The 60,789-nt window shown below is 38.0% G+C and overlaps 3 protein-coding genes across 6 annotated transcripts in view; 2 read left to right on the forward strand and 1 right to left on the reverse strand.

The window, feature by feature from the left end:
* Nucleotides 1-3,081, reverse strand: part of LOC135760577 (transmembrane protease serine 3-like) — an 11,559-nt gene extending 8,478 nt beyond the window's left edge. Inside the window, exons 1-3 of the mRNA XM_073814610.1 lie at nucleotides 2,347-3,081; nucleotides 297-419; nucleotides 3-114 (exon numbers count right to left, since the gene is read on the reverse strand). Coding sequence (XP_073670711.1) covers nucleotides 3-114; nucleotides 297-419; nucleotides 2,347-2,749 — 638 coding nt within the window. The 5' untranslated portion in view covers nucleotides 2,750-3,081. The remainder of the gene's footprint in view (nucleotides 1-2; nucleotides 115-296; nucleotides 420-2,346) is intronic.
* A 3,910-nt stretch (nucleotides 3,082-6,991) lies between these two features.
* Nucleotides 6,992-23,476, forward strand: LOC135746609 (pyridoxal kinase-like). The gene is made up of 11 exons (XM_065265239.2): nucleotides 6,992-7,309; nucleotides 8,712-8,766; nucleotides 14,864-14,968; nucleotides 18,632-18,715; nucleotides 19,783-19,817; nucleotides 19,941-20,026; nucleotides 20,208-20,253; nucleotides 21,037-21,148; nucleotides 21,281-21,417; nucleotides 21,538-21,604; nucleotides 21,694-23,476. Exons 1-11 carry the CDS (start codon nucleotides 7,229-7,231, stop codon nucleotides 21,804-21,806), a joined length of 921 nt encoding a protein of 306 aa, XP_065121311.1. The 5' UTR covers nucleotides 6,992-7,228; the 3' UTR covers nucleotides 21,807-23,476.
* Nucleotides 23,477-30,023: 6,547 nt separating this feature from the next.
* Nucleotides 30,024-60,320, forward strand: LOC135746818 (1-acyl-sn-glycerol-3-phosphate acyltransferase gamma-like). Of its 4 annotated transcripts, none has more exons than XM_065265533.2 (10): nucleotides 30,024-30,213; nucleotides 42,892-42,950; nucleotides 43,710-43,955; nucleotides 44,146-44,315; nucleotides 44,864-45,025; nucleotides 50,694-50,847; nucleotides 55,215-55,317; nucleotides 55,591-55,666; nucleotides 57,346-57,544; nucleotides 58,242-60,320. In XM_065265533.2, the coding sequence occupies exons 3-10, from the start codon at nucleotides 43,778-43,780 to the stop codon at nucleotides 58,331-58,333; spliced, it is 1,134 nt and encodes a 377-aa protein (XP_065121605.1). In that variant the 5' UTR covers nucleotides 30,024-30,213; nucleotides 42,892-42,950; nucleotides 43,710-43,777; the 3' UTR covers nucleotides 58,334-60,320. The 4 variants fall into 4 exon arrangements, with proteins under 4 accessions (XP_065121605.1, XP_065121606.1, XP_065121604.1 ...); XM_065265534.2 differs by having other exon boundaries at nucleotides 43,713-43,955; XM_065265532.2 differs by lacking the exon at nucleotides 30,024-30,213 and adding an exon at nucleotides 41,486-41,759.
* Nucleotides 60,321-60,789: the final 469 nt, after the last annotated feature.

Consider the following 60,789-nt stretch of genomic DNA (forward strand, 5'->3'; position numbering starts at 1 on the left):
TGAGTTCATCTTCTCCATCTCCACAGTCTTTAACGCCATCACACACAGCCGTTCTGCTGATACACAGTGCAGGCGACACGCAGCGAAACTTTCCAGAACAACTCTGAAGCCCCACTGCAAATATAGAGACAGTCTCTTAACTGACCCCGAAATAACCATCTGTTACCAGGATAACGACTCCTGGTCATTTAACAGGGTGGAGCTCATCAAACATTTACACCGGGCAGTGTTAAAGTAGAGTTTCATTAGCTAAGGAGGACGGTAACAACTTTATACACACACAAACACACACTGACCTCCTAAACCGATTCCCAGGACCAGAGTCAGCGCTATCAGCAAACCTACGGTTATGAGCAGTGCCAGCAATCTGCGAGACACGTACGGCCAACAAAGAGATTTAAAGCCTGATAGTTCACCTCCTGAGAGAGAGAGAGAGAGAGAGGGAGAGAGAGAGAGAATGAAATCAGGCTGTTAAAAGGCCAGTGCTGTCAGTGGTGTAGACTGATTAGATCACAGTTGTCCTCTAACCCCGATGTAATCAACTGTGTAAGCACAGGCTATAGCTGTGCTGAGACTCGTACAAGCTAATTTCATTTACACAATTTGACAACGCTGTCAGCACAAGTTACAAATCATTTTTTAAATTGTTCCTATATCTCTAGTGGTAAAGCATTGTGTTAGCAACATAAAAATAATGGGTTCAAACCCCAGGACAGGTCACTTTTAGTGATTTACCGTTTAAAATCATCCTACATAATATAAAGAACATTATATAAAAATATAACCTTGATATCTTTAAAGGATTACTCCATTTTCTTAAAAAAATCCAGATAATTTACTCACCAACATGTCATTCAAAATGTTGATGTCTTTCTTTGTTCAGTCGAGAAGAAATTATGTTTTTTGAGGAAAACATTGCAGGATTTTTCTCATTTTAATGGACTTTAATAGAGCCCAACATTTAATACTTAACTCAACACTTAACAGTTTTTTTCAACGGAGTTTCAAAGAACTCTAAATGATCCCAAACGAGGCATAAGGGTCTTATCTAGCGAAACGATTGTCATTTTTGACAAGAAAAATAAAAAATATGCTCTTTTAAACCACAACTTCTCATCTATCTCCGGTCTTGAAAAGCGCCAGCGCGACCTCACGCAATACGTCATCACATCAAGAGGTCACAGAGGACGAACGCAAAACTACGCCCCAGTGTTTACAAGTGTGGAGAAAGAGGACCGTTCCTACGTTGTTGTATGTGGAATGATACTAATTAATGTCTTTGTGTCAGTTTATTGTTTAAAATGGTTCGCAAATGTGCATTTCATACATGTAACACGTGACCTCTCTACGTCACTACGCATTTACGTTAGGTCGCGCTGGCACGTCACAGGACCGGAGATAGATGAGAAGTTGTGGTTTAAAAGTGCATAATTTTTATTTTTCTCGTCAAAAATGACAATCGTTTCGCTGGATAAGAGTTTGGAGTTCTTTGAAACTCCATAAAAAAAACTGTTAAGTGTTGAGTTAAGTATTAAGTGTTGGGGTCCATTAAAGTCCATTAAAATGAGAAAAATCCTGCAATGTTTTTTCAAAAAAACATAATTTCTTCTCGACTGAACAAAGAAAAACATCAACATTTTGGATGACATGGTGGTGAGTAAATTATCTGAATCTTTTTTTTTTTAAGAAAATGGACTAACCCTTTAATATTGAATGAGCAGTGGCGGCCGGGGACTTCTTTTTTCGAGGGCGCTCGATGCGAAGTTCGTCACAACATGTATGTTGTCCGTCATGTGTGTGGTTCATCATTTCAAAACATGTGTTCGGTGCATCGAGTGATCCTGTGTGCATCACGTGTCTTGTCAAAATAAGTGCCTGCTGCAGATGCGTCTAAAGGGTTTAGGATAAAAGAGACGCTCGCGTTTGCCAGATACTCGAATAATCTCATACGTAATCAGAGTTTACTGTTAAGGGAGTGTCTTGCATGTATTTTGTGAACGTGAACGTCTCTTTTATCATAAACGGTTTTGACGCGTGTGCAGCAGGCACTTATTTGAACAAAACACGTAATGCACATGGTACACATGACGCAACAAACACATATTTTGAAAACATGAGTAACACACATGACACATATTTTGAATATGCGACCCTCAGATGAGCAGTCACGAGGGGCCACTGCGAATGAGTTCGGTCATGTCAAAGATTTAAATCAGTTTAAGATCAGGAATTGAACCCACGACTTTTACGCAATGCTCTACCAAATGAGCTCCATCTAATACCATCACTTTATTATTCAGGGTGTGCGATAATAACAATTTTAGAGTAAAAGAAGAGAAGTCTTACCAGAAAGGAAAGGTTGGACCTTGATGATGGGCACACCTGGGCTTGGTGGGATCTGTATGTTATAAGTTTTATACACAGGCAGTGGGGCGGACGCCTCGGTGGGCAACTCAACGGGCACATGAGGGTCCTGCGTCGCCGGGTCATAGATGTGAAAGGAATGGCTGCTGAAAGAACTCACGTTAAAAGTAGTGGGGGTCTCGATGACGGGAAGGTCCTCGTCCGTAACAGACACCACTTCAAGAACACCGGACTCAGGTCTGTCCACTGCTGTATCCTGAGTGAACGTATAAGGAAGAATGAATAAAGTGACATGAAAACAAGATCGCATCAACCAGCAAATACTCCTTACCTTATCCTCTTGTCTTTCTCCCTCTCTCTCTCCTGATGTCTGGGAAGAAGCCATAACTCTCCTCTCATCTTCTCTCCATCTGAGATGAATCAGTCAAATGTGATGGCCATGAGACCAAACACTTAGGAAGGGAATTAATCCAGAGTTTGTCTGTATATTCCCAGTGACTCCAAGAAATGCCTGTTAAGTTATCTCCTGATAAACAGAGGCTTGTTAAATGAAACTATTGGTTGATGGTTGGTTATCCGTTCTTTGAGTGATCTTATTTCTGTTCTCCTCTTGCCACACCTGCTCTCCAGCACTAAATGACACCTGAGCAGGAGTACGCCAGCGTTTTGTCGTGTCACTGCAGTTGTGGATCAGGTAAAGATGGACTGAGCTCTTGTTACATTGCAGGGGTCACTGAGGAATACCAAGCATGAAAAGGTCACCAGCCTTTGGGCTGTTCATTAATTGGATGCTGCATTTATGATGAGCAGTAACGTTTATTAAGGACCTTGTTTATAGGTCTATTTTGGAATCTTTATTATGATGCTATGTGCATTTATTCAATTTTTCTGGTGTAGTATATATACATTATAAAAATGCAGTTTTTTCAACCCATGGTTGGGTAAAATATGACCAAAGTTTTGAGGCTGGCTCCAAAAGGGAGTCAATTCCCATAGACCCCCATGTTAAAATGCCCAACTTTACAATAGGAAATAATATGTTTACAGCCTGGTACAAAAAGTGTTTTTGGTCTATATAGCTCATTTTGCCCTTCATGACAACTGTGAGGGGGGTAGATGTTTTTGTAACTCATCCTTTTAAATTATATTAAGCTTTGAAGTTTTGCATAATTAAGGGCGTGGCCACTTGAGTGACGGTTGAACAGCCACTGCTGTCACTAGAACTGAGCAAGGTGGGCGTGGTTTCAGCAATCAGCCACCTCGGCTTCATGTCCCGCCTCTTTACACATTCTTGGCTATCCGTGAGTGATCCACGGTGACCCGTGGGCAAGATGTCGACTGCAGACACCGCCTACTTTAAGCTTTAAAAACTATCTTCACAAACCAATGGGTGACATCATGGACACTACATCCATATTTTTTTACACTCTATGGTTTCAACACACTGTAAATAAAAGATTTGTTGGTTCAACTTAAAAAAGTAAGTTAGCTGGTTGCTTTAAAATTTTGAAATATAAAAATATTAGTTGACTCAAAAACGTTTGTGTGTCCACTATAATTTTTTAAGTTGAATGAATTCCAAATTTTAAGACGACCAGGTAACTTACTTTTTTAATTTAAACCAAAAAATTTTTAGCAGTCCACAAAATGCTGAGTTTTTGAACATTGTCAGGTCAAATATGGACTTTTTTGATTATTTAAACCAGTGGTTGGGTTTGGTCATATTTTCCCAACCATGCGTTGAAAATGCTTTTTTTTTTATCCCGATTAACACAATCTTTCTGCTAAACATTCATTTGATATAGTTGACATCAAGCACTAATGTATTCCAATGTGAGTTTTATTTTGTTCACTTGTTTACCACAGGAGATATAGCTGCTCTTAGACGTTTAGCATTGAATTCAAATAACTATTAGACACAATAGAAACAAGGAATTTTAATTGGAATGTAATAAATGTTATATAAATTATATAACACATATTATCATTTAAGAGGGATTTATTGTCCATGGTTTGAAACCAACAAACAAACCACTGCTATAAGGAAAATGCATTTGTGCAATTTAATTTTTAACTCAAAACCTTGCAGCTTGTTTAAAACAATAAAACCATTACCGGAAATTCTAATGGTTTCCATTTAAATACCAATAGGAACCATTAGCTTTTACCATTAAAACCCCTACACTGTAGTGTGTTTTGGGCCATATTCCATTAAAACCAATACATAGAACCAATACCATTAGAGACCAACAAAGACCAATACACTGTAGTGTGTTTTGGGCCATATTTTATTAGAACCAATAAAATTCCCAATAAAACCAATAGAATTTCTGTGATGGTGTCTATTGTTTTTTTAGCAGGGTAGTTGGGAAACACGTAGAGAAAATGTGTTAAACAGAGTGTCATTACATCTGTCTGTTACTGAGAAGCCGAATGTTATGACCTTGTCTTCGTTTCCATCATGGTGTATCTGGTATCCTGGTGTCTGTTTTACGAGATTAATGTCTTTCTGTGTAACCTCTAAAATCATAGGTACATGTAATGACACATTTTAACCGGCAGGTGTCACTGTAGCCGGATAGCGTATCTGTTCGTGCTTTTAGGCGGCTTTTCATGAGCCAGCAGCTGCTTGGGCTCTGACACCGATGATTCACACACACTTGTGTGATAACGGAGCCGATTTTTGCGCGGTTATAATCCGTGCCTCCCCCTCCTGCGCACAGTCACGACTACTGAATAATCTAAAAAGCTTAATAAAAACCAGAAAAATTGCGGTAACCAAACATCAAAGGGACATTCATGTTTTCAAACTTTACTGCTTTGATCTGTAAACGCTGAGGTGTTGAATCGCAAAGGTATGCCTAGACCTGTTTTACTATGCTAATCACATGGCCTAATAATCCCAATAAAACATTTCAACATATTGTGATTTGACTATTTAAGACCTGTAGAAACCCTTTGTAAGCTAATATTTCATAATAAATTTCCACGGACTTGTTCTGGAAAAACATTTACGTTGTCAGTTTGCTGTATCCACTTGTGTTGAATTTTGACATAAGATCGACATTGGATATTTTGAATTCAGATAAATGTTGGATTTTGGATCCTGACGTCGGATCAACGTCGGATTTTGACGTCGGGTCAACGTAGGACTTTGACGTCAATACCCAATTTTAGCATATGTAAAGGTAAACAAAAAAAAAAAAAACCATTTATGTTGTCAGATGTTGTATACTCTTGTGTTGGATTTTAAATTCAGATCAATGTTGGGTTTTGAAGTCATATCAACGTTGGATTTTGATGTCAGGTCAACGTTCGCTTTTGACATGAGGCCAACATTATGGTTCTTGACATCGCATCAACGTATGGTTTTGATGTGGGGCCAACATTGGATTTTCATGTCAATGCCCAATGTTGGGCAGATGTCAAGGTGAATTAAGACCAGGGCATTTTGAGGGTCAAATATGTACACACATTTCCGTCAAGTAGGCAACAAGCAAAAAGTCTAAAAGCTACCTCCCCACTTGTCCAAAAATAGTTAGAATCCTAACCAGAGGCTGTTGTTATGAGTCAGAATATTTTAGGTGAACAAAAAGAACATAAGCCATTTGGCACAGCAATTTTGAATACAAAAAAATATTAACTACTAGGCTATTTAAGAAATATTAGGTTTAAACAAATGTAAACCAGTACCATAATAATTTACCCAGAAATTAAAATGATATATTAAAGGGGACATTTTGCCAATTTAAAGGCGTGAGCAAAAATGTGCCATTTTGGGGTGTGTCCTTTTAAATGCAAATGAGCTGATCTCTGCACTAAATTGCAGTGCCGTGGTTGGATAGGGCAGATTGAGGGGTGGTATTATCCCCTTCTGACATCACAAGGGGAGCCACATTTTAATGACCTATTTTTTCACATGCTTGCAGAGAATGGTTAACCAAAACTAAGTTACTGGGTTGATCTTTTTCACATTTTCTAGGTTGATAAAAGCACTGGGGACCCAATTATAGCACTTAAACATAGAAAAAGTCAAATTTTCATTATGTCCCCTTTAAACTTATTTTAGCCTACATTATAGTTTTATAGTTTTTTCAGGCAAGTCGGTTTCTAACAAAAGGGTAATACAGAATTTTTTTGCCTATAGACAAAATTAAAGTTATTTTGAAGCATTCATTCACTATAATGATAGAGGCGGAATAGACACGACAGGTTACCGACACCAGTGAGTGACGTCAAAAATCACCCATGCGTGGCCTGACGTCACCACAGACTGCGGTTATGATTGGAGTTTTTCAGAGCGGGTCTCTCTCTGTAAGGACCCCGCTTCTACTGTACTAATGCCGCTTTATAACGTGTCATTTCTTAGGGGATGCACAAACTAACTTGTTTTGTATAGACAGATTAAATGACTTAAATAAATACATTTTCTAAAATTCAATTACAACCTTAAACACCTCTAAATGCCCTATAAAGACAAATATGTGTCGATTATCTAGGATTTATCATTGATGTTTGTCATGCATATCTGTTATTGTTTGTTTCAATACATTTTTTCTATCTCAAATGCATGTTAAAAATAGCCTACAGTTGAAAAAACGGTGCGATGCGATCGTCGTTGTGATGTCAGTAAATTTAGGTGCCCCCTCAGGATGCCTGACTAGTCGCGCTCACCAATGAACGTCTACAGTGTGAATGTCCTTCATTTCTCTGTCTGGCTATTGAACTTGCCATCGCGGATCTAAATTTGGATTAAAATAAGAGAGAGAAGAGAAACACAGATCCAGTTTGTCGCTGCAGCCTCACGAGCTCCTAAATCGCGTGACATTCTGGAGCGTGTAAAACAACTTTGACTGCGCGCGACATGGAGTGCCGAGTGCTGTCGATTCAGAGTCATGTCGTGAGAGGATACGTTGGAAATAAATCGGCGTCCTTTCCCTTACAGGTGAGACACCAAGCTAACGTCGTTTGTAGAAGTGGGAAATACACAAATGTTGTTCAAGGAGCCTGACAGCATGCCGATGTGCAAAGTAAAGGTCACATGGTCAATACCCATCATTAGATGCCTGTAACATGCATTGCAGTTTGTGCACAATTCAAGTCTAAATTATTGATACGTTTAAATGATCAGAACTTTGTCCTCTGCATGCTTGTTGCGTTGTGCTGCCTGACAGATACTTGGGTCAAATAAGTAATGCTATTCCCATATATAAACTTATATTGTGAGGAAATAACGCTTGTATACAAAGTCAGCTCATACAAAACCAGTGGTGGCCAGCAGGTTATATTGGCACAACCCACTTGCGGTGAGACCGGCAGACACACGGCGACTGTCATTTTTAAGAAAAGTGACACTGGCGTTCATCATCTCTGAATCACTGATTGTCGATTTCCGAGGCATCATTTGGCACGTGGGATTGCGCTGCGTCCAAACTATGAAACCACGCTCATTAGATTTTGAATGGGTCCAGCTGTCAGAAAGCTACTGTCCTCAAGAGCTCTTCATGATTCCTTCTGCATGCTTTTGTTATCATTGCCAGTCATATTCAAAGACAACAGTCACTTATGTATTAAAATACGATATAGCAATTTATTTAACGAAATAAGGAAAAAAATACAAAAATTATTTTGCATGCTTGCGCTGTCTTACGTTTCAATGCTGACGTCACAGCAGGGGGATTTAATTCAAGCCGAGTCGTGACATTTGATTTTTTTAAAGGTTCTGAAATCTACTCACACACATTCATCTCTTATGACGCGACAGATGACGTTTTATTCATACGCTTATTGTTTAAACTTTGAATAGGAGATTGTCACATTGAGAATAAATAATAATAATAATATTTAAATTAATGAATTATTTTAATGTTTTTTTTTTACTAAGTTAACGTTACCTTATCAAAACCCGATTGGCACGTATAATTGAATATGAATATCACAAATAGACGAACACTTTTCAGTCAGGTTTTGCTATAGAGAACCTTGTGTCCTTTTCTCCTCAATAATACGTTATTTAAAAATAAATTACATTTATAAATCATTACACTTATTGATTACATTATACATTTTTGTATGTTGTATGTGGAGGGATTCCGAAACTACTAACATTATACATTTTTCTTGGATGGCATTTTAAACATGTCTTCAAGTTAAAATTGTGTTTATAATCATTTTTTTAAGATGGAAAAACAAAAGTGTTTACTTGTTTCGTGAGCTATCAACATGGACTTGGAGAACACAAGGGTTGACTGAACTTAACTAATTCAAGTCTTTGTGAATATTACAGTTGTAGTTCAAGGATAAACTTTCATAAAAAATAAGCGTTCGTAAATATTTTGTTCTTTCAGGTCTTGGGGTTTGAAGTGGACTCGATCAACTCTGTTCAGTTTTCTAACCACACAGGTAGGCTGAATTTGATTACGCAAGCATTTTGCTAATACATCTGTTGTCACAGCAAAACAATCTTGCATAAAGTATTTCTTCAGTTTGAGTAGGTTTGTGTTGTTTACTTATTTAGTTATAAATAAAGGATTCTGTAAGCTTTTCTTTTTAACTGTTAAAGTTAAAAGTGAACTGTGTTTGCACAAATCATCCTTTAAAGTGTTGAAGAAGCATTTATTTGTATTATTATGTAATATGCTTTGATGAGTGATTGCTGTATTGTGACATCATAAGTGTGCGCCTTTTTCCTCCTTATGACCTCATTATTGGCAGGGCCAGACAACTTTGTTTTAACCTGTCAAAGAACAGGAGAAAAATGACATTGCATGACAGTGCTTATTGGATATTTGCATATGTATCTGTACAGCTTTTTGCTGAAATGTTAAAGTGGATGTGCGATTTCTTTTTGGACCAATATTTTTCGTATCCCATTGTATCAGCCAGAAGTTAGCATTTTATAAGATGATTTCTGTTGAATTGTAAAACGGGCAACAACATTGCTTCTTTTGTTTGAGCCATAGACTGTAAAAAAAGATGGACGACGCGATGTCGCCTCCCACCATTGTAATGAATTGAAGCCAAAAATGTCCGACCACGGTCGCCGCCATGTTACGTAAAAACGTCAGTTTTTAGCCAAGGCATGCGCAGAAGGAATTGTCCGTGGAGCCAGGGGCGGAGCCGCGGTATCAAACTTCCGCCCAAACGCTTGCGCGACCAATTCAACCACGCCAATCATAACGACACGCCCCGTTTCTATAGCATCAAATTACAAGCTAAAATAAAACTTACCACAATAATGAACACTTGAACATATATCAGCATGATAACAACTACTTGAAAGTACCACAACCATCTTTCGGAAACTTTTATTGGAAGTGTAAATAATTGTTTTATTTAGAGCAGAGTCCCATTCGTTTGAATGGAGAGTGTGAGGTTTATTACTTGTACTGCAGCCAGCCACCAGGGGGTGATCAAAGAACCAGAGGCTTCACTTTTCAAGGCTTATGAGGCACACCCGGTTTGAGCATCCTGCCGTAGCAAGATTGGGTATTAGTACATGTTAACGATATGCAAAAGGTACAAACCTTAAAGTAAACGATGACGCAAGTTATTGTCTCCAACGTAAATCTCTTTTCTTGGACTACAACAAATACACAGATTGTAGGCAATAGTTTACTTCCTGGGATTGATGATGTAGACAAGACCGACATTATCATAATTCCTCCCGCTTCAGACTCTTAGCATGTAAGTTAACTCCTGTTAGCATTGTATTGTTGACTGAATCTTTCAAACATGATAAGGAGCGTCACATTTCCAGCTGATGTCAGAGGTATTCAGGCCAATCACAAACTACAGATTAGCTGGCCAATCAGGGACCCAGCTCTTTTCAAATCGATGAGTTTTGTACAAAATCAGTGTGTTTCAGGAAGAGAGTATATCTGGAGCTACAAAAATGTACGTTATGTGAAAAAGAATATTTTTTTAACCGTTAACCACGTGAACACATTGTATTATACCAAATACACAAAATAACATTGTTTTTTTAGCAATGAAATGGGTGCTTTTTAAGTGTTTGTTAGGGATCCACTGAATGTTTGGCAACCGAAATTATCATGTTCGGCCAAAAACATTTTCGGTTTTCGGCCAAACAAGTGAAAAGACCGAATGTATTTTACCAAACATAGAGTCTTTGATGACGGGATCGAATGGCAACAGCACAGAGTGGGAGGCGTGCAAATGCAGAAAACATATTGGTGAACGCATTTTAAAGTCAGGATTCCCACTGGTCCTAGAAATCCTTGAAAGTTTGTGAATCTGGGGGAAAAAATGCAAGGCCCTGGGAACTTTTTGAAAATATACATACATAGAATACAGGTCATTGAAAGAGCTTGAATCTATTTTATCCATATTATGCCTTGTATAGTGTAGGATAATATCATAAAAATTCTAGACTTTTTAAGCACACATGCTAAACTGTTCGCTTTAAATTATTATATCTTCTGTATGTGAATGGTGATTCTTAACAAAATGCTTTTTTGCATAGTTGTGTTTGACAAATGAAAACGTCTCAGGTTACGTATGTAACTGTTGTTCCCTAAGAAGGGAACGAGACGCTGCGTCTCCCTTGCCCTACTTCCTGCGTTCCTGTAATGCTGTCTTTGGCAATATTTCAGATAGTGATATACTTCCTGTCTCTCACGTCACCCTGCCTTTGTCATTAAGCCTCACCATTGGTTGAATTTGATATACACATTCAGACGCACTTACCCCTGGAGGCGTCCCCAAAGTGTCACCGCAGTGACGCAGCGCAAGTTCCCTCCAAAGGTTACTGTAACACTGTATATTTAAAGTTATCTCGATGTAACCTTACTCTCACTTGAAATGTGTCCCTACATTAAGTCCTTGAATTTGAGGGTATTGGACCTGGAAAGTCCTTGAAAGGTCCTTGAATTTGAAGTTAACTAAGGTTTGAGAACCCTGTAAAATGTCAGATTAATACGCGAAAGCATACAGCAGTACAAATTTAATTTATCATTTAAAATCAAGACATTCTAAACAGCATGAAGCGTATGAGAAAGACACTTTGGCGGCGATCCTATTTGTCTGCTGAATGCACAAGCATGGAGAACGAGGAATGGCCCTATAATTATGGCTGAAATATAAAAAAAAAAATAATTGTTGAATATTGTTAAATAAATATACCGGTAGTATAAGGGACATTCTGAAAAATTGCAAAATAATTAGGAATTAAAAAAATTTTGGTTGTTCGGTAATCAGCCTTTGGATACGGTTTCATTTTCAGTAGTCTAAACAATATGTTATATGTGGCACAACCTTCTCTTGGATGTTGACCTGTGACTGGCCTCCTGCTCTGCTCCGTTGCTTTCTTCTCCTTGGGGTCTTAATGTCTTTAGCCACTGGAGTTAGTTTTATCATTTTAAACCCATAGTGAAACCAGACTTGGACACTTTTACATGAATTTATATCTTTAAAGCAGCCATTGTCACCATAGCTAATGTATGATTGCTTTTCTGCTGTTAAGAGTAGCCTATTTACATACATGTGAGATAAACAATAGCTAGTCTTTTGAAGCTGAGGACACAATCTTTAAAGGTTGCAGCTTCCGAAGCCCCCCAAGAGAACTGAAATGAGATGGTTTAGCCTTCAGAGGATATGTCATTTGCGTCACCTGCTGTACGCGCCCACCACGTCTGTGGAGACGTTATGATGACTTATTAAAATAAATATAGAACAAGAAAAATATTAATTTTATCAAACTAATCAACCTTAATAGAAATATATGCAACATACACAGAATAATATTAATACTAAACATAACTTATTATAATAAAACAGTGAGAAGAAACTTTTTTTATTTAACAAAGGTTTTAAATGTTTGTTTTAAAATATCTAGCAGTGATATTCAGCCGTTATAGGCGCACAATGAATTTCGGGATAGCCTAGGCTGTAAAGGATCCATTCCTTTGGACCCTGGAGAAAGAAGGACGCATTCTGAGGTCGCATAAGCAGCCTTCAAAATAGTTCGGCCTTACTAGCCTTCAGTCGTGCTGTTGTGATGCAAACTGTCTTAAAATGCAGCTTTCGGAGATTGCAGCCTTCGAATTAGGACACAGCTAATAACCTCAATGAAATCAGTACCGTCAGTTCTATTCATTACCGTATTGTCCCGAATGTTGCCTATTAATATTTTATTAACTTTAGAAATCTGCCTTACTATAAACGACTGTAGTTTATCAGGTTGCATCATGTCCAGATGAACTTGGTTATGTGTATTTAACGCCACCTATAGCATTTTTGTGGGTGTACAGTTTGATTGAAATGTAATCATGTCTAAAACTCGAATAAAAGACAACAGTTGTTTATTGAGAGGCATTTGCATGAAAAATATTACGTTGTATATTCAACAATATGGTATTTAATGGTATGCATTGACCTAATGCTATATGTTTCGCCATATCACGACTCGCTTTAAATAGTGATTTCTTTAATCTGGAAATGTTATTGTGAAAAATGTTGCTTTATGTTGTTTTTTCATTTGGGTTGTCAGTGGTCACCAGTCAACAAACTAGTTCTAAGTATATGCAAATAATTTTTTTGGTAAGTCTCAAAGGCCCATAGTATATTGGCTGCCTTGCATGATAGAGACACAACTAAACATGAGGTTTGGAGTAACCATTGTCACGGCCGGCTTGCAAACACTGACAAAGGAGACAACACGTTGGGTAAGGGTCAAAAAGGAGTAACATTTATATAATATATAATATAATACTTAAGCAAATGGGAAACGAGATGACACAGGAAGCGAGGGGAGCGAGCAACATCATTCTGACGGGAACTGCTTAAATTTGCTGGCGTCAGCTCCAACACAGGTGTAAGTCCTCAGAAATTATGACATTACTCGCCCTAACACCATCCTGCGAAACAAGCAAAAAGGAAAACCAAACAAACAACAATATGGGTTCAATATCATACCCTGAAGAAGGCTATCTGTGCCGCTACGCGTGGGTTACTGCCCTGTTATGTTTTTAATGTTATAGCCATATTTAAATAAAGGCTTTTTACCTTTTGATATATGAAGAGTGCCTTGGATTCCCCTTTTTTTCACGTTTTGTATACCCTACACCAAAGAGCACCTAACTAATTTTTCCCAAACAAAAAAAATTTTTTTTCAGCTATTTTTGAGCACTTTGGATTTTTTCTGATTTCAACAATATGGGTTCATTTAGGGTGACCATATGTGCCATTCTTCCCAGACGCGTCCTGGCCAGCCTTTCGGTGTGTCTTCCGGAAGTCGTATTTGTTGACCGCATACTTCATAGAGGATTATTATTATTATTACAGAAAAGCAACCGTTACATTTTAAGGTAAGAATGAAACTACGATTGTGTGGCGTATCCAGTTAACAAATACGACTTCCGGAAGACGCACCGAAAGGCTGGCCAGGACGCGTCTGTGAAGAATGGCACGTACGGTCACCCTAGTTCATAACATCGTAGAGTGTGTCCCAGTGACCATAGAAGTCTGCTAACTAGGGATGATCATATTGACCAGTTAACTTTTAACCGAAGGCAAGAATTTATGAGCGTTTAATACTATCAGTTAAAAGAAAAAAAATTACAGAATAAAAATATTATTCGGTGCATGTTGACACGTGCCTAGAGACATTTCGCCACCTAAACAATGCAATAAACAGTGCAATAGTACATAAAAAAAATAAGAAATATCACTTTTGATTTCATTGGGACTTTAAATGCATTCATATGTTAAAAATTCTGATCCTTGCTATATTTAGTATGGATTTCTTGCCGAAAACACACCAGATGTTATCACATCCTACTATCATTTTGTCTTTTCATCACTTTTTCATTATTCTGCACCCTTTTAGTGAACTACAGCCACTTTCTGTCTATTGAAATGGCAGGAACTGTAATCTCTCTGTGATTTTTACAGGTGCATGTGTTAGCATAGTGAAACATAAATGGGTGCCGCAAGGCTTTATAGGTAGAAACATTTATGCAATCGCAGCGGTTCGCATGCGTGGTTTTCGAATGCTTCCCATGATCGTGATTGGGTGTGAAATAGAGGATCTGCATGATGTGTGTGGGCACAGGGATTTGGATTAGAGGTTCGTGATTCGTGTGGTGTTTCCAGCAGAGATGCAGACAGCAGAAAACGATGACGACAGACACCGGCCTTATCGCAAAACACACACATGCACGCACAAACACACGGACCACGACGACAATGATGCGTCTTTCATCCATCGCCTCAGGCTTTCCTCTGTCCTGTTTCTTAGCAACAAGAAACAAACCATGTGACCGACTCCGTGACTCACCTGAATTGTGACATCACGGCTTGCTCAGCAACAGAAAAAGCCTTTGACGAAACAGAATGGGGTTTGGTCCACCACCCGTATACTGTGTCTGGGTCTTTTCTAAGATTTCTATGCATACCCCACATATCCTGTCAGTATTGTACACTGCATATCTGTTGGCTGCTGCTGTGTATGTTTGACCTTTGACCTGTCATTATTTAGGTTACTCTCACTGGAAGGGGCAGGTGCTGACAGCGGACGAGCTTCACGTCTTGTATGAAGGGATCAAACTGAATAACGTCAACCACTATGACTACGTACTCACAGGTGAGCACCAAACACCTCTCGCACTCTTCAGTCAATTGTTGAGGTCTTCATGTTTCTTTATTTAAAAAAATATATTTTTACGTTCTTTAGAGAAATGTTAATTTAGCTTTACTTGGGTTTGTCTTGTAATGAAACATGCATAGATGAATTGAAGTCATTTGGATTACTTTGATGATGGATGGGATGTGCTTTTGGAGCTTTGAAATGTTAACCACATATCATGAAAATCGGACTTTTTTCATGTTTAAGTGCTATAATTGGGTCCCCAGTGGTTCTATCAACCTAGAAAATGTAAAAAACGATCAACCCAGTAACTTAGTTTTGGTAAACCATTCTCTGCAAGCACTTGAAAAAAGAGGTCATTGAAATTTGGCTCCCCTTGTGATGTAAGAAGGGGATAATACCGCCCCTTAATCTGCACTATCCAACCACAGCACTTCCATTTGGTGCAGAGATCAGCTCATTTGCATTTTAAAGGACACATCCAAAAACGGCACATTTATACACTTAATATTTATCTTAAAAAGTCTTGTAAAATGCCCCCTTTAATGTAAATCTTGGCTTTGAAAGAAACATTTGAATTTGACAGGAGCTGACAAAAACTTCAATGCACCCCGTCCCATGCTGTTTGTGCTATGGAGGAAGTGAATGGTACCCAAATTCGTGTGGCTTGTCGATGCAGAGTAGGGCTGGGCGATAATTCGATAACGATAATTTTACCGATATAAACTTTTTCGATAAAACGATAAGGACAGTTCGATAAGTGATCGATAATGTTTAAGCACTGTGCGTAATGTTGCGCGAGCACTTCCGGATGCGGCACGCGCTCTTGGTTTACAATCACAGTGACAGTCAGACTTGAAGGAGTGGAAGATGAGGCAAGTTATTAATTTATTAGTAGAGACCTATGATTTTCGCGATGCGGATAACGCGGACGGAATCACGGAATCCAAATGCGCGGAAACATTTTCTTGTGTGTAATGTTGGACGCGCAAACAGGGTTCGTCAAACACAGCAGACACAGGTGCGTGCAGTATACTGTACTTTCATTCAGCGTCCGCCTTGCGCACGCACACGTCCGCACAGCTTTAAAAGTATATTTACAGGACATTCACAAATTCAGGAAACTGAGGAAAAGCAGCAGATCCACCACTGCAGTGAATATAGTGTTTGGGTATGTGCACTCCCACAGCAACGTGACACTCTTGACATCCATTTATCAGCGTGTATAGCTCGTATATGTATAACACACGCGTGATCACTGAACTAAGTTTTCTTTCTTGTTTAAGTGAACATAAACAGCTGTTACTCAGTATATTGAAACTTAAAGCAGTCTGTCTTGGGTCTTAAAGTGACAGTAGTCTGCTGCTTTTGTGTCAGAAATGTGTTGATTTCATAACAAATAGATTTACATTTAATACAGATGCATTAAAACAAGATTTTAGTATTTGTATTTGTCATGTTCTGAATAAAAAGTAGTTTAAAACCATTATTAACTGTCTGGTTTTTACAATTTTCATTCAGGAGCAAAAATCTGCCTTTAAATTTGACAGGAGTAAAGATTTGTTATTTATCATGATAATTATCGATATCGACTGCTATGGAAAACATTTTCTCGATAATTTTTTGGGTCATATCGCCCAGCCCTAATGCAGAGTTATGCTTTTACATTTCTTTGCAATCGGTCTTGAGATTTTCCATGAAACCGTTTGACATTGATGAAATGTGTTGGTTGTTTTAATGTGAGACAATGGACAAACTAGGTCATTTTCGGGAGCCCCAAGGGATCTGAATATAGTAAAAATATGGAAATGGGCTCTTTTGACTTGGAATAGGCGATGGAAATCAGCTTCATAATTGTGGCAGTGTTTTTGCACACACAAGTGTAGTACTTGAGAACAAGTTTTAGTCACTTTACTTAAACGGATAGTTCACACAAAAATGAAAACAGATCTGGGGTCCACTGACTTCCATAGTATAATTTTTTTCCTCTGTGAAAGTCAATGGTGCCCCAGATCTGCTTGGTTATTACAAACTTTTTTCAAAAATCTTTCTTTGTGTTCAGTGACGTGTTAACAAGTTTGGAACGAATTTTCATTTTTGTGTGTATTATCCCTTTAAGAGGCCCTTTATCAAATACAACCACAATTACAACAATAGATTTAAATTAAATCACCAAATTGGTTTACAAAACCCAGTCCTATTGTGTAGTCAAAGAATGAGGGAAAAGAGATGTCTCTCTCTTTCTCTTTCTCTCCCTCTCTCTCTTCTGACACTTCTAACTAGCACCGAGGGAACGTAGAGGACATGTGGTCATAGAGTTGCAGGTCTGGCACAAGCACAGCCGACAGAGACGTTTTGCTTCATTGAGTGTGTTAGCAGGCGAGAAGTCTCTTGTGCATGAACTCGCCTTTATCGTCACCTTGAGAGAGCAGCAGAGAACAGAATGGATGAAGGAAAAATAAGAAGATAGGAGAACTAGAGAGCCAAGATTTCACATTGCTCTCTAGATACAATCTCAGCCCAAAAACTAAAGTCTGCGTCTCCAGAATTAAAAGGGATAGTTCACCCAAAAATGCTCATTTGCTCAGTACAAACCTGTGTACACTTCGTTGTTATGCTGAACACATAGGATGATATTTTGAGCAATTTTTGTAACCAAACCATTTCTGAGCACCACTGACTTCCATATTATGTTTCTTTCCTACAGTAGGAGTCAATGGTGCTCCTGTTTCCTGCTTGATTTAAAATATCTCCTTTTTTGTTAAGCAAAACACAGAAATTTATTCAGGTTTGTAACAACATGAGGGTAAGTAAATTATGACCGAATTTTTATTTTTGGGTGAACTATCCCTTTAAGCTTTAACTCCTAAAAGGTATTCTGACCCAGTGTGTGATTGGTCTAATGATTTATTATGAAATATTCATTATAAACAAATCGCCATTTGTTGGAACAACTTGCATATAAAAATGATTGATATAAAAGGCAAGAGGGTTTATTTGAGCGTTGTGTCTTGGAGTAGGGTTAGGAGACACCAGTAGAAAATAAAATTAGCTTAGTGTTTAACTTTTTCCCCGTCAGCGTTTAAAAAAAATGCCAATTAGTGCCAGCCAAAGTTTAGTGCCTTTTTAGAAAATTTTATTTTTTAAAAGCTTTTGGGTAACCAGTCAGTCAGTGGCTGTGGGCGGGGCTTAATCAGTGTGATGTCACATTATCACGAGAATCAGAACCGTATGTCTAATGAGCCTGCTTTGGTTTAATGGGGATTGAAAAAGGGATTTTTTTTCATTGTAGACTCCACAAACTGCCAACACGCATTTATTATATATATACGCATAATAAGTGCCCTTTAAAATAACAAACTTGCACATTTTGGTTCGTGTATGTAGTTCTGGGGAGTTAAATAAAAAAAGTTATGTTCTTTACTGTGATATATTATATTTATGACTACTGAAGGAAAGTATTTTCTATATTGTTCTGGCATGTGGTGCCTTTAAATGTCACTGCTGTAGAGTAGATGAATCTCACTGACATTTAATTTAGCTCAACATTCAACTAGAGCCATGTTTTACAATCTTGAAATGAATCAGGGATGGATGGATGGATGGATGGATGTGCTACTTATTGTGATGTTGTGTTGAACTGTTTCTCTATTGCTGTAGGTTACATGAGAGATACATCATTCCTGGAGATGGTGGTTGATATTGTACAGGAGCTGAAGAGAGCCAATCCTAATCTTGTATATGGTGAGTTTCTCTCTGTGTGTTGAGACACATGACAGGAATTGGTGTGTATATTTGATAAAATATAATAAAATAATTATGCAAATATGTAGAATAACATAGCAATAGCAAAGTAAATATTAAACATTACCCCAAGATTTACTCACCCTCAAGCAATCTGAGATACAAATGTCCATCATCTTTTAGACGAACAAATTTGGAGTTATTTTTGTGAAGCGATCTGAAAAAAAACATCACATGGTGAAATTTAAAGCGATAGTTCGGCCACAAATGATATTAAACCCATGATTTATTCACCCCCAAGCTGTCCGAGTTGCATATGTCCATCGTTTTTTTAGACAAACACATTTTCGGATATTTTATAAAATGTTTTAGATCTTTCAGTTGATTAAATGTAATGTTACAAACCGGTAACTCTCTCGATAAATGCACAATCAACATCAGTCATTTTGCAAACAGACAACCGCATAGCACTTGCCCCTCCCACAATAAGTGGAGTTTGCCTCTGACGCGAGTGAAATGCTTGCTTTTTCCGCGCGTCTACTCCGCTCTACACGCGCGAATGCATCCAAATTGTTCAAGCGGCAAACCACGTGAGGTAGACGCGATTTTGACGCCCAAAACGCGTTCGGTGTAAACTCAGCATAAGGAATGAATGGGGCTAAGCTAAATGCTAACACATTCATGACACGCTGTACAAAGATTCATTGCATGCATTGAAAAAAGATAGGTATGTATTTATTTGTCTAAGTTAAGGTAAGAACTTAGTCAAATATTGAAAAACAGTGGTGTTTTCCTTTAAAGTTTAAAATATGGATATTTTTCTCACAAAATCGCATTGATGACCCGCAGAAGACCCTTATTATATCATTGGTCCGTGTGGATTACCTTTGTGAAGAATGAATGCACTTTTTTGGGGTTTAAAGTCAGTTGTTGTTCCCTGATCCCTGTTTTCTATTATGATGGACATATGTATCTCAGATTGCTTGAGGGGGAGTTAATCATGGGGTAATTTTGATATTTGGCTGACCTCCTAGTTAAACATAACTTGCTTTTCTCCTGTTTCTCAGTTTGTGACCCTGTCCTGGGTGACCATGGTTCAATGGTAAGCTTTTTTGTTCTCTGCGTACTTACCAGATACTTTTTGCTTCCTTTGTATATCTACTTCAGAATTTGCATCACGATGTGTTGAATTTGTTAATTTGACCGCAGATTTGTTTCTTTGCAGTATGTCCCAGAAAATCTGCATCCAGTCTACAAGAATAAAGTGGTACCGGTGGCCGATATCATCACACCGAACCAGTTTGAAGCTGAGTGAGTAGAATTCATCCACTCAGCAGCTTTGCTTGTTTTTGATGCAAAAGGCGAAACTCTTCACCCCTTTACTGTACTTGTTGAATGAAAAGTGGTGGTTTAGTGACCTCTGGTGGCCACTGCTAGCATAACAAACATTATCACTGATCAACTCATCTGACTTTGAAATTCTGCATTACAGGCTGTTGACAGGGAAGAATATTAGCACAGAGAAAGATGCTGTTGAGGTGAGTTTAAGTACACACACCTTTCTAAGTCCAGGGTTCCCACAGGTCCTTGAAGTGCTTGAAAGTTTGTGAATCTGGAGAAAAAAATTCAAGGCCCTGGGAAGTTTCTGAAAATATACATACATAGATACAGGTCATTGAAAGTGCTTGGATCTATTTTATGCAAGAAGTTTTCTTGAAAAAATCCATATTATTCCCTGTGTAGTGTAGGATAATATCATAAAATTCTAGACTTTAAGCACACTTGCTAAACTGTTCACTTTAAATGCGTATATCTTCTGTATGCGAATCTTGATTCATACCAAAATGCTTTTTTGCATAGTTGTGTTTGACACATGAAAACGTCTGAGAAGGGAACGAGACGCTGCGTCTCCCTTGCCATACTTCCTGCATCCCTGTAACGTCGTCTTTGGCAATATTTCAGATAGCGATATACTTCCTGGCTCCCGCGTCACCTGGTCTTTGTCGTTAAGCCTCACCATTGGTTGAATTTGATATACACATTCAGACGCACTTACCCCTGGAGACGTCCCCAAAGTGTCACCGCAGTGACGCAGCACAAGTTCCCTCAAAAGGGAACTGTAACACTGTATCTTTATAGGTTACACAATGTAACCTTGCTCTCACTCAAAATGTGTCCCCACATTTAGTCCTTGAATTTGAGGGGGATTTGCACCTGAAAAGTCCTTAAATTTGAAGGTAACTAAGGTGTGGGAACCCTGTAAATCAAGCATGAGTATATAAAGCCCAACCATTGTCAGTACATAATGTTTGTGTGTCCAGGTGATGGATCTGCTTCATAAGATGGGTCCAGACACCGTGGTCATCACCAGCTCAGATCTGCCTGCTCGTCAAGGAGACCGATTTCTGGTTTCTTTTGGCAGTCAACGCATTTGTAAGTACATGTGTGAGTGAATTTTTAACAACTAGTTCAACGCACAGGGTCGCTTTAACTAAAGCTGTCACTAATACTGCACTGTGTTTTGTAGAATGTGAATAGATAACTGCTTTTGTGTATATCTGGCAGTGATGCCAGATGGCACGAGGAAGACCCAGCGGGTCCGAATAGAGGTGCCAAAAGTAGACGCGGTGTTTGTGGGCACCGGTGATCTATTTGCTGCTATGCTCCTTGCCTGGACCCACCATTACCCAACGGACCTGAAGGTGCACTGTCTTGCATCATTATAATGTCATTATGCAGCCCTGCCATGCATGCCTTATAATTGCATTTTAATGAGCGTATATTGACCTTCGTCTCTTTGTTATATTTTCTGTCTTTCTCAGATGGCATGTGAAAAGACTTTCTCGGTTATGCACCATGTCATTAAGAGGACTATCTCATATGCTTTCGGTAACGCATTCGTATTGACTTGATCACAATCATAGTAGTGTCATCAGTGACAATGTATATATACATGTCTCTCGTTCCTGTGCTCTCAGAGATGGCAGGCCCCGGTAGAAGACCCAGCCCGGCCCAGTTGGAGTTACGCATGGTCCAGAGCAAAGCCGACATAGAAGATCCAGCCATAGTCATGGAAGCCACTGTACTATAGAGTCGCCAAACAGCTCCAACATCTCATCCACACATCATCACCCTCCGCTCACAACTGCACAACCGCAGATGTTGTACATTTTGATATGTAATGTGACATTGCCTTAGAATCTCAGACAGAGTACGACAGCTCCATTTCGTGAGATTCAGCAGGGTACAGCCAATCAAACGCAAGGGAGGGGGCAAGTCGTGTTTTTCATCCCCTCTCTCTCTTTTCCTGTTTTCTCTCAAAGATCCTTGAAGAAATCCGGTTCGTCCTGCACATTAAGCCCAGACTCCTGACCAGGTCAGTTATGTACCTAAACTGCCAGTGATCTAGTGAGGACCAGTTTTGCAAATTAAATGACGTCAGTGTGGGTTTGACGCTGTGTTGTTATACGGGGAGGGGGAAGTCAAGACCAATATGGTTAAATCTTAAGGAAAGTCTGGGTCTTAATTCATCCCAAAATGTAAAGGATAGGAAATTATTGGTAGTAGTAGTAGTTACGTTTTTTTTTTTTTTAAGTAAATGCAAATTCCATTTTAAATATAATTTTTTTAATAAGTATTTATTATGGTAGTTTTTGTTGTTACTGAAATTGATATATTATATTATATTATATTATATTGTGACTCTTTCCCTGCCAGAGTTTTTTTTTTTTTTTAAAGGTGCCAGCCAGCACCAGCCTAGAATTTTTGTTTTGTTTTCAATAAAAATATTCTTATATCAAGATGTATTTTCTTGATGGGCAAAATGACCCAAGAAAATAAGTCTAGTTTTTATATAAAAATATAAATTTTAAGTTAATTTTGTGTTTAAAACAAGTAAAAATATATGCCAATGGGGTGATAAATTTTTTCTTGAATTAAGTGTTTAAGAAAAAAATTAATTTATTTCAAGATTTTTTTCATACCCCGTTGGCAGATTTATTTGCTTTTTTAAGCACAAATTTATTTAAATTTGATATTTTTCTACTCTTAAAACTAGATTATTTTTCTTAGGTCATTTTGCTCATCAAGAAAAGGCATCTTAATTTAAGAATGTTTAGATATTTCTACTGAAAACAAGACAAAAATACTAAGTAAGAAAGTCATTTTTGCAGTGTACTGTAATTTTCAAGAAAATAAATTCTTAGTATTTTTGTCTTGTTTTCAGTAAAAATATTAAAAAATTCTTTAAGATGCTTTTTCTTGATGACCAAAACAACCCAAGAAAATAAGTCTAGTTTTAAGACAAAAAAAAATCACATTTAAATGATTTTGTGCATAAAACAAGCAAAAAAATCTGCCAATGGGGTAAGCAAAAAAATCTTGAACATTTTTCTTACAAAATACATTTAAGAAAAATGGCTTGTTTTATGCACAAAATCACTTAAATTTGATATTTTTGGTTTAAAAAATTGACTCACTTTCTTGGGTCGTTTTGCTCATCAAGAAAAAGCATCTTCATTTAATAATTTTTTTATATATATTTACTGAAAACAAGACAAAAATATTAAGAAATTTTTTTCTTAAATCATTTTTTGCAGTGTACCGTACAATATGAACAGACCCTCTGCTTTAAAACAACAAAAAAGTTTCATCCTATCTTCATTTTTTTTATCAACTTTTTCAATATTGGTAGGTTTTTTCAAAGATTTCACAATTTGGGCAAAAAGGTGAAATAAATAAATTTTGTAAAGGACTTTTTTTTTTAAATCAGATTCAGACGATCATCAAAACATACACTAAGTTTTTACTCTTTTTAAATTTATGGATACTTCAGTGTTTTATAAGTTGGGCAAGTGGATAAAAGCGGAAATATGGTTTGCCGTAAAAACTCATCTTTGGCAGGGAAGCGGTTTCTATTAATTGACGAGATAACTCGTCAATGGCGGGGAAAGAGTTAAAGTTTTCCGTTATGTAATACTTTCCTTTTGGGGTGAAATTTGACCTTGACATTTCTAAGTGATTCTCATACCTACCTTGAAAGGACATTTTGTGGCCAAACTCAAAAATAACAAGTTCAATAAGTCCAACTTGTGTCTATTAATTTGCGTATTGTATTGTTCGTTTTTGTGAATATTTTCCCTAAAAAGGGAGATTTTAATGAAAAGATGCGCTGCTGTATTTTGTGACTAATGTTTTTTGTGATGAAAAGATGTGTTGTAATAATTTTGGCCTTGCTCATGTTTAGGATTTAATTGTATTTTTAATTTATATGATTTTATATATATATATATATATATCTTAATGCGGAGCCTATGACATTTCACAATGTCATTTTTATTCATCTTATGTAACTAATATTGTCATTTTCTTTAATCGATTGTATTTGCATTGATAATCTATTTCTTTGTACAGGCAGAAGGAACTTGAAAAGTAGTTTTAACTTTTTATTTGACAGTATTTTCATATCGTAAAGGAAAAGACTTAAGAACATCTTACAAATGCCTTGACAGAAGTGACTCTGTGTTTGTGCTAGTTGGTGACCAGCACCAGGTTCTCTCTCACTGTAGAAAGCACTTCATGGTTAAAATACTTCGAAAGAAAATAAATGAAAGAAAAGGTATATATTTAGACTTTTTTTTTTTTTTTGAAAGTTTTCACTTTCTGCTGTATATTCGTCTATGTCTCTGATCTAGCTTACTTGTGGATTTTTTTACTGTTGTATTACCATTTTATTTTTGTTCATGTTCGTGTCACACAAAACTGATGCTTTTTTAAGATAGGCACATTACTTTATTCAAACAGTTTATTCTGTTTTTTTGTCATTTCCATTATTCTTAGTGATTCCCCACACAAATTTAATGTTTTTCACATGTTATCAAGTGGGTTTCACATGGGATTTAGATGATAACGTTCTAACACCAGGTGCAAAAAAAAGTCTTAATGGTTGTCTAAAAACTGTTTGTCATCTTTCTTTATCATTTAAGATATTATTTTGGTAAAGGTGTGAAATAAGACTCACCTGTGGCAGTTTGCATTCAGGTTTTCTTTTTTGATTTATGTTCAGGTTTACTTATTCTGAATCAAACTATATTTCACATTTCATTTTATATTCGGATTCACTCCTTCTGAATCACTAATGAATCATTCATTCGGGTTCACTCTTTCAGATTTACTTATTTTGATTGATTAATTTTATTCACTCAATCGGATTCACTCATTCGGAATCACTCATTCGGAATCACTCAATTGGATTCCCTCATCTCAATACATTTCCTCTTCTTTATTTATTATTTAAGATATTATTTTGGTTTATGTGTGAAATAAGACTCACCCGTGGCAGTTCACATTCAGGTTTTCTCTTTCAGATTTATGTTCAGGTTTACTCATTCTGAATCAATTTATGATTCACATTTAGGTTTGTATTCTGATTCAGTCATTCTGAATCACTAATGACTCATTAATTTGGGTTCAATCTTTCAGATTTACTTATTTTGATTGATTAATTTGTATTCACTCAATCGGATTCACTCATTTGGAATCACTCATTCGGAATCACTCAATTAGATTCCCTCATCTCAATACATTTCGTCTTCTTTATTTATTATTTAAGATAATATTTTGGTTTTGGTGTGAAATAAGACTCGCCTGTGGCTGTTCGCATTCAGGTTTTCTCTTTCAGATTTATGTTCAGGTTTACTCATTCTGAATTAAACTATTATTCACATTTAGGTTTATATTCAGCTTTACTCAATCGGATTAACTTCTTCTGAATCATTCGGATTCACTCATTCAGATTCACTTATTCTGCATTCCTCATTCTGATTCACTCATATTGAATCAGTTTTTCGATTTACTCATTTTGATTAATTAATTTTATTTACTCAATCGGTTACACTTATTCAGATTTACTTATTCTGATTCACTAATTCTGATTCACTTATTTTGATTAATTTTATTCACTCATTTGGAATCACTCAATCAGATTCATTCAGTCGGATTTACTCATTCTGATTAATTCAATCGGATTCTCTCAATCGGATTCACACTTCTCAAATATTTTATTCTTTCATACTATTTTTTGGCAAAACAAAAATGATGGCCATGTGCAGGACTAATCGGGGGTCAGCAGCATTGCTCTGAGGGGCACATGCTTCTGCATTTCATTAGTTATTTAGCTGTCGAAACTCTTGCGTGTATTTGTACATTGTTAGTGTGTGTACGTGTGTGTGTGTGAATGAAGGACACTTCTGTCGTGAGTGTGAGAGTATTTGTGTTATATTCGAAAAAATATGAGGGTGTAACGTTACACACTGGGGAAGTTGAATAAAATAAGGCAAGCCAAGTAAAGAGCTCGTCTTCGAGAATGTTGACAATGAACTGGCATACGGTTAATTATGACATCACTGTACTTGACTGAACTGTACTGGAACCATTTGGTTTGTGGTACTGGACAAAATGCCACTGATGCTAGATTGGTACAATACGGCCATTTCTGCCCGCAGATGCCTTGGTGAGCGGTTGGCAGCTAAACTTGATTCTGCCCGGATGAGCATGTTAACTTGTGTATTAAAAAAAGATGTCAATAACATGCTTGCTATGAGGGCACGCTTGATGTGTTTTAAAGTCGAGTAGCTATTGTAAGAACATAACGGTAGTAATGTAGCTCTAGAAAAGTGTTTGTAGCTTTTTCTTGGTAAGACGAGGGTGGCTTGACACGATGGACACAAAGCAGAATTCAAAGATGCATCTCGCTCTCTTAGTGGGCAGCCAAATATTTTGACTGTTATCACAGTGATGTCTACTGCATTCCCTGAGGGAAGTAAGAAATTTTGGGGTGAACTACATTTTTGTTTGTTCTGTATACATAATGTATGTAAAATGTATATTGGTCTGTGGAAATTGTGTGTCGTCTATTGTAAGACTGTGGATCAAAATTGACCAAATGATGATCAGCTCCTTCTAGTGGATGGGAGCTTGTATCATCTGAGTAACCCATCCACCTACCATTACTTAAACCATGACCAAACCATCATATAGACGTGATATTTATATAGACGTTTAGTTCTTTTTAAGTATTATTTTAGTGGAGCACAGATTGAGGTACAAGACATAATGGCTTCTGAGGGGATGGCCTTGTTTTTATCATGTAGAGTGAAATAGAAAAACTATGGACTAGAAGTTTAACAAATGATTCATTGTGTCTTGGTCTCTTAGTGTGAAATCACCATCATTAAAATGAGTGTTTAAATCACTGTGCTTGCTGTAATGTACTATTTTTTTTAACATTACGCCTTATAGAAGATTCAATGGCAAGAGTACAGGAGATACTTGTCCTCCTCACAGAAGACCAGATGGCCACAATTATACATTTGTGACATCATAATGGGAAGAGTGACATGTTGCCAGATGCATCATTTCTATTCTTCTGTAAATATGTCTGTTCTAATAGTGACATGTTAGTGATTCACAATTCAGTTCCCTCTTTGTTGACATGGTTGTTATCAGAAACGCTTTTATTTGTTTATTTTTTAGTTTGTTCTGAATGGGGTCAGAAAAGACAATAAAAATAAATGTTTGGTAAAGTTTTTAGTGCTTTGATTTCATATTCTGAATATTTTATAATATTTAACAATAAAGATTGTAGTGTACAAATTCACATTTATATATATATATGTATGTTATAATGCAATAAAGAATATTATCTATTATATGAAACACTTTGTGTTTTTGTCCTGTGTGGGGATGGGTCCCTTTTCATAATCTTTTATGATAAATGTGAAATATTAAGATATTAAAAGGCATGGGTTAATGACAGGACATGCATATTTTTGTGTTCAGGTGAATTAATTGATACATTTATGAAATGTGTCACTTTATTCTATAATAAAACCTATACAATTAATAATATAAAATTTTGGTATGTCAAACTTGTAAAATGACAGGCGTATAAATGAACAGTTTAAGATGTACGCCCTAACATTAAATTACACATTAAATTAAGTACAATGTTGTTACAATGCTAAAACAAAAGTTGTGACTACTGAGTTGGCGCTAAATTGAGTATCTTCGTCTGGTACAGGCTGAAACATTTTTGCACTTAACCCTAATAAGTCCCTTGGGGTCAATTCTACCCCAAGCCACTTCTTTAGTTTAAAAACATGGTTCCCTTCATCTCATTGGAATAAGATTTTGTGACTTTTCCAGATTATCTGTCAAGATTCACATAAAAAACGGGGCTTGATTCGGTCGTTCTAAAGATGTGTAAAAAAATTCACTAAAAGAGGCCCCTTGGGGGTAAAAGTGACCCCAACTGAAATTAATCGGAAATGCAAAAAAAAAAATCATTTTATTTTCTTATTTGTAAAAAATCAATACATCCAGAACAAATCTGGGAATTTTAACACAGAAAGGTAGACCTGGTACTAGAGCACAAATGTTACATAGAAAATACATGCTCAATCACACACACACACACACACACACACACACACACACACACAACAGACAAACACACAAAGGTATGACTGCCACAAAGAGCATTTTTTACAGAATTTGACAAAAAACAGCCACAGATGCAAAACAAAGATGTAAAATACTCACACAGGTGTGCGCACACAAACGCGCACACACACACAAACACAGACTCTCACACACACAAAGACATAGTAAAACTTACACACACACACACACACACACACAGAAACTACAAATACTATTTGAAATAATATTTATTTTTAATGTCCTTTCTAATGTTTATATAAACATAAATTCACAAAACGTTTCACTAAAGTACTGATGATGAGCAGTTGGCCATATCCAGTAAAATGAATGGGTCTCTATGGGCATCTGCTGGTCGAAATTATTTATTTGCTAAAATGTAATTCTTTTATGCTTTTTTTTTCTAAACACCAAATGGCTGAATTCAACACATAACATCTTGATCAATATCTAAAAACAAATTTAGATCATAATTTATGTTATTGATATTTTACAGGCAAGCTAATGGTGTAGTTGAGGAATTGAGTGGTAAACAGGTACAAAAATACTTCATATCTCTCAAAACAGCATTAATGTATAGATGGCAAGTAAACAAAAAAATATATATATTATTTGTATCACTAAAAATTTATATATTTTTTGTAATCACTCTTTTAATTTCTGGGGTCATTTTAACCCCCAAGGAACTCTAACGTATACAGGAAAATAGGGGCTTATGAGGGTTAATAAACCACATATCTTCTATGTAGATATCGGAGAACTATCTAACATATTATTTCACCGCATTCTTTCCCTGCTGAAAAAAAAACATTAAAACCATTACAGAAAATTCTAATGGTTTCCATTAAAATACCAATAGGAACCATTAGCTTTTACCATTAAAACTACTACACTGTAGTGTGTTTTGGGCCATATTCCTGACCCAAAATATGCCTTACATCTATTTAAAAATATATCTTTTTTTAAGTTTGTTTTGTCATTGACCCATATGCATATTTCTTCTTATAAACAATATCCCTTATCTCTTTGTTGTTTGGGCAGAAGTTATTTCCTAGAAAGTTTTTACTATGCTTGATTTCAAGACCTCATATATCCTGTTTTTGTTGAAGAGCATAATCTGTTCTTGTCAGTCAACTACTGGAACAAATCCAACTGAGTCATATGAAATTTCAGCAAATTGCAATATTAAAGGTATGGTACAGATGAATTTGAGTTGTTGTTTTTTTTGCTGAGTTTCCCCTTTTAAGTTATATAGCCTACCTACACTTTTAGTAATAATGATACAAAAGCTGTCACCGGGGCGGTACCCTTTATAAAGGTCCTAAATAATACGTACAATTTATGTTTGATACCAATATCTACATATATGGTACTAATAAGCATTCTTTAAGTAGAAAAAAATTTAGTTCTTGAAAAGGTACTATGGACCGTTTTTATGACCAATTTTTCTTTCAGTGTACAAAGTATTAATTTAATTAAAACCCATTATTGTTGATTATGATGATGATAATAAAATAATAATAATAATACGTCGTTAATAATTGAATTATTCAAACATGAATTATTTACTTTATTATTTTAATACTTTTAAAATAATTAATTACATTATTATTTATTTATTGTTAACTCTTTTCGAATTAATTAACCCGAATCAAGTTCATTTTAATCACGACTAATTAGCCCAAACTCCCCCTAATGTGTTCAATTCAGCGATTGACTTTATTGATTACCTCAGCGTCTTACTGAAGAATGATGAGATGTAGAGGAGGGGTGGAACTACAAATCTCTATTGTTTCCGGTCGAGGAGAGAAGGTAATCGGACAGGAAGTCCCATGGCAACATGCAATGTCTGTGCGTTGTGCATGTGCGGATGGCGACCTGCGAACACAAAGAGTAGCGAGCATCCAGAGACACCGACGCCCATAAAACTTGAGACGGGCATCGCATTAAACTGAAGCGCGCGAATCATCCACCCAGATCTATCGATGACATCAAAACAGGTAATGCACGCGCATGCAACGATGACTTCAATTAAAACCCGGTTCGTAACCATGCTGACAGTGCTGTTATTAACATTGACAGGCGCATGTCTGTGTCCGGTACATATTACTGTAATTTCTCTTTTTGTTGTATTGTTTTGCATCTGCGTCTCAATGCGTTTTGGTACTGGCTAGGTGCGCGCGGACTCGCGTGCAAGCCCCCGTACTGCAGTGGCCGCGAACAGCTTGTTTGGGACACTTCATTGCCCCCCAGTTTAGTACACACACCAAAGCAAGCCAGTGTGTCAACTGAGGTAACATCCGTTTAAGATACGCATCTATCTCGATTTGCATTTATTTGCTGGATGGGCAAGATAAATAGCACTTCTTTGCATTTGCATGGGCTAGATTTATAGTAACGATAAAATGTGTTTACGATTCGGGTGCTGTGTGTGTGTGTCATGCACGACTTGCGTACACGTCATTATCGAGCCATTATCAGGGTTACTAAAGTTCACACGCAGCGCCGTGCAGCTCTGCCTTGAGTTTGGCTGCTGCTGAGTGGTCTTATTCAGCATTTCATGCACGATAAATAAGATTAATAGTTTTTTCAATAGTTTTGACACATTGGTAATTACAGATTTAAGGCTGTAATGTAATGATTTCACTTATTTAATCACTGCCTGTTAAATCTGAAAGCCTTTTTAAGCACGTGTAATTTATGCGTTGGTATTACATTTATATTAATGCGTTTGGCACATGATTTTTACCCAAACTACTTCCAGTGCATTCAATCTGTACATTTATCAGTATGTGTGTTTCCTGAGATCGAACACACAACCTTTAAGGAACACAATTTTTGGATGGTTTCCCTAACCACAACTATATGTTAATTCTCTTACATTACAACCCAAACATTATTTGCATTTTCCTGTTCTCTTTTGATTGACAGGATATACCGGCCAGAATAAATGACTTATCAGCTGTTTTTAAACTATAGACTGAAAAATTGCTTTTATCAACCTATAGCGGTTATTGGCAGATATATTGGTGCATATCTATGTTTGAAATGATACTTAATACGAAAGAAGTAAATCTGGTGTTAGTTTCTGAACATAGGCTTGAAATGAAAGGATGGATAGATAGATCTGCATTAGCTGCATTAGACAGTAAAAGTATGCAAAGTGCACACAGTACAATAGACTGTTTAAACATTACAGACACAGCCTGTAATAAATAATAGACTGGATTAAACATTAAAGGCTTAATATGTAACCCAATAAATTACATGTATTTAAGATCATGCCTGCTGTGTTGGTTTTTGTTGGCCAGAACAATAACAATAAAGATAAATAGAATGATAACATTGTTTATTTTATCTTGTGTTATTTCAACTTGTGAATTGTTGGCTGACGAAATGCAGAAAAAGTAATCTCAGTGCTATCGTTCCTCTGTATCTTAATCATTATAGTAGTGATGTGGACTCTGATTTCTTACATATAAAGCCATCTTTATCTTCATAGTTGTTAACATCATCCGTAGGCCGTAATGCTATGCTGATAGTAATACTATGGATTTATTATGTCAGTCGTTATATTTAGTATACCGTATTCTATAACAGTGTATTGCTCAAACAGAAAAACATGATGTCATGATACGTTTTTATTTGTTACTGCCGAGGGGCAACCTTTTGATCTCTGTGATGAAGCCAATACAGAATAAACTGCAATTCATCGAAGGGCTGGCTCCAAAGGGGAGTTAATTCCCATAGACCCCCATGTTTAAATGGCCAATGTAATAGGGGGGTGAACAATAATCGATTCGGCAGTGCATGGCAATGCGCACATGCACGATTCAGCCTCGATGCAGCAAATGCCATAATCGATTATGTCACTGTTTATTTTCTGGAGATGACCGTGATAGACGGGTAAATAAAAACGCACCCTTTTCCATGGAAAGTGGACATATGGGCACATTTCGGATTCTATGAAGTTAATGGGGAACAAGACTTACGCTGTGTGTAAAATTCTCATCTCGGGCAGGGCTCGCAAAATCGCTAGCCCGACGTCTCGTTTCTATTGTGAATTCCTGTCGGGCTACCAAAATGTATCTCCACCCTGCCTGTCGGGCTATCTTGGGGAGGAAATAATATTTTAATGTTTTTGCTTTGTCTCAGATTTAGTTAGGTAATTATAGTGTATGTATTTCGGTGTCCTCTTGTCAGTCATTATCCTCATGTACCTAGTGAAACTGTCAGGAAATGAAGTGAAAACATAAATAAACTCATCCTCTAATGTGCACGTCTGATATATGCGCGCGACCCTCTGCACGCGCTTCTACCGGCTAGATTCTTCACGAGCACATGCTTGCGCGAACTCAAGTCATTTAATAAAATAACGTCATTTCATTTTTACCTCATAGACTAACATTGTTTTATCGTATTTTTTTTCTTTCTTCAGTTAGTAACTTAAATATGTGAGAAGGAAAATATGTTTGAGTGATTTACGTCTAGGCTATTGAGAGTATGATGTTACAAGCTGATAGGTGACTAAACAGCAGTGGTAAGGTATGTTTACCTAAAGCGAATAGAATGTGTGTTTGTCATTTCGTTTTACCTCAGAGTCTAACATTAGGGGAAAATAAAGGGAATTATGTTTATTCCTTTTTAATAAATATCTGCTTTAAGTCTTCTATATTGTGTTAAAGTCACTGGTTGTTTATATATTTGATAAAATACCATGTTATCTAAATACAGTGTGTGATTTGTTGAGGTATTTTTATAAAAAATAACCTTTGTTATAATACATTCATATAATATTTCAGTAATATAACAATTCAATTATTCTAACGTTAGGGGAACGTTAAAATAACCTAAAAATAACATTAGGGGAATGTTTATTTTCTTAAAGAAAACATTCCTGGCTAACCAAAAACCAAAAATAGGGGAACGTTTTGGGAACCAAATTGTTAGCTGGGATGGGCAGGAATATTTGGCTTACATGGAAATCCAGGATTTATCAATATTCTACATTAAACAGTGTATTTTTTTATTCTGGCTACTTATATTCATTTCGGGCTACCAAAAATTAAAGAGTGTCTGCCCGACGGGCTACCAGGGATTTAAAAATTTTGCGAGCCCTGGTCAGCTTTCGTTTTTGTTGAGAATAGTTGCACTTGAGTTTCTACTTGACTTATTAAAAATTTGCCTTGTTGTGTACAGTAGAATTCTGATGCATCGCAATGCATCGTAGAATCGAATTGAATCGTTACCTGGTGAATCGTAATTGAATTGAATTGTGAGGGCAGTGCCAATGCACACCCCTAGAATATAATGTTTTTTTTTTTTTGTAACTCATCTGTTTAAATTATATTAAGCTTTAAAGTTCTGCATAATTAAGGGCGTGGCCACTTGAGTGATGGGTAAACTCAGCCACCTCAGCTTTACCCATATCCTGCCTCTTTACCCATTTTCAGTTATCCACCAGCAAAGCGCAGTGACGCGCAGCCAAGATGGCAGCAGGCACCGCCTTCTATTGGTTTCAATAAAGCTCTTCACAGACCTACGGGTGACGTCACAGACTCTAGGTCCATACTTTTTGCAGTCTATAGTTACTGCACATTGTTTAATTGTGTTACAATTGTGTTGTTTTTTTTGTTTAAAGGAATAGTTCGGCCAAAAATGATATTTAACCCATGATTTACTCACCCCCAAGCTGTTCGAGATGCATATGTCCATCATTTTTCAGATGAACACATTTTCAGGTATTTTAGAAAATGTTTTAGATCTTTCAGTTAATCAAATGTGAAGTTATGGTGTCCGCGTCCTTCAAGTCCAAAAAATGTGCATCCATCCTTCACAAAATAAATACAAACGGCTCCGCAATGATAAACAAAGGTCTTCTGAGGGTAATCTGTGCCATTTTGTTGTAGAAATATCCACATTTAAAACTTTATAAACGAAAATAACTCTTTCGGTAATGCCGCCCTCTTAGTCGCGTCCAAACTCCGAATTCAAGATGAGAGCGTATGCAGCTTACGGAGGTTTCTCTGTTGCTGCTCTGTGCCCCCACCCTCCGAATTTGTCATACATCACTAAGAAAAGTGCGTACACTATGCTGATACTCTCCTGAATACAGAGGAGTCTAAAGGCCGGGATATACCTTTTTTCTGTGTCCGGCTTGCGCGTGGCGCACGCGTCCGCAGCTTTCCAAGTATTCTCCCCGCGGCTAAACGCGGATGGCCGCATTTGACACTATACGCAATACAAATGATTTCTTATTCAAATTATTACTCTACCAGGCCGTCAGGGCAGCACTGATATGGTGACATTTACAGTACATAAAAACTTTAGGATAGGTGAAGAAAAGTAGCCAATCCACCATTGCAAACACAGTTTAGAACAAGACAACAAAGAACAGGAATCAAACATAACGGTAACAAACATGCTCCACAGCTTTCTGTTATTGGAAGAGGTAAAAATTAAAGAAGAAAAACGATAGTGTGTGTGCAAATGCTGTCTATTTCCTTTGTATAATTGTTTGAAGTGGTGTGTCCTGTCTAAATATTTTCATGCGCATGCGACGTTGTACGCGGACTGTACGCGCACTGTCCGCGCGATCTCAAATGACGTCATGCGGACGGCGCGCATACACGGAAGTCCATAGTATACTTTCGGCTTAAGATGCCGGAAGCTAGTTATTTTCGTTAATAGTTTTAAATTTGGATATTTCTACAACAAGGATTACCCTCAGAAGACCTTTGTTTATCATACTGGAGCCGTTTGGATTTCTTTGGGGAAGGATATATGCAAATTTTTTGGACTTGAAGGAAGTGGACCCCGTAACTTCACTGTTTAGCAGCTGAAAGATATAAGACATTTTCTAAAATAACTGAAAATGTGTTTGTCTGAAAAATGATGGACATATGCATCTTAGACAACTTCTAGTTGAGTAATTCATGGGTTTAATATCATTTTTGGTCGAACTATCCCTTTAATGTTTCCTAGGTGAAATTGCCCTTTGAAACTGTGTGGACATGACCTTTCTAGCCTTACCTTTAATGTGATCCAGCTAGTTAATTAAACCTGTATCACACTGTGCACCTCAGGTAGATAACAGCAGCAGTATCTACCATCTTGATTTGGGACATGTAGTCATGCTGTAGTTGGGCAACTACGTTTAACATGATTAGAATGTGGGTCAGATGTTTTTTAAGCTGTGCCGCCTAATCCTTTTACCAGTTCTCTGTTTCCATCAGACAGCGAATAGTGGTCCCCTTTTTTCTTTCTTTGTTGTGAACGATATGCATCATCTTAGGCTTGATTTAGTTTGTTTGCCCTTATTTATCTGTTTTTTCATCCACACGGGCTTTTGTCATTCGTTTTACGGCTATCTGTTCCAGATAAGAAGGAAAATATACTTGTTCACTGTTTTCATAGTCAACCTTATGCTCTTAGTTCCTTTCTAAAAAAAATAATGAAATATGTGTAGTTATTGAATCGCAGTATGACAACAGACCTAAGCAGGGTTTTTTTTATAAAATCACATCAGTTGCCGTGTGGATTACTTCTGTGAAGGATGGATGCACTTTTTTGGCTTCAATCATTTACTACTATTATAAAGCTTTGAACAGCCAGGACATTTTCTTGCATAACTAAATTTTTGGATGAACTATCCCTTTAAAAGTTAAAAATTCCACTAACTTTTTGTTGATTGTTTGTTGGTGGGCTCCTCAGTCTTTTCACTAGTAGGCACCGACCTAAGATTCAGACATCTTGACCTCACTTGCATTCCAATAGGCCAATATTTCATCCAATATGGCTCATAAAATAAATCGTTGACTTTGCCTGATATGCCCTTTTATTAGGATGTAAAGGACATTCTGCTTTAAAGATAACTGGGACCCTTGGACAAGGTACAGGAAGTTACTTTACAGGAATTAAAAAAGGATCTTGCAACACAGCATTAATCTAAGATAAAATCAGATAGAGAAAATGATGAGTGAAAGTGAGCAAGAATGGCAGAAGCTAAATAAATTAAAAAGAAGAGGCCATTATGGGGCATGAAAGCCAATGGCACATTGTGTTCTCTTTAAATGCCATTGTGCACTTGTGGCTTAGAGCCACAACCTGCCTGATCATCATCACCACCTCATCTAAACTGAACCCAGGGCGTACTCGACCTTGGATGACCATATCTGCTCACATCTGCTGGAGAGCCAAAGGGATGGTTGCTCAGTATATTGAAACACCGGAACAGTTAAGTACAATTTATAATCGTGCGTAAGGTCTATGCCGTAGGTTATCTGTAGCCTGACGTGCACCTCGCCAAAGTTTTAACAGAGCCAGTTCTACGCCGACTACAAGTGCTGTGATTGGTCCACTAGAACCCCTCCCGTCAGGTAAAAAAACTGCGTCATAGGTATTTCCGTTTGCGACGGTGAAAACAAAAATGGGCCAAGTTGAGGAGTGATTTAACTGAAACTGCAACAAGTCACTTTTTATTTACTTTCATCACTGCTGGTCTTCTCAAATCATACACAACAAGCTGCTGCTGCTTCTTCGTTTGTGTGTTAACTGAGCAAGCTGCTGCTTTTTTGGCGGTTGAGCTGCTACTGTGGTTACAAGCGAGAATACTGCCTATTAGTGGTCTGCGTGTGTGTTTGCACGTCGACACAGAAGTGTATATGAAAACAGACGCATGCCGTCGTGGCTACGCCGTAAACTGTACGCACTACTACAATGAGCCCTTTACTAGTGACTGTGTTACTAGTTGTTTTTCTGCTTGTCAATGCCCAAAGGTTTGCTTGACCCTTAGGACTCCTAGTGGCTGGAGGAAGTTACCATATTCCTGTGTTAATAAGCTCACTTTGCTCCCCCCACTAAATGCGTTGTGACTTATCCACGGTGTTGCTCCAGAATGCTAATCATTGGTAATCCAATCCAGAGAAGATTACTGAAGAAGAGGGCAACACGGGATGCTGAGAACGGCTTTTTGTGTCTTATCTGAGGGCTGCTAGTATGGTGCAAGACTGTTGCATCTACCTAAGGAGTTGCCAACTGGAACTGCGTTTGTGGAGTTAAGATTACATTTTGTAACAACGCATTGAATCTTGGTGGAGTTTGGCAGAACATTGGGAACTTTTTAAGGGTACTTGCGGTGAGAGTTCATCAAAGCTTGCATCATTAAAGTGTTGTCAGTCAATGTGATTAGCATTAGCATGGGCAGTAACAAAAGCAAGACCAATTTATAAGAAATTTTCATTCATTTTTCTGACAGAATATTTGGGCTAAGCCCAATTTATTGTGGTGCACTTGTCTCCAAGCCTGTCGAAAACCATAATCACCTGACTGTCTTTGAAAGAAACCAGAAGAGGTTTCATAATTGCTTTAAAGGACAACTGCCAGAAGCAAAAATGCTGAACCAAGGGGCTGTGATGGTCTTCACAGGGATCTGTGGGGCATTAGTGGTCATGGCGGTGGCCTACTATGCCTACTGGTAAGTCCAGCTAATGGTTGTCCAAATGGACATTGGATTAGACCACTTGCTTCTTATGTAAAGGGTCATTTGATTGGATGCATTGAGGTCTGTCTTACAAAAACCTTTTCCTAAGTCTTGAATTTGTTAGTTTGTAGTTTCTCACATTCCATTTTGTTAGTAAATGCTTACAGGATTGTATTGACGATATTGGTTTACATGCATTTAAGGTGTCTGTAAAGACTAAAAGGTCACATGATGTCCGTTTCTGTTTTGTTTCGAGTAGATATACTTTGTCTCAAGTCTCAAGATTTTTGCATTCTAACAGACTGAATACAATTTAATTCAATGTAACTGAAATTGATTTTTTTAGCATTGAATTGAATTCTTATTATCAACGTGGCTGCTTTTCTCAGACCTTTATTTGAGTCTGTTACTTGTTTTTTTATGCTATAAGAATTTGGGAAAGATGGCCTCAGGCTGGCTGCTGATGTAGGCCAAACAGCTGTTTCCACATAAGCTGGTTTACCCCTCCATCTCTAATCCCCTCCATTTTTTTCTTCCCTGTGTAGTTCTCATGTTACTAACATGAAATGTGGGACAATAGATAAGTCATAGAAGTGGTCCGCATAACTTGATTTACACTCACCGGCCACTTTTTTTAGGTACACCTGTCCAACTGCTTGTTAATGAAACTTTCTAATCAGCCAATCACATGGCAGCAACTCAATGCATTTAGGCATGTAGACATGGTCAAGACGATCTACTGCAGTTCAAACCGAGCATCAGAATGGGGAAGAAAGGTGATTTAAGTGACTTTGAACATGGCATGGTTGTTGGTGCCATACGGGCTGGTCTGAGTATTTCAGAGACTGCTGATCTACTGGGATTTTCACGCACAACCATCTCTACGGGTTTACAGAGAATGGTCCGAAAATGAGAAAATATCCAGTGAGCAGCAGTTCTGTGGGCGCAAATGCCTTGTTGATGCCAAAGGTCAGAGAAGAATGGCTAGACTGGTTCAAGCTGATAGAAAGGCAACTAGTGTTGTGCCGATAGACGATAGTATCGTGTATCGACGATCGTCCGACATATCGCCAATGGCAGGCTTTCATGGCGATAGTCATGACGATAGTTGGCGAATGGTTGTTATTATCATCATCATCATAGTTTTGCATGCTTTTCCTCGCATGAGGGTTTGTGCTTCACTTTACGCGGAGAGCTTGTAGAGAGAGAGTTCCTTCTTGCACGCAGATGCACTTAATGCGCGCGTCTCGGACTCGTTCTAGCACCTAAATCCAGCGCGTGGATGAGCAGCTACGCTTCCCTCTGTCTCACATGCACGCGCTCTCGCATCTGTCCGAAGTCTAAACATAAACTGAAGTAGTAATCCTTATGTATTTGTGCGGATTAATGCGTTTCATGTGAGCTGAGGCAAACTATTCCTTTTGTTTAAAATATAACCCGCTGCATATTGGCGCCACTCTCGCGTACATGCAGAGAGCTGCGCTCTGTCTGAACTTGAAGTCAGATAGTAATCCTGTTTATGATATGCTTTTCAAGGAGTTTTAGCAATACATCCCTCGTGTTTAAAATATGATTGTGTTCCGCTGGACCAGTGTGTTTAAAAAGGCACCTCTGAGAGCACCACTGCTTGACACGTGTAACTTAACCTTCTGCAACAGCACTAAACAAATGCATTTAATTATTTTTATGTGCGCTGCGTGTGTCTGCGCAGGTGCATGTTTTTACAGTCATTAAGTAATCGTGTTAAAAATCAGGATTATGATTTTTCCCATAATTGAGCAGCCCTATCTCTGACATTTCCTTGCACTAGAGAGGTTGTTAGCGTGCAGAGGGTTAAAACCAGCGCGTGTCCTGTTCTCGCTCTCTGGCACGCAAAGAGCGTCTGGGCTTTAATGACGCACTCAGATTAATGGCATTAGTTTTAAGAAAGATGCATTCATGACGGTGTTGCTCTTGTTCTTTTTTCCACCAATCAAGTCTTGTCATAAATGAACAAATAAATAAATGAGTAAACTACTGCCCCGCCCCCCGATACTATCGTGTATCGCCGATCTCACAGGCTGACGATAGGACGATCTCAAAATGGGGCATATCGCCCAACACTAAAGGCAACAGTAACTCAAATGACCACTCGTTGGTGAACGCACACCACGTCGAACCTTGAGGCGGATGGGCTACAGCACCAGAAGACCACACCGGGTGCCACTCCTGACAGCTAAGAACAGGAAACTGAGGCTACAATTCGCACAGGCTCACCAAAATTGGACAATAGAAGATTGGAAAAACGTTGCCTGGTCTGATTTCTGCTCGAATGGTAGTGTCAGAATTTGGTGTCAACAACATGAAAGCATGTATCCATCCTGCCTTGTATCTACGGTTCAGGCTGGTGGTGGTTGTGTAATGGTGTGGGGGATATTTTCTTGGCACACTTTGGGCCCAGAGCATTGTGTAAATGCCACAGCATACTGGAGTAGTGTTGCTGACCATGTCCATCCCTTTATGACCACAGTGTACCCATCTTATGATGGCTACTTCCAGCAGGATAACGCGCCATGTCATAAAGCGTGAATCATCTCAGACTGGTTTCCTGAACATGGCAATGAGTTCACTGTACTCAAATGGCCTCCACAGTCACCAGATCTCAATCCAATAGAGCACCTTTGGGATGTGGTGGAACGGGAGATTCGCATCATGGATGTGCAGCCGACAAATCTGCAGCAACTGCGTGATTCTATCTTGACAATATGGGCCAAAATATCTGAGGAATGTTTCCAGACCCTTCTTGAATCTATGCCACAAAGGATTAAGGCAGTTCTGATGGCAAAAGGGGCTCCAAGCTGGAACTAGTAAAGTGTACCTAATAAAGTGGCCGGTGAGTGTATATGGACATTTACTTTGACCTTGCAAAAATGTATGCATGTTTACATAGCCATTTTAAACTCAAGACTTTGCATGACTTTGAATATAGCGCATGATTTATTTCTGTAATACTTTTATTTGTCCGTTTTGGAGTATGACAATCTCTATCCCTATTTACTTTGTTAATTGTAAATAACTAATTTTCTTCCATTTGAAGGAAGTGATTCGTAAGTCATCCTGTCCTGGAACAAGTTATGCCTGTAATACACTGCACGATTTTTGTCTGTCCCAGATGAAAGATTGCCATTGTGAAACAATAATCACCATTTCTGTGATCGTGGCTCTTAATCGGTAGCTCTTAAGGACTGTTTTCCTGGTCTGGTGACCAAAGATAGCCTACACTAGTTTTCAGACAGTGTCAGTTATTCGGCATGATCAACGCACTGTGCATTTGCTGCTATGACCTGCGTACCAGTATTTGTTTAGCACTAGTGCATGCTAATGACGTTGCGCTAACGTGTGTCACAGCCTATGATTCAATAGCTGTCATTATCGTACAGTCTTATATTTAAATTATCCATATCGCACAGTGTGATAAGGTAATGATCTTATAGGACGGCAAAAATCATGCAGTGTATCGCAGGATTACGAGATGAATTATGGGGGCTCGACCGGGATACTAAGACTTTAATGGCTTATTGTGTTATTCACAGACTTTGTCACACTACCTTGCCAAATAGTCATAACAAATTTCTGTCCCAAAGTAAGGACATTATTGAGATCAGAGCTGAACAAGAGCACAATCTGGCTAATTTCTGACTAGCTAATGGTCTCAATTGACACGTGTTGGCTTGCCCTGTACCCTGCCCAAACGCGTTGATCAGGTGATCTTTAGTACACTCCCTCGAAATGAACCCCCCCATACACACATCTACTTCCACACTGTAATGGTGTGTTTTGAGCCTTCTGTCTCCTTGTTCTTAAATTTGCTTTCTGTCAACGTCTCTTTCCAGCCACATTTTACTTTGGTCTGGTTCCAAAGTTTATTTTTGCTCTTGCATTGTTGGCTGGGGGACAGAGTTCAACTCTTTCCTTTCCCACTTGTTCTTTCTCTCTTTGTGTGTCTCTCTTTCTCAATCTTTCCCGTGTGACTGTGTCCTTACAAAACTCAGAGCTAGCACACAGCCTGTGGAACTTCATCGCAAGGTTAGTGTTGTCTGTTTTGTTTGTTATGGGTGATATAAGGTTTTGTCGATCGAGGAACTAGGGTTATGTGGGTTTAAACTTTAACCTTTTGGTGTGTCATTGAACACGATTTTTACTGTTACGGCAAATTGTTATGCTGATTTACAGCATTTGGGGATTATCAGAAAGCGTATTATATGGTAATAACTAGACTTTGACCTTTTCTTGATATACTTTGGGTGCCCTGGGTGGTTTCTAGGGCATTGCTGTGCAGTTGCTATAGTCTTCTCTACAGGGATTTCTGGGTGGCTGCTTACTGTCTAATGTCAAAAGAGCTTACAACAAAGTCTATATGAGGTTGTGGTTCATTATGGATATGGCTTTGTGACCCTTTACATACAAACAAATAAACACCATCAAACGACAAAGTCTTACTGCAACCTAATGTTATCTAACTGTATTTTCTACAGGGCAGTTTCACACTTTTATGTTAGTTTAAAATTGTAACAGTGGTTAATCAGACTAACAGAAAAGTTTAGTTGACAGATGGGTCTACTGCAGGAGCAGTTTGAAGTAGTTTGGCAAGTTCATCTTGAGTATCCGATTAAGGGTCATGGAAACTGCTTTCATGGACGGAGCTGTGTTTCACCTTAGGCTGGATTTACAGTAATGCTTTGCTTTGTTAGCTAGTGCTTAAAGATAGTTTGACACAGTTTGTGTGGTTACGATGAGCGATTGAGATAACTTGGGTTTTGTACATTTTTGAAGTTGTGGAGTGCATGACAGACACTGTAGGGGAAGAAGAGGTTGCCCTAACGTGTGTGAGAGAAATTGGAGGAGGTGATTGGAGTTTCTCCAACTGGGTGAGAGGTTGTGTGTCTCTGTGCAACTGTGTGTGTGTGTGTGTGTGTGTGTGTGTGTGTGTGTGTGTGTGTGTGTGTGTGTGTGTGTGTGTGTGTGTGTGTGTGTGTGTGTGCAACACTACCATATGTTGCAATTTTTTTAATCTAGGGTCTGTGGTTGTGAATGTGAACTCTCATCTACTTGACAGTTTTTGTATCTCAGAACAAGTAAAAATAATGTTATTGTTGTGTATAATGTTGATTTGTGTATTATTAAAATGATTTTGAATGTTCTCTCTTGTTTGTTTTAGGTCGGTGGTGCTAAGTGAGGGGCCGTGTAAAAGAGGGTTGTAGAGAAGAACCCACTGTGGTGAGTTCAACATGCATGAATGATAGCTATGAAATTTAACAGTCAAATTAGTTTCACACAACATTCAACTGCGTTGTTTTGTAAGACATCCTAATTCACGATACTCACGCAAGTTGTATTGCAAAATGTTACATAATTCTGCAACGATATTTATACCTGTGGCTGCATGTTTGCTATGCTGCGCAATTTAGTACAACATAATTGTGAGAGTTGTTATTATACAGCAGTTCTTTTAATGGTTGTCATTTCAGACACGGCATAATTATTTTTGTAACCTAAAAGAAAATACTTTGTTGCACAATATATGAAGAGGTCAGATGCAAACCCACAGAAAAGTGTATCTGACATGTTTTCTTGTAAATGAGCATTTGAAATGAAAAGGTTATTAGTTAGTAAATGAAATATTTTATTTACACAAATGTCACTGAAGTCATTTTATTGGTTTTTAATAAATTTGACTGTCATTCATTGCAAAACCCTCTAAGTACATGCAAAATCTCCACTTCTTAAAAAGTCACTCTTCACTGTACATCCTGAATAAAATGTGGTCAGAAAGTAAATAAAAAAAATGCACCATGAGATACCTGTGCCGTCGTTCATTCATTTTTTTCCCCGTGCACTTAGCTAAAAAATCGAAGTGGTGTTTAACAACAAAGTAAAAATCAAACTGCATAATTAATTTTGTCATCTGTATCCCTAAATTATTAATTTGTGTATGTAATTGGTTTTAATTTGGGGATGTTTCTGGTTTTGTTTCAGCAGTGAGTGTGTGTGTGGTGTGTGAGTGAGTGAGTGTGTGTGTGTGTGAGTGGACAGGGCTGTCAGTCATGGGTTTGCTGGCGTGGATAAAGAGCCTGTTCATCCTACACCTCTTGATTGGTTTTGTGTTTGTGGTGAGCGGCCTCATCATCAACTTCATACAGCTCTGCACCTGCGTGCTATGGCCCATCGACAAACAACTCTACCGAAGGATCAACACCAGACTCTCCTACTCGTTATGGAGCCGTGAGTAGTTTTAAGTGTCTACCATGACAAGTTACGAACGTTTGCATATCAGCAATTGCAATTATGTAGATATGCAATAAATGCAAATGCACATTTTGTACTGCAATCTTTACATGTCATGCATAAATGTTGGATATGTTTCTATTTATAAAGATTTATTTCAAATTTCTTCTTTTCTGAACTCACACAGAGTTGGTGATGTTGCTGGAGTGGTGGTCTGACACAGACTGTGTGCTGTACACAGATCAGGCCACAGTTGATAAGTTCGGTAAGGAGCACGTGATCATCATTCTCAACCACAACTTTGAGATCGACTTCCTGTGTGGCTGGACCATTTGTGAAAGATACGGCGTGTTGGGGGTGAGTGGTACTGATAGCACCACTATAGACCATATCAAAAGATGTAAACAACACTGGTCCAGAAGCACTTCCTGTTTCAGTTTTTTAACACTAGATAAACGTTGGGATAAAATACAACCAACAGAACACCTAGAACTGAGTCAAAAAGTTAAACAAACATCTTAAAGATAATGATATATGTGTGAAATAAAAAAGTCACAAACTGAAACAGGAAGTGCTTCTGGACCAGTGTTGTTTACATCTTTTGAAATGGTCTATTGGAGCTGTGAATTTGTGTAGGGCTGTGTCTTAAACCTAGTAAGCTGACTAGCTGGTCTTCAACATTGTAACCCTGAGTGAAATAGTGCATTTAATTTTACTTTAAGTAAAATTTCCCTTAAAACTCTACATCCTGTCTCTTTGACCTCATGATTGATTTATTTGTAAATGAAACGCAAACGTGTTTTTTGTTTACATATTTGTTGCTTTACTGCTGGATTGTTTTGATGTCTACATCAGTTTTGGATATTTTGGACAAATCCAAAATAGACTTTTCTCATCTCTTTCAGAGCTCTAAGGTTTTGGCTAAACATGAACTGCTGAAAGTGCCTCTGATTGGCTGGACGTGGTACTTCCTGGAAATCGTTTTTTGCAAGAGGAAGTGGGAGGAAGACAGGGACACTGTTTTCAAAGGACTAAACAGTCTCAAAGATTACCCAGAATACATGTGGGTGAGTAGTGTACTAACCAATGAAGAAGCTCCAATGATGTGACTGTCAGACAGAACCTTGAACTACTTTTAGACAGTGCACTGATTCCAGAAAATGTCTCTAAAATGGCCAGAAATGATCCTGGGATCGTTCCCGTCAATGGGACGTAGTAATATTGTTGTAACTCTGTGCTTGCTAGAAATTACATCTCATGTCACGTGTCTTTACGGGACATGTGTGAACACATGCCATTATCGTGCCAAAATCAAACGACCCCGGGATAAACCTCTAACACATTATCTGTGTATTTTCTGTTATATGTGTTGCTTCATAGTCTTGCTAAATCTCTTCTGTTTAACCAATTGAGTGTGTAAAGATGCCCTAATTTCTGTAAGTGTCATTATATACTGAGGGATGTAATGGACATTATATTATAATTTATTATTGAGGTTATTACAAAATGTTGAGTCAGTAAATAATTATGTTGATGCACAAGGCAATGTTAACATAATGAGCTGAAGTACTTTGTTTACGTTTATTCATTTTATATATTGCATATTTTAATTGTTTAGCCATTCATCTGTGTTCAGTGTAGTGTTTAGTTAAAGGATTACTCCACTTTCATAAAAAATCACCCTCATGTCATCCAAGATGATTATTTCTTTCTTTGTTCAGTCAAGAAGAAATTTTTCTCAATTTAATGGATTTCAACAGTTCACTGTTTCAATGCAGCGTAAAATTGCAGTTTCAACACAGCTTCAAACGATCCCAACCGAGGCATAATGATCTTATCTAGCAAAAAGATTGTCATTTTCGGCAATTAAAATAAAATATGTACTTTTAAACCACTACTTCTCGTCTTGCACTATTCAATTTAATTCAATTTTATTTATATAGCGCTTTTCACAATTTGTGATTGTTTCAAAGCAGCTTTACAATAATAGAAGCAGTGGAAAGCATAGAAAAACGACAGATAGCACAACATAATACACGATAGCAAAAGCAGCTAAATTTGCCGCGGCTATGAATCAACATTATAAGCGTGCGTATTGCTAATGTAACGTAAAGAAGAGGGTGCTAAGTTAAGCCCAAGAAGGCTGCCTCCCCGGGTTGAAAAACCCCCTATGAGAAAAAAAACCCCAGACTCAGCAGGGGAAGTAAAAAAAAGTCTTAGGAGGGAAAAACCCTTGGGAGATATATTTATATATACATTGAAACGATTAAGGAGATTAGGCGGAGGTAAAGCGGGGTCTGCTGGTGGTCGTTGGTCATGCATCAGCTGGGCGTCACGTTGACGGTCTGCCGGTGAGTCAGTGGTGTGCCGACATTTACCGGAACTGGGTCTGTTTGTCTCAAGTGTCCTCGGAGACAAGGACGAGACATGAAGAAAGAAAAACAAAACCCAATTAGCGTAGGGGCCATTCATATGTATACACATGTACATATACATACACACACACACACACACACACACACACACACACACACACACACACACACACACACACACACACACAAACACACAAACACACAAACACACAAACATACACACAAACATACACACAAACATACATATACGTATTGAAGATACGTCATCCCAGTGACAGACTCTGCACAGTTCGGTTTAGGGAGAACGAGAATAATGCAGGGGACGGCGAATGTTTTAGGAAATGGATGCAGTGACGCCCTTTTAAGGACTGAAGTCCCGCCCCCGACTAGTGGGCTTAACACCACAAATCTATACCCACCGAGCTTTATTAAAATCCGGACGAGCAAGGGAGTAAAGGGGGGGAGACGGGGACGTGACTGCGCCAGCCATCTCCCTGATGCCTGTCTAGGCTTCACAGTACTCCCCTACTCGACTCAGAAACCTCAGGTGGAGGGCCGAACAAGTGATAACATAATGCCATACATAATTTTCAATCACTTCTCTGCACTTGGCAATTAATGGCCCGATTCGGGGTTTTATTGGTCTAGTGTTGAAGTTTTTGCCTTGTATTGTGGTTTGTATGTGCACAGAGTAGCGTTTCTTTTCCTTATATGTAGCCTTTTCTATTTTATACGTGACATTTGTTTTTGAAAGTTTATGCCTCGGCCCATGGTTTGCTGCACATATGTAAACAAGTAAGGAGAGATTAAACATTTTCTTAAGTTTATTAATAGCATTTACCATGCTTTGAAATGTTGACAAAAATGAGGATTTAGTTTATTTATTTATCAGGTTTTACAAGCTATCTATTGTGAGATGAGTACCATTACTAAAACAAATTATGTGAATGCCTTGTTAAAGAGAAAAGTTTTAAGTCTAGATTTAAAGGTATCTATTGTGTCTGATTCTCGGACAACGGTTGGTAAGTCATTCCAGAGCTTAGGGGCTAAGTAGGAAAAGGATCTTCCACCTTTAGACACTTTTGATATTTTAGGGATAACTAAGAGACCAGAGTTTTGCGAACGCAGTGCACGTGATGGATTGTATTCTGATAGTAATTCTCTAAGATATGAGGGTGCTAGGCCATTTAAGGCTTTGTAGGTGATTAGTGATATTTTAAATTGTATGCGATATTTAACTGGTAGCCAGTGTAAAGATGCTAGAATTGGACTTATGTGGTCATACTTCTTAGATCGAGTAAGCACTCTTGCAGAAGCGTTTTGAACTAGCTGCAGCTTGTTTACCTGATTTGCATGGCATCCCCCGAGTAACGAGTTACAATAGTCTATTCTAGAGGTCATAAAAGCATGGATAAGCTTCTCTGCGTCAGATGTAGACCGTATATGGCGGATTTTTGAGATATTTCTAAGATGGAAGAATGCTGTGCGGCAGACGTTGCCGATATGACTATCGAAGGATAAATTGCTGTCGAACATCACACCTAAGTTCCTAACCGAGGAAGATGGTACCACAGTGCAGCCATCTATGTGCAACTTGTAATCTGACATATTATGTTTGTAGCGATTCGGTTCAATAATAAGCATCTCTGTCTTATTGGAGTTGAGCTTAAGAAAGTTATGTGCCATCCAGTCACTAACATCGCTAATGCAGTCTGTTAGCTTAGAAAACGTGTGGGTTTCGCTGGGATGTGAGGAGATGTAAAGCTGGGTATCATCCGCATAGCAGAGAAAACTTATGTTATGTTTCCTGATAATGTCTCCTAGAGGTAACATATATAATGAGAACAGGATAGGACCTAAAACTGATCCCTGCGGTACACCATATTTAACCAGGGAGTGATATGACTGTTCCTCATTTACATAAACAAAGTGATAACGATTGGTTAGATACGACCTAAACCAGGCTAACGCCTGACCACTGATACCAACATAGTTTTCTAGTCTATTGAGTAAGATTGTGTGATCTATTGTGTCAGCGTGAGTGTGATCCACCAGCGTGACCTTACGTATTACATAACCACGTCAAAAGGTGATGACGTATTCGAAACTACCGCTCCAGTGTTTACAGGTGTGGAGAAAGGGACTGTTCCGCAAGTGTGTGTTTTACAGTGTTGGGGAAAGTTACTTTTAAAAGTAATGCATTACAAAATTAAGTTACTCCCAAAAAAAGTAACTAATTGCATTACTTAGTTACTTTTCATGGAAAGTAATGCTTACGTTACTTTTAGTTACTTTTGCGTTACTTTTTCTTGGCTAAAGCTTGATCTCTTTCAGGCCTTGCAGGTGTTTTTATGACTGAAAAGTTCTGCCTTCAGAAATTGCATATTTCATCACAAAAATGTTTAGCTCTGGCCTGCCATCTCAGTTTCTGACTCAAACTGTTTCCACACAGGCACAGAGAGTGAATACGTTTAGTTTAATTCAGTACATATTTTTTAATCAAATTAATTAATATAAAAAAGTAACTTGAGTTACTTTTTTGAAAAAGTAACTCAAATATTAATGTGTACATTTAAAAAGTAATGCGTTACTTTACTCGTTACTTCAGAAAAGTAATATTATTACGTAACTCAAGTTACTTGTAATGCGTTACCCCCAACACTGGTGTTTTACATACACCCACCAAAAGGATTATTAGGATCACCTGTTCAATTTCTCATTAATGCAATTATCTAATCAACCAATCACACGGCAGTTGCTTCAATGCATTTAGGGGTGTGGTCCTGGTCAAGACAATCTCCTGAACTCCAAACTGAATGTCAGAATGGGAAAGAAAGGTGATTTAAGCAATTTTGAGGGTGGCATGGTTGTTGGTGCCAGACGGGCCGGTCTGAGTATTTCACAATCTGCTCAGTTACTGGGATTTTCACGCACAACCATTTCTAGGGTTTACAAAGAATGGTGTGAAAAGGGAAAAACATCCAGTATGCGGCCGTCCTGAGCGCGAAAATGCCTTGTTGATGCTAGAGGTCAGAGGAGAATGGGTCGACTGATTCAAGCTGATAGAAGAGCAACTTTGACTGAAATAACCACTCGTTACAACCAAGGTATGCAGCAAAGCATTTGTGAAGCCACAACACGCACAACCTTGAGGCGGATGGGTACAACAGCAGAAGACCCCACCGGGTACCACTCATCTCCACTGTACTAAAATGGCCCCCACAGTCACCAGATCTCAACCCAATAAAGCATCTTTGGGATGTGGTGGAACGGGAGTTTCGTGTCCTGAATGTGCATCCCACAAATTTCCATCAACTGCAAGATGCTTTCCTATCAATATGGGCCAACGTTTCTAAAGCATGCTTTCAGAACCTTGTTGAATCAATGCCACGTAGAATTAAGGCAGTTCTAAAGGGGTCAAACACAATATTAGTGTGGTGTTCCTAATAATCCTTAAGGTTAGTGTATGTAACGCTTGTCCTTTCGACGTAATTATGCAATACGTAAGGTCGCACTGGCACGTCACACGGCTAGTGCAAGACGAGAAGTTGTGGTTTAAAAGTACTTTTTTTTTTTTTTGGCCGAAAACAATGATAATTTTCGCTAGTTGAGACCCTTATGTCTTAGTTGCGTTAAAACTGTAAACTGTTGAGGACCACTAAAGTCCACTATATGGAGAAATTCTTGGAATGTTTTCCTTAAAAAAACAAATTTCTTCTCTACTAAGACATAAACAACTTTGGTGACATAGGGGTGAGTAAATTATCATTTTTTTATGAAACAAGTATTCCTTTTAAGAGTTGCATCAGCATGTATTTATAGTTAAACATTTTAAAATCTGTCATAATGTTTTAAAGGAATAGTTCACCCTAAAATTAAAATTTTGGCATCATTAACTAACCCTCGTGTTGTTACCAACCTGTATTAATATCTTTGTTTTCTGCTTCATTACAAATATATTCCTGTGTTCAGCAGAACAGAAGCACCATTGACTTCCATAGTAGGAAAAATGCTACTACGGAAGTCATTGTTCCTTAAAAACGGTTTGGTTACAAACATTGCTCAAAATATTATCATTTGTTATCAGCAGAACAAAGAAATGTATACAGGTTTGTAACAACACAAGTTAATGATGACAAACTTTTCATTTTTGGGTTAACTGTCCCTTTAATGTGATCGCTTTAGTTATAATTTAGTTAGTTTAGTGTTTTATTGGTTAGTTTCCCTACAACAGAAGTCAAATTTTATTTGTGACGTGTTCGGATTAGACGTTTCCATGGGGAGGAGGCTTAGATTACAAAGTGATGAGATTACCACTGACCTAAGAGTGACTAGCCTGTGTTTTTTGTGTGTTCTGCAGTTCCTGTTGTACTGTGAAGGAACGAGGTTTACCGAAAAGAAACATCAGATAAGCATGCAGGTTGCAGAGTCGAAAGGACTCCCCAAACTCAAATATCACCTGCTGCCCCGCACCAAAGGATTTACCACTACACTGCATTGCCTGAAGGGAACAGGTTAGACAAATGTTTGGCAGACAAACTGTATACACTCACAAAATAAAGCAAATAATCTCACAAGATAGTGTGAACATAAACACCATTTTCAATTGTGAGGTATATTTTGTTCATTTTTAATGTTAGTTTCTCAACATTGCATAACTATACAACCGATATTCAATGGTGCTTTCATAAGACCACCTTAATTTTCAGAGTTTAAGGATTTGCAGTATTTGTTTTGTAGCTCATCCATTATCCTAACTAGCTTCTAGATAAGTAATGTGCTTTTAGCATATCGTCCGTTTAAACCCAAAGCAGTGCAGAATGCATTTATCTACAGAACTAACAGTCTATACAAGTCACATGTCAGACTTTTTAACACACATTCCAACACCTCTGTGGGGCTGAGATGTTTTTGTTTCACACTTGCTGTTTAAATATTTTGCAAGTTTCAATGATGCATAAACCATTAGGGACCAGTTAAGTGTGTTATTTTGGAACATAAGTGTCTGTCTCATAGGTATAGATTTTGCCAGTTGCTATACAATTTCACAACATAATAAATTCACAATACGACATTTGTATTATTGTTATTGTTTCACAGTAAGAGAGGTTGGGGTAAGATGTCCTACTTTTTCCCAATAGTGTCGTTTAGGCCAGAAGGGTTGAGAAGCACCTTACACACCTTAATTCTTTCACCGCCAGCGTTTTTTTTTTTTTAAAGTTGCCAGCCAGCGCCAGCGTTTTCATAATTTTCACCAAAGTTTAATGCCTTCCAGAAAATGTTCTTCTTTAAATATATAAACATACAATATTCCAAATGAAAGAACAGACCCTCTGCTTTCAAACAAAAACAGTTTCATCCTACCTTCAGTGGTTCTTTTGTAATCAGCTTTTGAATATGGGTAGGTTTCTGCAAAAACGCCACATTTTGAGCAAAAAGCAGGGATAATTCCATTTTTGTGACGGACTTTTCATAGAGATCCCATTCAGAGCGATCTTTAAAACAGACACGGACATGCAGCCGCTTGCCATAGGGCAATACTTCCGGAAGGGGATAATAGCGGTATTGCGGAAAGACGGAAAATCTCGTCATTGGCAGGGAAGCGTTTTCTCTTGATTGACGAGATATCTCGTCAATGGCGGCGAAAGAGTTAGTCACCCAAAACGACTATTGCAGTGTTCATTATAAAATTTTATCTGTGAGGGTAATTTGTTATTTAAAAAAATTAATATTTTCATTAAAATCTGAAATAGGGATGCTTAACGATTAATCGTGATTAATCTATAGCAGAATAAGAGTTTTTGTTTACATCATAAATGTGTGTAAACTGTGTATAATAAATATGTATATATAAATATGCACACATGCATGTATAATTTTAAGAAAAAAATATATTTATTAAGTATTTATATTTTTTATTTTTCACAGTTCACACACATATATGACGTAAACAATAACTTTTATTCTGCTATAGATTAATCGCGATTAATCGTTAAGCATCCCAAATCTGAAAATGTACATCTGCCCTTGTGATGATCCTTTTCTGATGATGTAGCTAGATGGCTAAAGCTAAAAGTATAGTATAGTTCAGTTTTTATGCAAAAGCGTGCGTCTGCGCACAGTTGGCGTGAAGCAAATTTTGTCATCAGGATAGTACGTGTGCACTGTACACGCTCCAACAAATTTTTGTAACTCTGCGTCCTTTGTATGTGTAGGTACAGGAGAATGTAGTTAGTAGTAGCCCATGAGGGCTAGGCTGTGTGTTTGACTGTGCGTGTATGTTCGCGTACACAAAAAAACTATACTTCGGGCTTTAAACGGATCATCAGTTAACCCCGCCCCCTCCAACTCTGCTACTTGCTACGAGTTCCATTTCTGAATGCGAACGTACATCAACACCTACTATGTTTACAACATTTCATTTATATCACAACATTAAGTATTTACTAAGTCATACAGTAAGACTATCTCTTACCATTTGTACGTTAGGTGAACTTCATCCACGACGATAGCTACCCATTACGTTGGCTTGAAAAACATCGGAGCCTAGCATGTCCCTCCACTTATTCAGCAGTCACGATTCCGGGCTTCCGAAAAGAAGCTGGGAACGACCGCTAATTATATCCCTCTCGTCGTGCACACCGAGTTGCATCGCCGTGATACCTATTTCAGTTGCTTCTTTAACTTTGTCCTCCATAAGTGTGACCAACTTTTGCCGAATCCCGTAGGAATGATGCCGAAAACATAAACAAATGCCTTGATCGCGTTTCTCTGTTCCTCTTTTTAAATCAATGCTCTGTCGATATCTTTTCGAACAGACTCAATGTCAGAATCCACACATCTGAATTCTCCAGCGGCAGCCATTTCATTGCTAAACAGATTCAGCACACGCGCTCTTTGGTGACGTGGTTGATACGTTACTGTTGATCATCTGTCCATCATCGTATAAAGCCCGCCCTCACAATTTGATTCGTCGGCCAGTTTTGAGACTCGCATAGTAGCTTCTCAACGGAGAAACCCCAGACCGATCTTCCTGTTTTTCAAAATGTGGTGGGCGGGGCTAAGATCGGCTGGCACCCAGGCTACATTGCACAAGTTACATTTTCAGAATGTCCTTTTTTACTATATTTATTTCATTATTTAATGTTTTTTGTTTTTTTTTACTTCCAGCAGTCATTATAGGGCTTTTTACACCTGGTCACTTCTCTGATTAGATAGCTATAGATAGACTTATTAAACTGGTACATTTACATTCGACCACATAAGTAGGTACGTTTACATGCAACCAAATAATCCTTTGTAATCTTACTGATGGCTCAATCGTATTGAAAAGTCTTCATGTAAACACTTTAATCAATACGATTGAGGATGATCGGATGCAAATTTGGATCGTATTGAAGGGGGTGGTGTACTGTGATCAGCAGGAGAAAAGTACGCATTGAAACCCGTGAATCGTAGTATTTTCTAAATGGGATGCAAAAATGCAATGTGCACATGCGCAGAACATTTGTGCTCCAAGTTCATGTGTTATATTAAACTCTTATCACATGATTCTCATCACAGAAACACACAATAGCAAGGCAATAGCATCACGCATTATTGAGGTAACGTTAATGGGGTCACGCGCTCTATTTTGCATCGTTTATGTGTACTTTTACAACATTACACTACTCAAAGGGATAGTTCGGCCAAAAATGATATTAAACCCATGATTTACTCACCCCCAAGCTGTCCGAGTTGCATACGTCCATCGTTTTTCAGACAAACACATTTTCGGATATTTTAGAAAAAGTTGTAGATGTTTCAGTTGATTAAATGTAATGTTACGGGGTCCACGACCTTCAAGTCCAAAAAAAGTGCATCCATCCTTCACAAAATAAATCCAAACGGCTCCAGGATGATAAACAAACAAAAGACAAACTTTTTTGGACTTGAAGGTCGTGGACCCCGTAACATTACATTTAATCAACTGAAAGATCTAAAACATTTTCTAAAATATCAGAAAATGTGTTTGTCTGAAAAACGATGGACATATGCAACTCGGACAGCTTGGGGGTGAGTAAATCATGGGTTTAATATCATTTTTGGCTGAACTATCCCTTTAAAGTAATAAAATAGCGTTGTGTCTTTTGAAAAGTGTATTTCATTACCTATATCTGAAAACTTCTTAAGAACAACTTTCTCCAACTTAGTTTTGACTTTTATCCAGAGATAAAACATGAACTGGACGAGAGGTGCTGTCTGCAGCGTAGCGTTGCCAAGTCCTCTGCTTATTTAGAGTTTAGATTTGGGCTACTGTTTAAACTGTTTCCACTAGTTGTTTTTTACTGCGGGTTAAAGATGAAAAGATTTCGTTGCTTAGTTATTGTATTTGAGCTGTAAATAGTCATTGGGATGCTTTTGGGATTTTTGAACGTCCATTTGGATGGTTTTGTACATGAATCTGGCAACTCTGGTGTGCATTGCGCAGACTTTCGGTTCGGATTCTATAGAACGTACATGTAAACAAACATTTAAATCAGATTGCAGTGTTTAGGGTGCATGTGAACTGTATCGTCATAACCCTCAATCGTATTAAATTCAGTCGGATTGACAAAATTTTGTGCATGTAAACATAGCCAATTAGTCTTGGCTAAATGGATATTAATCTGATCTTCTATTTCCGTTCAAAATACAAATAACCTATTAAATGCAACCGAAATAAACTTTTTATGCAGCTGGTACCATATTTTTGGCAGGGATATATAGCACATGAATGAGTGAATAAATAAGGATCATTTGATAATATTGCCCAGTCTTGTGCCCAGTATTTTTGTAAGGGTCTTTGTGCCAATGATGAAAAGAAAATGCCATTTTTATCATATTTATCTTATTTTAACAGTGAAAGCTGTGTATGATGTTACACTGAACTTCAAAGACAAACAGAACCCAACCCTGCTGGGCGTTCTTAATGGGAAGAAATACACAGCAGACTTGAGCGTCAGGTAAGTCGCAAGTTCATGTATCTGGAGACGACATCAATTCAAGTTCACAACTTCACATATCATTAAATATCTAAACACCAACCCGTCTGTATGTTAAAATTCTGCAGCTTTTGAACCTTACTGCTGACTTGAGATTTTTTGTAAGCATTTGGATTAGGGTTGTAACTAACAGGATTTGAACTTGGTTAAGCCCCTCTACTGTCTACAGTAGTAGTGCCTACTAGTGGTGTGTGTAGAGTGCTGCACTGACACTTCCCATCTTTCCACCCACAGACGCTTCCCTGTGGAGGAGATCCCAGATGATGAAAAGGAGTGCGCTCAATGGTTACACAAGCTCTACCAAGAGAAGGTCTGAAATGCATTTTTGTGTTTAATAATTTAAGTTTATTTTTATTGTTACATATGAATGTCTTGTTGCATCAATCAAAGGCAGAGTTTCATATTTGTGCTTGGGGAGGCACCTACTGGCAGACATGGGAACTGCAATACTTCAAGATTTAAAGCGGACATATCATGACAATCTGACTTTTTCTATGTTTAAGTCCTATAATTGGGTCCCCGGTGCTTCTATCATCCCAGAAAACGTAAAAAAGAACAACTCAGTAACTTAGTTTTGGTAAACCATTCTCTGCAAGCATGTGAAAAAGAGGTAATTGAAATTTGGCTCCCCCTCAGAAGGGCATAATATCGCCCCTTAATCTGCACTATCCAACCACGACACTGCCATTTAGTGCAGAGATCAGCTCATTTGCATTTTAAAGGACACACCCAAAACTGTAAATTTTTGCTCACATCTACAAAGTGGCAATTTTAACATGCTATAATAAGTTATCTATATGATATTTTTTGCTAGAAATTCACATTTGTTCTCTGGGGACACCAAAGATTTATTTTACATCTTTAAAAAAATTCTTGTGAAATGTCCCCTTTAACTCTTTCACCGCCAGCGTTTTTTTTTTAAAGTTGCCAGCCGGCGCCAGCGTTTTTCATGATTTTCACCAAAGTTTAATGCCTTCCAGAAAATGTTCTTCTTTAAATATATAAACATACAATATACCAAATGAAAGAACAGACCCTCTGCTTTCAAAAAAAAAAGTCGTTTCATCCTACCTTCAGTGGTTCTTTTGTAATCAGCTTTTGAATATGGGTAGGTTTCTGCAAAAACACCATATTTTGAGCAAAAAACAGAGATAATTCCATTTTTGTGACAGTTTTTTCATAGAGATCCCATTCAGAGCGATCTTTAAAACAGACACGGACATGCAGCTGCTGGCCATAGGGCAATACTTCCGGGTTTAAAAAGTTTAATAATAGCGGTATTGCGGAAAGACGGAAAATCTCGTCATTGGCGGGTAACGCCGCATTCAGACAGCCAGCGATGTTATCGCTGCTCATCGCCTGCCGCTGGTGGTTGATGTCGCTTGTGGGCGTTCCCACTTCTGGTTGCGTAGTAGTGTGACGTTACCCCATGTTGTAAACAACAAATCAGTGTCCACTTACTTCACTCCCATTGGTAGTCGCTCGTGAAACTCGCTGCTAATTTGCATAAAGTTAAACTTTTCTCAACTTTTGTCGCGCGACTCCGTCGCTAATCGCACCTACATTCTGTCGCCAACGGTCACGTTCGCTTGTGTCGCCGGAAGTCGCCCAGTTTCCATTGAAATGAATGAGATTGCGTCGCTCTGCTACTGCTTGTCGTTGGCTGTCTGAATGGGGCGTAAGCGTTTTCTCTTAATTGACGAGATATCTCGTCAATGGCAGTGAAAGAGTTAAGATTATCATTTTCAAATATCGTTTAAATGAATTAAAAATATTTTAGCCTACAGTCTACACACTAAAAAAACGTTTGTACGTTGGGACAAATTAATGATAAAATATTAATTATATTATTTTTATTTCATTCATAGCTCAGACAAAATTATAATTCACATTGGTCTGAGGGGGGCAGTTCCCCCTTGCCCCCCCAAACTCTGTCTATTGCATCAATGTTCAGTATAATTTATCCCATGTCTCTTGTGTTATTTTAAGGATGCATTACAAGAATATTATGAGAAGGAGGGATGTTACCCAGGAACCTCTATTAAACCAAAACGTCGACTTTGGACGCTGCTGAACTTCCTGTTGTGGGCGACGCTTCTGCTGTCTCCGCTTATTAATTTTGCTTGGGATGTGTTTGTCAGCGGCTCCCCCCTCCTCATCATCGGCTTCATGATCTTTCTCATTGTCGGTTAGTGTTGTGATTCATCACCAGTTGTTTCTGTAGCTTGACTAGTAAAGCACGACACTAGCAATGCCAAGGTTATGTGTTTGATTCACATGTAATGCATTTATGCTACAAGTTTTGCTTTAAAGGGGCAGTAAGTAGGATTTTGAGTGTTTTATTAATGAAAATCTTTATTCATAAATATGTCCTCGTTGGTGTCAAATGACCTCTGCCAATGATCTGACTTTTCTTTGTAAGCTTAGAATTTCTTCTCTTTACTTTTATTGAACGGGAAAGTCCAAGGAGGCTTCCATGTCGTTTCGCCATACTGATAAACTATAATAGCAGAGAGGGACAAAAAGCGTGCGATTCCACAATGCTTTTTCATTCAGAACACTAGCTGAAACAGACAAGGAGATCAGTGAGTACATAAGTGCTTCCGTAGTGGCAACACGCATTTGGAAAAGCGAGGCGCTAGAGAGCACTATTCGTTTGAATGCAAAATACAATTTCACCACTAGTTGGGGGTAAATCCTACTTATTGTCCCTTTAATGGGGACTCTTTCCTATTCATTTTAAACAGGAGTGAGGAGTTATAATTATTTTATTCTCTCTCTCTCTCTCTCTCTCTCTCTCTCTCTCTCTCTCTCTCTCTCTCTCTCTCTCTCTCTCTCTCTCTCTCTCTCTCTCTCTCTCTCCCTCCCTCCCTCCCTCTCCACAGCTTCTTTAGCAGTCCGTCGGCTCATCGGAGTGACTGAAGTTAACAAAACGGGCTCCAGCTACGGCAACGTGGAGGCTAAGAAAGAAAACTGAAAGCGTCGACACTGTGTGACCACTGTACCGTTTACCCTGCACTCCAGCCTTGAGCACTGAGCTGCCCCGTGTGCAGTTATCCCTATTTTTACATAATATAAAATGAATGAAACCGTAAAATCTCTTCAATGCAGCATTGGGGATATAGATGTGTAACTCTAGATACAACTTATGATGCTAATGTAAAAACGCCATGAATAATATCATTTTTATCAGCTAACTACATGTGTGAGATGAAAACGAAATGTTTATTTGATGCAGGTTAAAGGCGAGATCTTTCCAAGCTTAGAAATAAAATGAAGCTGAGTGATACAGATCACCTTTTCTTAGCTCCGCCCCTTTCACTGTGCACCTCTCCAGTAAGGGACCACACGTAGGTGCATGGTCTTGCATTTTCTCAAATAAGTCATTTTCAAGCCCACTTTCTTTTTATTTTAACAATCAAACTTTTACGTTACAAGCCAACAAGGCATTGTGAATGAGAAGACCTCCCTACCCAGGGCAGCCAGCCAATCAGAGATGAGGTGGTCACAGGTAGACCCTTTTAGGAGGTCTTATGCTGCTAAGACATTGGTACAGCAATATATATGTGTATGCATATGGGTTAAGCAGGGTTTAGTAGCATGTCTAGTAATCTATAACATTTCTCCCCCTTTAAAACATTTCTCATAATGGTGTCTTCATCATTGTACTTGAACAAGGAGTATGTGTTTTAAGGGTATATGTACTCTCTTCACCTTTATCTCTTTATCTTTATTTAAGGTAGCTTTGTCTACCATGATACTCGCCCTCATGTGTAACTTAAAAATCTATAGGGCTAAAGAGTTAAGAAAAGCTGAATGACCAAGAAAACAATAAACGCAAAGATTGTGAAACTTTTTAGTGTGATAACTTATGACTTGAGTTGTAAATAAACTAGAAAATTCTTCTGGACTTCAAGGGGTTTCTGGTAACTTGTTTCCTAATAGCACTGAACAATCCCAAAATCTTGCTTTGGGTGTATGTGAGTGTCATTTGTGCATATGAGCACATAATGATCAGTGTAAAACAAATCCATTAGGCTTTTAACATTGTTTCTGTTTTTAAAGTTGTCTGCTATTGTACAATTTTAACAAAACCGCTTGTTGTTTAATCGCATAGTAATCGAATAACACCAGATGTTTGCAAGCCTTAAAATGACAGAAAAGTGCAGCTTTATTCGGTGTTCGTATAGCGTGAGCCCCTTTTACCTTGCAACAGTCCAGCGTGGTTGGGATTTGTGTGAATTACGCAGCTCAGGGCAGTTTGGCTGACTCGCAGCTAAAGTCATGGTGGTGTATGCCGACTATGGTACTGTAAAAGTGTGCGCGTTTGATATACAAGTAATTGCACAGAAAAACTGTGTGTGATACGCTTGTGAAATATATAAGATGTAGGTAACATATAGTGTTAAAGACCAAAGTTAATAAAACTAAAATATGGGAATGCCGCTTTGAGTTTTACCTTACCCCATTTGGGAGTAAATATGCCCATGTGAATTTTATTTTTTAACATTTTTAGAGCGACTGATTTGATTTGTTTTGGCTGAAATATGCTTTAATTACAGGAAATGTTTTTGTGTATTTTGGTTATACGTTCATAAAGCAGATTCACTGCACGAATCAGTAAGTTTGCTGATTTGGGATCAGGTTTGCAGCTAATGCGGGTATGGACAGGGAAAGAGTCTGAGCCCAGGTCAGCTGTTGTGTGACACCAGGTTTTCCTCTGCTTCTACTAAACATTGCTACTGTATACAAATTGATGGGACACCACTAGTTCATGGTGAGATTTGGGACCGACACAAAATATCAAGAAGTGCTTGCTAATTTGAGTTTGGTCCCTTGTGTTTTAACAAATTTTAGAGGGGTGTGAACAAAGGCAACGTAGTTCTTGAAGCTTAGTCTGTTTAAATCTCACAACTTTTTGTATTCTCTTCAGATCAATTAAAGCATTCACTATATGAATAAAACTGGAGTTGCTTTGTTTCATTCTGCAAATCTACTAAAAGGGAGTCTTGATATCTGTTTTGTGTGTAATTGTAAAGATGCATACAATTATTTTTCTTTGTTATGAACGGAAAATGGTTTTTATTGTAAAAAAGCTGGTACCCCTGAAATTGTAGTACTAAAGGGTCTATGCACAAAAAATAAGCATCTCCAGGCAAATAACTGGACTGTTTATGCTTAAATGTTTGGAAAAGGGTTTGTGCGGATGCTATTATTTTTTTTTTAATGTGGGTGCTGAACTGAATACTGAAATAATGAAGTACAATGCATGTGACCTTTAATACTGTTCAAATGATCCCAGAAGTCATGATGAGTCTCATGAGCTGGAAGGAAGGATGGGCTTCTCTGAAGAAGGAAAAATGTATTTACAGAGGTGGACAGTATTTTACTTCCTACTTGAAAGTACTGTTTTAAGTATTCATATTTTATTAG

This window comes from Paramisgurnus dabryanus, chromosome 4 (assembly GCF_030506205.2).
Source record: "Paramisgurnus dabryanus chromosome 4, PD_genome_1.1, whole genome shotgun sequence".
NCBI lineage: Eukaryota > Metazoa > Chordata > Actinopteri > Cypriniformes > Cobitidae > Paramisgurnus > Paramisgurnus dabryanus.

Excerpts from the sequence above, each read along its gene's own strand:
- LOC135746609 (XM_065265239.2), top strand. The coding sequence starts at position 7,229 with ATGGAGTGCCGAGTGCTGTCGATTCAGAGTCATGTCGTGAGAGGATAC. Across the intron at positions 18,716-19,782 it reads CAATCCTAATCTTGTATATG|TTTGTGACCCTGTCCTGGGT; the intron begins GTGAGTTTCTCT and ends CCTGTTTCTCAG. Across the intron at positions 20,027-20,207 it reads CCGAACCAGTTTGAAGCTGA|GCTGTTGACAGGGAAGAATA; the intron begins GTGAGTAGAATT and ends TCTGCATTACAG.
- LOC135746818 (XM_065265533.2), top strand. The coding sequence starts at position 43,778 with ATGGGTTTGCTGGCGTGGATAAAGAGCCTGTTCATCCTACACCTCTTG. Across the intron at positions 43,956-44,145 it reads CTCCTACTCGTTATGGAGCC|AGTTGGTGATGTTGCTGGAG; the intron begins GTGAGTAGTTTT and ends GAACTCACACAG. Across the intron at positions 57,545-58,241 it reads CATGATCTTTCTCATTGTCG|CTTCTTTAGCAGTCCGTCGG; the intron begins GTTAGTGTTGTG and ends CCCTCTCCACAG.